This window comes from Argopecten irradians, chromosome 2 (genome assembly GCF_041381155.1).
Source record: "Argopecten irradians isolate NY chromosome 2, Ai_NY, whole genome shotgun sequence".
Taxonomy (NCBI): domain Eukaryota; kingdom Metazoa; phylum Mollusca; class Bivalvia; order Pectinida; family Pectinidae; genus Argopecten; species Argopecten irradians.
This window is the reverse complement of record NC_091135.1, coordinates 28,497,257-28,562,326: the sequence shown is the minus strand read 5'-3', so window position 1 is coordinate 28,562,326 and position 65,070 is coordinate 28,497,257. Positions and strand designations below refer to the sequence as shown.

Genomic DNA, 65,070 nt, shown 5'->3' with positions numbered 1-65,070 from the left:
AATTACAGGCCAGCAAAAGCTCCCTTTTAGAGACTACAGAGATAGCAGTAGAGAGACGCCCAACTTCAAGAGCTCACACATATCCAACCAACAGTGTAACGTTTTAACTTGATTCTTTTGTCTCTGTTCTGTCATACAAACTAGTAAAATATACCTGTTCATGTTATCTGTTGCCGGGCGACCAAGCATATACTGAGAAATAGTCCAGGGGTGTAGAAATCGTAAAGTGATCGGAAACCCATTTGGGTCCCTGATTCTACCTACTGAATTGTTTTTTGTGTATGAAAAGGTAGAGCTCGCTTACTTAGTAAATGTATGTAAATTCATTTTTTTTTGTTTCTAAAAGTGCTTAGTTTTGTTTTTCTAATAACATGATTAATGATTAATGATTTTTTAAACTATTGATTTATATATCTAATACATAAATAACCAAAGAGTGAGTTGGATTGAGGGTCTTTGATTTGAAGACAAAACAATTCTACGTTTTGTTATGGATCGGAACAACGGTCTATAGTTGGTGGTGTCGTCGGCTGGGTAGTGACAGGTGCTGATGTGGATGACGCTGTACTTGGGCCAGCAATTGTAGCAGAAGTTGGGCCAGCAGTTGTAGCGGGAGCTGGTCTAGAGGTGGATCCCGTCCCGGATATACTGACATCAGCACAATTGATGAAGGTCTCCTGATCACCGCAGCCAAGGCAACCGTTCCCTGTCGCTTCATCGATACCCCAGTTATTTCCTAACAATAATTATATTCACAACTTACACTCAGACAAAATGGAATATAATGTTTCAAAAGCCAAATTAAGATCATTTCGCTTATACATAAAAAAACAAAAACTTGATGCTGCATTTTGTGGGATTCTTTTTAAGGGAAAATACTTCATTTATTAATTTTCACAAAATTTTCTTTAACGTATTTATTTGCAACTATAGATATTTGATAATTCTATATTCAATGAATACGATATTCATGCAACTTACTTTGACAAAAATATTTGCTTTTCAGCAAATACTAATCACGGTTCTGTTTTGTTCTTACCTGCTTTGTAGTGCCATTGAATGACACATTGATCGCACGTCATATCCGGCGGAAGTTGAACCTCTAAATCATAAAACCCAGCGTAGGTAACCGGCCATTTGGATTCACCGTTTGTAAACTTAAGAGGATGCTTGTCCAAAAACTCGGGTCTGGCGTGAAATAACTTGTGCCTAATCCATTTGTCCTTTTTATGACAATAACATATGTTTAAAGTCAAAGTCAATATAAAAAGACACATAATAGTTTATATATAAAACAGTTTAACATAAAACAATCCAGCAGTCATAGTGAGGTTATTCATGGGATTCTATTAATCTTGGTCAAATTAGTTGGTGAAATTGTCACAATCAAGAATCACCGAGATTTGTCACGTAGTAATGGAATGCATATACAAGGGTTTGTTGTTATGTTATTTATTGACCGGTGGTCGTTTAGTATTTTGTCTACGGAGATGACACTTTGTATTCCTTCCTCGAGTATTTACTTACCTGAAATCCCCCACAAAACAGTTCCATATCGTTATAATTGGGTTGAAATCGGGAGTCTCCGGGGTAAAACCGCCACACTGTAGATCGCTGAGGGGGTTCCATCATTCGGCCGTGGCCCCACACTGCCTGACAAAGTCCAAGCAATAAAAACACCAACCTCATCATTGAAATATGATGTCAGTAAGGGTACAGGGAAATCTCTGACTTTTATAGTCGTTAACATATTAATTTTATTATCAATTAATTTTCGATAAAAATCATAAATTTTATCACTATGATGTGTACACATACTAAAACTAAGACACCTCAGGTTATACGTGTCCTGGAGGGTGGAATTTTTAATTAGCGTTGTGTGGTCCTACAGAGAACTATTGATAGAAGATAGATCTTGCACCTGTTGTTGAATTGTTGTCCGTAGCAATTACATGGGGATTTAGTTTTAAATATACACGAATAATCGCTTGAAGTGTACTTATACATATTTCCAGTCTATTTATGTGGGTTGGGGATAAAACTATATGTGATCTTAAGTAATTTTATACGACCCATCTGTTGCAAGGTTAGAACATAATTATGCACTTTAAAAAACTTTTTTGCCAAATACAAAACAGAAGAAAATACTTAAAAAGTACTATTAAAGAAAATGCACTTTCGGTTTGAATGTCTGAGATAAAATTACTTAATATACATATTAATTGGAAAAACTGGCCATGTACGACCGTGATATAATGTACAAATATCATGTTGAAACGAATACACTTAAAAGTATTCAGCCAAAGAAAAGTGCCTACAACCCGCACGTTCCTCTGTCATTCAGGTGCTTCCAAACTCTATGTATTATTTATTTCTGATTCGGTAACAGATAAACGTACTAAGTAAACCCATTTCTGTTATTGCCATGTAAATTTCGTGTTCAATGGTAGATAAAAGTAAATATTGAAGCGGATTAGGGGGATAACATCATTTCTACATACGTCGACGCATGTTTGCGTAAAATCTCCTGCCACCATATGCGATTTTTTTTCCTATAAAACATTTCCTTCCTCTCCTTTCGGCAGGTTCCACTCAAATCCTCCTAATACAGCCATCATGAACGTGTTGGTGCTTTCTGTGGTGTTCAGTGCTGTTCTGTATACGGAAGGTAGGCTTTCTCATTTTCTTTTTCTATTGTTCGACTCTTTCTATTGTTCGAAAAGAATGATATATCAAAAACAATTCACATCTGAAACATTAACGTAAATTTACCTATGAAATTTTATATAGACCAATTAGTAATAATGGAATGACAGATTCGTCACTAAGAGTATCCATGGTTCATTACTTGTTAAGCATTTCTAGGATCTACGTTGTTAACTACTTAGTATTTTTTCAGTTTATATATTGATAATAACTTATCTGTTCTACATTATTCAATTGTAACTTTATCGACTTGTCGTGTTGTTTCTGTTTTCACTTGACAAATATATCCTTATTGCTAAATCTAATAACTACAACATACCTAGTAGGAGCTATGGTGTGTATGTTCATGTTATTTCTATTTTATATTAATGTCGGAATGATAACATAATAACATGAGGAATCCGGTTTTCATGTTGTTGATGTCTTTTCTATTGATAGATCACACTTTTAAACCAATCACAAGTTCGGATATTGCAGCATGCAAAATGTTAGCATATACTCACCTGATCATATACTCAGATTCATATTGCCGATGAATGAAAAAAATCTTGACTAAAATTATTCTCTGATTTAAAACATTTAATATCAAACTGAAGAGCCAGTAATGTTCTTGTGACAAGTAACTATCTTATTCTACACAAATGTATGTTCTGGGAAGCCATACTATATAGTTGATATATAGTTTGTCAGTGAGACAGCGATACCGCTTATAATTCAGAAGTTTTGCCAGTAGGCGGGGCCAATGCTTGTCGGTAAAAAAACTATATTTCTTTACCAATTTGCTTTGCAATTGTTTAGATACTATTCAAATGTTCACATTCGCTAAAGTCGGCGTTCACTTTGTAACAAAGTTATTTTACATGTAACATAAACTAAGAAAAAACATTTCATTACCATATTCATGAATGAATTTAATAACATTGAAAAATTAGGAAAAAGATATTTGATTAATTAACATATTCAAGTATCAATTTTTTAGTAATATAAGTTAAAACGCTAACAGCACTGTCACACCAATGCGAAAACCAGATCAACCAAGTTTTTGCCACTGTATATGATCTGAAAATTTGCAAATGTGGAACTACCAGATTAATCAAAACATGTTGGAATGTTAACATTCTCTAACGGTTTTTAACACATTAAACATTATAATATCTAATATCTAATATTTCGATAGAAACGTTGCATGTCTGCCAATGATATTTCACACGAAGCTCAGAAAGTCCTACTTTACGATTGCCTTGTCAAATTTCAGTATACACGTATATCGTTCCCGTTTCATTACAGATTTCAGTTTGCAAAACACATTTTCAACTGGATTAAAATTTAGGTTATATGTAGGCAGAAAGAAGAGAGAAACAAATCAGCAAACCATTCTTCTTTTAACCTGGTATCGTGCAATTATGTGTATATTTGGTAAAAAAACTATTAGATTAAAAAAAGCAATATACAGTGGCCCCGCCTACTTTTCAAACTACAAGTCCATCAAAGTGTTACATTCACACTGATATTGGTCCCTGATTGGTCAGCCAATCAAAAACGTTTTGCAAACTGATCGTCGCCGAGCTGTGCAGGAGATCAAAGGAATCCAAACTATTTACCGTTACAAGTTTTGCTAAACGATAAGCTGTATCGCTGTATATGTATGATTGTTTATGTCTTTTATATCACACATAGTTTCTGGCAACTAATATCATCGTACCGTAGAATTGTGACCATATTTATGTTTGAAACCTTCTTTTGCTTTAGAGATATAAAGAAAACTAGATAGATCAAATGTAGTTGTGACGAGAATACACACGTGAATGTATCAAAAACATCATTTATGAAGCAATCTATATGAATGAATCCTTATTCATTCTTATACTCACACTCTTTAAGCCGTTGTATTGTCCAATCAAAAGCGACGTTACAAACGCCTACGTCCATTCTCAGTTGATATTATTATTATTAAAATGAATTGTTATAAGTCAGATTGAACTTTTGTTTTCCATTGTGTATTTCAGTGGCCGGCTGGGCATGTCCTCGAGGCTGGGTATCTAACTGTGATCACTGTTACTTTTTTCAGCAGAGACACTAAGACCTGGTTTGAGGCATCGGTAGTCATTAACATACTGTTACAGTCTAAGTTTGCTATATGTACTGTTACTTCTTTACCCTCTTTTAACACCTAGGAGCTGTTTTATTGATTCTGTAATTCCTATGATCTATAGGATCAATTTTGTTACACTGTTATCAATGTTTTAGAAATGTCTTAGCTCAGCCACTGTAAGCGTTGTGATTCACAAAAAGAATTGAGTGCTAGATCGTTGATAACGAGTATATACATATTTACATTTTCGTTATATGTTCTCTATATAACGTTACTAACGGATTTGACGATGAATGAGTACTGGTTCGGCATACACACCTGTACTGTCCTACGTCCTTATGTTGCGCTCCGGAAATTAATACAGCTTCCCGCGAATTCTTGATCAGCTGTCATATATTCAAACAGTTCCAAGGCTATTCCAACCATGTGTATAGCGTCAAATAAGTAATGAATATCTTGTTGTGATTAAAAGTATTGTTATGATATACCTGTCGTAATGTAGATATAAGAAATAATTGTTATTTTTTGTTGGTCACTGGTGTATGAACGTCATATATATACCTCATTCAATAACGAATTACATCATTTTATATTTGATATTTTCTTAGTAATTCATGTTTTATTAGTAATTCATGCTTATTTGCTGATACTTGACATAGTACATGTGTACCGCCATGGGAGGAGCCCTGGTCTCCTTTGACACGCCGGCTGAGTTACAATGGGTTAAAGGATACGTGACAAGACTCTGTAGCGGTAAGCACCAAATACAAATATCTTGTACAGTTCATCATTGTAATACATTGTCAGTATAATTCATCACAGGATGCTTTATTGTTGCCGACCGAATCTCACAGGACTTTTAACACTTTTGACACTACGTGCAATGCATAGGTTTTAATTAAGATTTACGTCTACATTGTAGTAAAATAAGTACATATAGCCAAGTTAGGGTTTATATATACCCAAACCTTCTATAATACATGTAGAGTAGATGTAAAACCGGAACCTGTCTAAATCAAATAGCATGTAGGTTAGATATAAAACCAAACCTTCTAAATCAAAATACATGGAGATTAGATAGATAGAAAAACCAAACCTTCTAAATCAAAATACAAGATATAATACCAAACCTTCTAAATCAAAATACAATGGAGATTAGATATAATACCAAACCTTCTAAAACCTTCTAAAAAATACAATGGAGATTTAGATATTAATACCAAACCTTCTAAATCAAAATAAATGGAGATTAGATATAATAAACCTTCTAAAAAATTCATACCAAACCTTCTTCTAAATCAAAATACATTGGAGATTAGATATAATACCAAACCTTCTAAATCAAAATACATGTAGGTTAGATATAATACCAAACCTTCTAAATCAAAATACATGGAATTAGCTTAGATATAATACCAAACCTTCTAAATCAAAATACATGGAGATTAGATATAATACCAAACCTTCTAAATCAAAATACATGTAGATTAGATATAATACCAAACCTTCTAAATCAAAATACATGTAGATTAGATATAATACCAAACCTTCTAAATCAAAATACATGTAGGTTAGATATAATACCAAACCTTCTAAATCAAAATACATGTAGATTAGATATAATACCAAACCTTCTAAATCAAAATACATGTAGATTAGATATAATACCAAACCTTCTAAATCAAAATACATGGAGATTAGATATAATACCAAACCTTCTAAATCAAAATACATGAGATTAGATATAATACCAAACCTTCTAAATCAAAATACATGGAGATTAGATATAATACCAAACCTTCTAAATCAAAATACAATACATGAGATTAATATAATACCAAACCTTCTAATCAAAATACATGTAGATTAGATATAATACCAAACCTTCTAAATCAAAATACATGTAGATTAGATATAATACCAAAATCCTTCTAAATCAAAATCAAAATGGAGATTAGATATAATACCAAACCTTCTAAATCAAAATAAAGTTAGATATAATACCAACCTTCTAATCAAATACATGAGATTAGATATAATACCAAACCTTCTAAATCAAAATACATGTAGATTAGATATAATACCAAACCTTCTAAATCAAAATACATGTAGATTAGATATAATACCAAACCTTCTAAATCAAAATACATGTAGATTAGATATAATACCAAACCTTCTATATCAAAATAAAATGTAGATTAGATATAATACCAAACCTTCTAAATCAAAATACATTGGACAGGAAAGAGCTATTGGACAGGATTAAATGACATTAGACAGGAGGGACGATGGGTGTGGAATCCAACCAATGGAAATGCAGTTAAAAACGTGGATTGGGCACATGGTGAGCCTAACAGCTGGAGAGGATTGAATCAGGACTGTATGTTGTTGTGGCACCACCGGAGTTACCAGTGGGACGATGAGAGATGTGAACTACCCAAGGGGTACATCTGTGAAAGATATATGGTATATACCTAGATCCAATCTGATTGATTTACTTCCCTTAATATCAAAGTCATTACATTACTTTAACTTGATTAAAAATGTCAAAGGCTTCTTTTATTTTACCGGAATATATATTTTATTTGTATATAAAATCTTTTACACAGGTTTTTGCCTTCACATATGCCCGTGAAAGCTGTTTTGTCCTGCGAAAGAGTCTGCCTTTTTGTTATTTTTTGATTAATTTTAATTTACCTTTGCTATGGATAATTACATTTGTCCGACATTTCTATATATATATCAGTGAAGATATCGCCATACTTACAGTCACTTATGTACAGTTAATCTATCAGACTTCCTCAAACGGTTGTGAAATCAGCACCTCATTAAATCTCTTATACCTCTTTAATCCTGTTCCTCTTTTCAGTTTTCAGAGAGAGTTTGCCCTTGTAGGTTGTAAAGAATCGGAAAATCGCAGCATAACAAATCTAAATGTATTTGAAATATCTAATAAAGAAGTGTATGACATTATGGTATGATTCTGTTGTTGATGAATGTTGTTATTTAGGCGTCTTACTATGATTTGATAACAAGTTGGAAAAAAACCACTTGAGATTAAAATGCAACCAAGTTAACTTAAATATGAAAATTTATATTTATTTGATACATATATTGTAAGCATCCTTTATGCTTGTTAAACATGGACGAGATGTAAAGATATTGCAGTTAAAAGGGTTCATATAGAATTTAGTAAAAACATTTGATGTGTTAAAATAATCGACTTGTAATACAAAGCTTTATTTTTAATTTTCGTTACCACTTGATAAATGTTTAAAGCTTTCAAGTATTGTTTTAAATGATTGAGCAGGAATCACTGTACTTTAAAGGAAGTATATCAGTCCATTTATATGGAGACTGACACATTTAAAACATAATATTTAGTGGGTTTTTAACATAAATTATCTAAATTTGTATCAGGTTACATATGGCTCAGGCAATCTCCTGTTGATTTTACTTGCCTCCATTAAACAACGAATTGAAGATTAGTCGAAACAACTGCTGTTGACACCAATATATATGGCCTTTTAGATACCTAGTAGATGACGTAACATTACAATTTTATTAGACGAAATTTCTTTCAAAACAACGTAGGATTTTGTAACCAAACTCCGTCTTACAGCTGATAATCTTGCAATCGAGACAGGTAGATATAAAAAAGGAATAATGGGTTATATAGAAACCGTGAACTGTCCGAAATAGAGAGATGCATATCATTTTATTCAGTTCATTTCAACAAATTTTATTGACAAAGATGTTTCAAGTCAAATGGATTAAATAACAGACAAAGCCTATATAAATTCTCTCCATGGTAGCAAAAGTAATGTTTGAAACTTACATCAATTATAAATATTATATTTAAGTTTTGAAATGAAATTTTACAACAAATAAAGGGAGATAACTCTTTTGCATACTCCATTCACACATCACACATAATATAAATACAGCTATTATTTTATTACAAGAACATGTTATATTACTAATTAGACCACATGTTACTCAGATATTGACAGACAATGACCAAAAGTCCATGTGTATATATATACACTTGTCATTGCTCTAAATACTGTTAACTTTCTTGAAAATAATTGAAAATATACATGTACATACTTTTAGTAGAATACGTGTATGCTGTATATAGAATAAAACAAAGTGACATTATTAAAACAACCATGCTCAACAAACTACTCCGAGTATATCTTTGACAGAGGATAATATAGAATATATACAATATTATTCAAATGTTATATAGTGAACATTGCATAATTATTATTTATTTTTTTTTGGAGAAAAATAGAGAAAAAAAATTCTTTAAATTTCAACAGCTTATGTCATGGCTAATTTAAATCATATAGAGATTAAAACGTCTTGATTTACCAATATATAGGTGAACATCATGAAGTAATTGTCTGTTTATAGTTTCATCACAGTCAGGACAGTCTTGAAGAAGAATATTGATATCAATATGGTTATGATTTGCATAATTACTAATGGAGGTGAACAGGGGAAGTCTATGTTGGTCATATAAAGGGCATTCAAGGGTAGTGGGATATAGTTTCATTTTCAAAAGAACAAGCACAGGATGTATCATCAGATAAATGGTCAGTATATAGGTGGGAATTAAGATTACTACACAAATTTCTAAGTTGACAAAGAATAATATTAGCTCTTCTATCACCTTCTGTTTTAAAAATTTGGGTTCATTCAATTACAACTGGGACAGCTTTATTAAGTTGGTGTTTAAAGGCTGAGAGAGAAGGAGAGTTAAAGAGATTGTTATCATAAGTGTTAATAGTGCGACACATTAGTGGGATGAAACTATCAAAATAATTATTTGTTCTGCATATTGGTGGATTAAATATTCTTGTTTGTCTGAGAGCATAGCCATTATTGTTTTGATTGTTAATGAAAGGATTTAGGATATCTTGTAAGTATTGTGGTGATAGGCCATGCATTATTTTGTACATCATTGTTAGTTTGTGTTTGTGTCTTCTTACTGATAGTGTTTCCCATCCAAGTTCTATGTAAAGTTTATATGTTCCAGACCTAAGTCCTGTAATAATTCTGGCTGCTTCTAATTGGACAGATTCTAAAAGGTCTTTTGATTGTTGAGTGCAATTATCCCATATCATATCTGCATATTCTAAGATTAGCCTGATAAATGCTGTGTAAATTTTAATTAATGACTGACGATTTACTTTATTTTTAATGTAACGAAGAATGTTTAATCTACTGTATGCTTTTTCATATATGTTAAGGATGTGTTGTTTCCATGATGCATCGTCCTTAAGTGTAAGCCCTAGGTGTTTGTGTTCTGATGTGTCAGTGATTTGATTGTTTTGGAAGTTTATTGGGGAGATGTTTTTGTTATGTTTTCTGGAAAATAGTACTAATTTGGTTTTGTTAGGGTTAAATGTCCCATGTTTTTGCCCATTCACCAATGTTAGAGAGGTCAGTTGTTAGTGCTTGAGCTGCTTGTGTTGGGTTTTCATCTATAATTACATACAAGAAGGTGTCATCTGTAATAAGTTTGATATTAGTTGAAAGATTATCAGTGATATCGTTGATGTAGAGGAGGAAAAGAAGAGGCCCGAGTAATGATCCCTGGGGTACCCCAGCGTTTACAACCTTGAACTGTGAATAGTAGCCTTCTATGGTCACTCTTTGTAATCTATCAGATAGGTAATTGTTGAACCATAGAAGTAAATTTCCATTTATTCCATACATCTTGAGTTTATGTAAAAGACCTTTATACCATACTCTGTCAAAAGCTTTGCTTATATCACAAAAAATAAATCGAAGTTCCTTTCCCTGGTCCATATTGCTATTTTATTCAGTTGCCTAGAATATCAAGATACTCGGAAATATAAATTAAACACTATTTTTGGGTAAAACTGTCTATTTACAAAGTTATTGAATTGCTTAAAAGACATGATCTAAAATATCTTAATTTATCAGGAAAATATACATTTGAGGCAAACAACAGTAGAATCACTTAATCAAATATGTATATAACAAGACGTAAATATTTAGCCTGTCTTGATATTGTACCGCTTTCAATGTTGATTGTAAATGTGTGTATGCTGTATAATAATGTTAATTTCATTAATCCAATACTTTGTAAACTTACGAAAAAAAATTGAACTGAATTGACTAGATAGAAGACATAACCCAAAGCCTTCCTCACAGGGGCGAAAATTAAACGGGAGGCCATAAGTAAGGCGAGATTATGGAAAACATTAAGAAAAAGAAAGTCAGGATGAACAAATGTCCTACAAATGTCCCAATAAAACAGTACGACGTAAAGAGTGTTATGTATGCAAAAGTGAGAATCATTTGGCCCGTGAATGTCTAGAAAAAACGTCTGATAATCTCAGACAAGAACGTCATAGACGCTTCCATTTCTGGTGCATCTCTTGATAAAGTTGACATCGTTATAGAGAGAGCTGTGTCATTAATCCCCGAAAACGCGGTCATTAAAAACGTTACAATATGCTTGGGTACGAACGACGTTACAAGAAACATCGACGATCCAGAACAAGTGATCTGTAATTTGCCTTCTGCCATCAACAAAGTGCAGGAAATCTTTCCATATACTGCAGTCGGCGTATGTGGAATCATTTGGAATCATTCCACGTAAAGGCAAAAGTGAAAAAATAAGAGAGGCCAACGAGACAATGAACAGAGTTAACAAATTCGCGAAAAAGATGTGTGAGCGGAATTCCTTCCTTACATATGTGGATACTCCCATTGTATTTCAACGTCAAGGGCATGTAGTAAAAGAAATGTTCGATTCAAATGATTCGGCGGGAGTTCATGTCAGTGAATCGCGCGCTGCGCTATTATAGTCTGCGATGCGAAAGTACATCGACATTGCCAAAATCCAGTTAACGGCTCCATTTGGAGAGGATCCTGGTACACCCGCGGGCGCGCGAAAAAGAACGATCAGCGACAGATCAGCGACACCACAGTCTTCAGAACGTCAAGCCAACAAGATATGCAAAACTGATAGTTCATAGAGAAATTAACACTATAAAAGTATGAAAATATCTGAAATATTTATTCATATCTTATATAAATGTCATTTCTGTGTATTGTATCTATTAATATCAATGGCTTAAGAGATAAATCAAAACGGCAAGAATTTTTCTTATGGTTATCAAAAAAGAAGTTCAATGTAATAGCTTTACATGAAACTCACTGTACTAAAGCAGATGAATATATATATGGAGTAAAGAATGGAAGAGTTTGGGCGGGAATGTATCTATATGGAATAAGGGTACTTCTGCGTCAAGAGGGGTAGCAATATTGACCAAATCAACGATCAACATTTCTATCACTGAATCAAAACGTGACAGAAATGGTAGGTTTTTAGAGCGTTGCATCAATAAAGATGATGCTCCATTATTCAGCGTTATAAATATATACGCACCAAACACATGTGCAGAGAGGAAACTATTTCTGAACAGCATTGACGAAAACAGAAATAGAGCAAAATGTGTAATTATGGCTGACTTCAATTGTACGTTAAATAATACTTATGATAGGATACCAACAACAAACACTAATGATCCAACCACACAACAATTTAGGGAGCTTATTGAAAGATATGAACTGAAAGATTTATGGCGTGAACGAAATCCCGAGAGTAGAGAATTTACATTTAAAAGGGGGAAATCAAGATCTAAGATAGATTATATTTTGGTAGGTAATGAATTGTTTAATGATATGGTTAATGCAAAAATAATTCTGTGCATATATAGTGATCACAATATGGTGACTGCGGAGTTGAAAATAGACAAGGTAAAAAGTGGCCCTGGCGTATGGAAAATGAATCAGTTATAGAATCAGAATTTTTTAAAGATTTTTTCGAAGCCTTCTGGTCATACTGGAAAACAGGAAAGGTGCACTATGGGAAACTTACAGAATGGTGGGAAATGACAAAAATTAAAATAAAAGAACTAACCATACACGTTTCGAAGATAATGAATAAGAGAGATTAAGGCTCATTATAAACACAAGATTAATGGTTATAAGATAAGGTCTAGAATGGAAAATTATGAAGATAATGAAACGTCTTCTAAGTATTTTTTAACTTGGAAAAAACTAAGGCAAAAGAAATTACGACGGTAATTATAAAAAAGGAATATCTGCTATTTTAGATGAGCAAACAAAATTTTATAAAAAGTTATTTTCTTCTGAGGGTTGGGATAGAGATGCAGCAAACTCTCTTCTAGAAAATGTTAATGCTAAAATAACTGATGAACAGAGGGGCGAATTAGAAAGAGATATAACCGAAACTGAAATACATAACAGCATTTGTCAAATGAAAAAGAACAAATCTCCAGGCGAAGACGGTATTATATCCGAATTCTATCAACAATAGTACTGGTGCCTAATAAAAGGGGAATTCTTCCAAGTTTTAACAGAAATATTTGCTTCAAATACATTATCTGAATCTCAGTCTAAAGGTATGCTTACTTTATTATATAAAAAAGGAGAAAGAGAACTTATTCAAAATTGGAGACCGCTAACTTTACTTAACGTTGATTGTAAAATTATTGCAAAGGTTCTGGCTAATAGAATAAAACCTTATCTAAAACATATCATCCATTCGGATCAAAAAGGTTTCGTTCCTGGTCGAAATATTTCAGATGCTAATAGACTTATTCAAGACGTTTTTGAATATACGGATTTAGAACAATCAGAAGGAGCGATAATTTTCCTAGATCAGTCTAAAGTTTTCGATAGAGTAGAACGGTCATGGGTTAACAGATGCCTAGAACACTTTAATTTTGGTGCAAAATATCTAAATTGGATAACAATGCTTTTAAAAGATTCAAAAACATGCATTAAAACAAATGGGTATGTAAGTAAATATTTCCCGATATCGAGATCAGCAAGGCAAGGTTGTCCAATCGCTCCGATTTTATACATCCTACAAGCTGAGCCATTAGCTTGCTCTATAAGGCGAAACGAAAACATAAAAGGTATAAAACTTCCGAATGAAAAAAAAAGAAACTACTATTAACATGTTTGCAGACGACACACAATTCTTCGTAAGGGACGAACATTCGATCGTAGAAATATTTAATATTTTAGATATATTCAAATCAGCTTCTGGGTCAAAGATTAACTTAGATAAAACAACAGGTATATATTTAGGCAGATGGAAGCATAAGGATCCAATATATACAAATATATCCTGGTCGAAAACTTGTGTGAAAACATTAGGAGTCCATCATGAATACGTCATCGATGAAAATTCCATATGGAAAGAAAAAATACAAAAAATTAAATCATGCTTGAAGGTTTGGAAAAGTATAAATTTAACACTATATGGTAAGAGTTTTGTTGAGAATTGTTAATATCAGAGAATTCATTTTCAGAAGGCAAATAAAAACAATGTATAAAATTATGCAAAGTGATATTGACACATGGAATGCTATAGGTAAATACTGGTTAAGCTATATGGATGAAAACTTTAGAGTAACCTATTTTCTATGTAAATTATCAGACATACGCACTATTGACACATCAAAAATTCCACTTTTCTACAGAAATCTTATTGAAGCATGGGCAAATTTCCAAAAGTCTAGCCACTCAACTCTCAACAAAAACAAAATACTAGAACAGCCAATATAATAAAGCAGCAATATATTTTCCTTCTTTTCTTAAAAGCAATATTTTTACAATACAAGATTTATGGGATGAACGCAGAAATAATTTTAAAGAGGATTACGAAATATATAACATGTTAACTGACAAAAGAAATTGTATCGCTGAACTAGCAAAGTTTAAGATCGCTTTTCCGACACAATGGTTGAATGTTCTAAAAGAAATTGATGCTGGGGCGACAGATTTTGTTTATCCTAGTACAGACGCCAATCTTAATATTATAGGGAAAGATAACAAACCGATAGGATACAAAAGTCTGAAACCAAAAATGATAAAGAGTAAAAGAAATCCTGATGCAGATCCTATCTGCAAATTAAAATGGGAAATCCAATTTCAAAACAGTTCAATTGGGAATTAATATGGAAAAATATACAAAATACCGTTACAAAAAATCAAGTAAAAGAATTTCAATGGAAGTGTATACACAACATTATATATACAGAATCAAAAATAAGTAAATTTGGTAATTCGAATGGCAAGTGTCATTTTTGCAAAACGCAAACTGAAGATATTGTACATTTATTTTTTGAATGTGGTATTGTCAGAAATATTCTGAACATTTGTTCTGTACATATATTTAAAACCATTCCGGGATTTAATGAAGATATGCTGACATCAGATGTTGTGATTTTGGGATTTCAAGCTAACGATAATCTATCAGTTCTTCTCAATACCGCATTATTGTCCTTCAAATGGTTCATTTTGAAATGTAGAAATGAAATTAAGTATGACAAAATAGAAATTGCTGTTGATCATATATATAGGAAAGTCCAATACCTATTTCTAAGTAATTTAGAAATGTTTATAAAATCAAAGAAAAAGAAAATTGTATCAATAAATTATGTTCAGAATATTTTAGATAAGTTTAAGAATTAAGGAATTAGCTACAGAATGCGAGGATGAATTAAGAATGAAAGAACTGTAATAAATGAGTATGAAAGATCCACAGAATGAATGTATTAATGAACAATATAAAGAAAGAGAAAGAGTAAGTGAATGATTGGAAGATTAGAGAGAATATAGTGAAATGAATGTTGAATGAAAGCCCTCTTGCAAGAGGACAATTATGTACGGATGCTGAATCCAGGGTCCCAACCTCGGCAGTCATCTACGTTTATCATGTCTGGGTAAAAAAAAATCGAGTTACATGAAAAAGTAACAATAAAAAACACATTTGAACGTTTTTTCTTTGAAATAAACATATTTCATTTGCACATTATATACAAATGGGACTCAAATTATTATCCGATTTTCTTTCCATTGCAGGAGTGTGTGAACCTATGAATGAATACAAAAACATGCATGGCAGTTAACTTGAATGTACAGTGTATCTAAATAGTGACATTAAAGTAGTTATTTTCAATTTTTTTTGGATATTTAAACATTGACATGTAACTAGATGATTTAGCTCCCCAAAAGCATATGTCGGCCTATAAGAGAGCCAAAATCTAGGAATCATATATTCCTGGTTTTGAATAAAGCGCCTTCAATCACCGCCATGTTCAGTGGCTTCGGGTTTTGTCGGATTCCTAATCGTATCACATGACTGACGTTCGACACGACCTGCACGTGGTGAGCCAGGTAACTAGCGTAAGCACACATGTGTTTGTTTACGTTTTCCTTCTGGCCTATATGAGCAAATCATGCTAGTATATGTCCACAGATTGAGTATTTGAAACATCCAATTTACACATTACCGTAAAATGTTGTGTGTATCAAATATTGTAATGTGCGAGCATTATTTTCTTTGTAGATAGAGTCTGATGAGGTCGACCACATATTTTGTTTATGAAAAATAGTTGATATTTTCTCTTGGTTTCACAACTCTCGTTTTACTTCGAGATTGTCGCTTCTTCTTCTTCTTTGGTGTATCACCATCCGTCAATATTGACGATTTTAGATGAGGTGATCGGCTCAGTGGCGTGGGGGAAGGGGTTATATACAGTGCGGTTTTTTTTTTGTTTTTTTTTATAGGAGGATGAGTCGTGATTGTAGACGGCGTGTTTGTAGTGTTTGCCATTTGAGTGTGTATAACATGTCTGAGACTGAAGAAGTGTTATGATATCTGTTGTGTACATATCGTGCTGCTCTGCGTTGAGTTTTTTCTATTTGTTGTATTTGGCCAGTATTGTGTGGGTCCCAGATAGAGGAGCAGTACTCTAGTTTGGGTCTAACAAGTGCTTTATATGCGTGTTCTTTTATGTGTGGTGAATTGATTGTGAGGTTTCGTTTTAGGAAACCTAGTGTTCTGTTTGCATTTGCAGTGATGTTGTTAATGTGTTTGTCCCATTGGAGGTTGTTTTGTAGTGTGAGGCCTAAGTATTTACTGTGTTTGACGTGTTCAAGTGAGTGGTTATGGAGAGTGTAGTTGTGGTGGATTTTGTTGCGTTTGGTGGTAGTGAAGATGACGTTGGACTTGTCGGGATGAAATTGCATTAGCCAGTCGTGTTCCCATTGTCCTGCATTGTCAAGGTCGTGTTGTAGTTTCTGTGTGTCTTCTTGTTTGTGTATGGTCTTGTAAATGATACTATCGTCTGCGAAAAGTCTAAGGGTGCTGTGTTTCATGTATTCATGTAGGTTGTTGATATATATTAAGAAAAGTATGGGGCCCAGACAGGTTCCTTGATGGACTCTGGATGTTACTGGTATTTTGTGTGAGTGTTTGCCCTCAAGTATTACTGTCTGGGTGCGATGTGAAAGAAAATCTGTTATCCATGCATGTGTGTTACCTGTGATGCCGTAGTATTTGAGTTTGTACTGAAGGCGTTTGTGTGGTACTTTGTCAAAGGCTTTTGCAAAGTCCATGATTATGATGTTTGTCTGCGTGTTGTTGTTGTGGTTTTGTGTGAGGTCGTGTATGAATGTGGCAAGTTGGGTTTCGCACGATCTTGAAGGTCTAAAGCCGTGTTGCGACGATGTTCGGAAGAGTTCGGAATGATTCGGCATCGATCGAGCCTATTTTTCACGTGTACACGTTAAAAAAATTTTTACTTTTATAATTAAAGATACTTCCAGTGCTGCAACTTTATAAAAAGTGGTAAAATTAGAAAGTTTAAACCTCAGACAGACGGAGAAAAATATGTATAACACTTAAACAGTTTTCACTATGACAAAAAGAGCGAAAGTTATAGACCATACAACATTAAAGAGACATGTTAGAAATATTACTAGTTCTCCACAATGGCGATGCCATAGTTTATAGAGGAATGCTATATTTGTAGATATTCTGCCAATTCTACCAACAATTTTGTTTTGGTCAAAATTATCTATCTCGATGACGTCATAACCGGCGTTCAACGCAGTGTAGGGAACGGTATCTGTCTAGATCCTGGTCAACCGGTCAGAATATATGTTTCGTGCCTTCTTATAGCCCCCTGCCGGTGAAATCAGGGGGGACTTTAGTGTTTGTTCCCGTCTGTCTGTCTGTCTCTCTGTCCGGATTTGGTTTCTAGATAATAACTTGAGAATTGATTTTTGAAGGAGTCACTTTATAATTATAGATATCACTGTAATATGTTGAATGAAATGGTAGACCACTATTGGAGATTGGAGTTATCTTGTATAAAAAGGGTGATATCAGCAGTAGACATAATAATTTTACACTGACTATCCCATATATCCACACACAGGTGCTCCGAATACATTTCACATAAATAAGTGCTATGATAACATAATTGCTGCAAAAAGCTTTTCCATCCTCTCAAGTGTTTTTAATTATCAGAACAAGATATTACGAAGTTATATTTCATTGTAGAAAGACCAATTTACTTCTGAACAACCATCACCCGAATACTATCCAATTCAAACCTTACTCGATAATCCAGGAGTTCCGATCACTTACGATCACTACATCACTAGACTATCTCGTAGTAAAACTGAAGCCAGCACAGAGGGGGAAATCTGAACCAATCACAGGCCAGCAAAAAGTTCCTTTTAGAGACTACAGAGATACAGTAGAGAGACGCCCAACTTCAAAGCCACACATCCAACCACAGTGTAACGTTTTACTATTCTTTTGATGTGCATCAAACAAGTAAATTACCTGTTCTGTTCTGTCGCGTCCAGCTTTACTAGAAATAGTCCAGGGGTGTAGAAATCGTAAGTGATCGGAACCCCAGGAGTATCGAGGATGTATCTAAGCAGGCACTGACCATTTCAGATTGACCTATTGACCTATTCTAATGACATATGATGTTTGGGTAGGACCTTTGGCGGATTATGATTGTACTTAAGATATCCTCGTAAGGTCATAATTTCCTGAGGGCAAAGTTTAAAACTGAATAGGATTTTGTGTGAAAGAACACATCTTCACGTACCTTTTAGGAAAGTCCGTAATTGTTTATTATTTTCAAGGATGCATTTGGTCCCTGATTCTACCTACTGAATTATTTTTTGTGTCTGAAAGGTAGAGCTCGCTTACTTAGTAAATGTTTGTGACTTCATTTTTTCTTTCTAAAAGTGCTTAGTTTAATAACATGATTAATGATTTTTAAACCATTTATTTATATGTCAATAAATAAATAACCAAAGAGTGAGTTGGATTGAGGGTCTTTAATTTGAAGACAAACAATTCTACGTTTGTTATGGATCGGAACACGGGTCTATAGTTGGTGGTGTCGTCGGCTGGGTAGTGACAGGTGCTGATGTGGATGACGCTGTACTCGGGCCAGCAGTTGTAGCAGAAGTTGGTGCAGCAGTTGTAGTAGGAGCTGGTCCAGAGGTGGATCCCGTCCCGGATATACTGACATCAGCACAGTTGATGAAGGTCTCCTGATCACCGCAGCCAAGGCAACCCTCCCCTGTCGCTTCATCGATACCCCAGTTATTTCCTAACAATAATTATATTCCCAAATTACACTCAGACAAAATGGAATATAACGTTTCAAAAGCCTAATTCAGATAATTTCGCTTATATATAAAAAAAACAAAAACTTGATGCTGAATATTGTAGCTTTATTTTTAAGAGGAAATACTTCATTTATTTTTTTTCGCATACTTTTTAATATATTTTGTATTTGATAATTCTAAATTCAAAGAATACGATATTCATGCAACTTTACACCTTTTATCTCTTTTGAAATTTGATTAGACAAAATATTTGCTTAAAGCAAATGCTAATCACGGTTCAGTTTTGTTCTTACCTGCTTTGTAGTGCCATTGAATGACACATTGATCGCAAGTCATATCCGGCGGAAGTTGAACCTCTAGATCATAAAACCCAGTGTAGGTAACTGGCCATTTGGATTCACCGTTTGTAAACTTAAGAGGATACTTGTCCAAACACTCGGGAGTTACTGGCGTGCTGACGTCATTTTGAGGACATATTTTGAACTCAAAGAACCCCATGTGTGATGTTGTAAGCTCGATCTGGATAGCTATTACATCTCCTTTTTTGTAGTTTCTGGTGATGAAACCAGTTGCGTATTTTCCTCCAGCCTCGTTTTCACGCACCCCATCATATGGGTCACCACAGTTTCCACATTTCCCGCCATTACTGAGCATTCTCTGAAAGAGAAACATTTGACACATTCAACAATGTACTTCAAAACCAGGGAACTGTTTTTGAAATCATAGAATTTCCCAACCAGTCAATATATATTTTGTAGAAGACTTCTTAAGTTGAAATTACTTGTGCCTAATCCATTTGTCCTTTTATGACAATAATATATGTTTAAAGGCAAAGTCAATATAAAAAGACACATAATAGTTTATATAAAACGATCCAGCAGTCCTAGTGAGGTATTCATGGGATTCTATTAATCTTGGTCAAATTAGTTGGTGAAATTGTCACAATCAAGAATCACCGAGATTTGTCACGTAGTAATGGAATGCATATACAAGGGTTTGTTGTTATGTTATTTATTGACCGGTGGTCGTTTAGTATTTTGTCTACGGAGATGACACTTTGTATTCCTTCCTCGAGTATTTACTTACCTGAAATCCCCCACAAAACAGTTCCATATCGTTATAATTGGGTTGAAATCGGGAGTCTCCGGGGTAAAACCGCCACACTGTAGATCGCTGAGGGGGTTCCATCATTCATCAAATCATCCATCAAAGTCCAAGCAATAAAAACACCAACCTCATCATTGAAATATGATGTCAGTAAGGGTACAGGGAAATCTCTGACTTTTATAGTCGTTAACATATTAATTTTATTATCAATTAATTTTCGATAAAAATCATAAATTTTATCACTATGATGTGTACACATACTAAAACTAAGACACCTCAGGTTATACGTGTCCTGGAGGGTGGAATTTTTAATTAACGTTGTATGGTCCTACAGAGAAACATTGGACCTGTTGTTGAATTGTTGTCCGTAATAATTACATAGGGATTTAGTTTTAAATATACACGAATAATCGCTTGAAGTGTACTTATACATATTTCCAGTCTATTTATGTGGGTTGGGGATAAACTATATGTGATCTTAAGTAATTTTATACGACCCATCTGTTGCAAGGTTAGAACATAATTATGCACTTTAAAAAACTTTTTTGCCAAATACAAAACAGAAGAAAATACTTAAAAAGTACTATTAAAGAAAATGCACTTTCGGTTTGAATGTCTGAGATAAAATTACTTAATATACATATTAATTGGAAAAACTGGCCATGTACGACCGTGATATAATGTACAAATATCATGTTGAAACGAATACACTTAAAAGTATTCAGCCAAAGAAAAGTGCCTACAACCCGCACGTTCCTCTGTCATTCAGGTGCTTCCAAACTCTATGTATTATTTATTTCTGATTCGGTAACAGATAAACGTACTAAGTAAACCCATTTCTGTTATTGCCATGTAAATTTCGTGTTCAATGGTAGATAAAAGTAAATATTGAAGCGGATTAGGGGGATAACATCATTTCTACATACGTCGACGCATGTTTGCGTAAAATCTCCTGCCACCATATGCGATTTTTTTTCCTATAAAACATTTCCTTCCTCTCCTTTCGGCAGGTTCCACTCAAATCCTCCCAATACAGCCATCATGAACGTATTCGTGCTTTCTGTGGTGTTCAGTGCCGTTCTGTATACGGAAGGTAGGCTTTCTCATTTTCTTTTTCTATTGTTCGACTCTTTCTATTGAAGAATGATATATCAAAAACAATTCACATCTGAAACATTAACGTAAATTTACCTATGAAATTTTATATAGACCAATTAGTAATAATGGAATGACAGATTCGTCACTAAGAGTATCCATGGTTCATTACTTGTTAAGCATTTCTAGGATCTACGTTGTTAACTACTTAGTATTTTTTCAGTTTAGATATTGATAATAACTTATCTGTTCTACATTATTCAATTGTAACTTTATCGACTTGTCGTGTTGTTTCTGTTTTCACTTGACAAATATATCCTTATTGCTAAATCTAATAACTACTACATACCTAGTAGGAGCTATGGTGTGTATGTTCATGTGATCTCTATTTTATATTAATGTCGGAATGACAATATAATAACATGAGGAATCCGGTTTTCATGTTGTTGATATGTCTTTTCTATTGATAGATCATACTTTTAAACCAATCACAAGTTCGGATATTGCAGCATGCAGAATGTTAGCATATACTCACCTGATCATATACTCAGATTCATATTGCCGATGAATGAAAAAAATCTTGACTAAAATTATTCTTTGATTTAAAACATTTAATATCAAACTGAAGAGCCAGTAATGTTCTTGTGACAAGTAACTATCTTATTCTACACAAATGTATGTTCTGGGAAGCCATACTATATAGTTGATATATAGTTTGTCAGTGAGACAGCGATACCGCTTATAATTCAGAAGTTTTGCCAGTAGGCGGGGCCAATGCTTGTCGGTAAAAAAACTATATTTCTTTACCAATTTGCTTTGCAATTGTTTAGATACTATTCAAATGTTCACATTCGCTAAAGTCGGCGTTCACTTTGTAACAAAGTTATTTTACATGTAACATAAACTAAGAAAAAACATTTCATTACCATATTCATGAATGAATTTAATAACATTGAAAAAATAGGGAAAAGATATTTTATTAATTAACATATTCAAGTATCATTTTTTTAGTAATATAAGTTAAAACGCTAACAGCACTGTAACACCAATGCGAAAACCAGATCAACCAAGTTTTTGCCACTGTATATGATCTGAAAATTTGCAAATGTGGAACTACCAGATTAATCAAAACATGTTGGAATGTAAACATTCTCTAACGGTTTTTAACACATTAAACATTATAATATCTAATATCTAATATTTCGATAGAAACGTTGCATGTCTGCCAATGATATTTCACACGAAGCTTCAGAAAGTCCTACTTTACGATTGCCTTGTCAAATTTCAGTATACACGTATATCGTTCCCGTTTCATTACAGATTTCAGTTTGCAAAACACATTTTCAACTGGATTAAAATTTAGGTTATATGTAGGCAGAAAGAAGAGAGAAACAAATCAGCAAACCATTCTTCTTTTAACCTGGTATCGTGCAATTATGTGTATATTTGGTAAAAAAAAACTATTAGATTAAAAAAAGCAATATACAGTGGCCCCGCCTACTTTTCAAACTACAAGTCCATCAAAGTGTTACATTCACACTGATATTGGTCCCTGATGGGTCAGCCAATCAAAAACGTTTTGCAAACTGATCGTCGCCGAGCTGTGCAGAAGATCAAAGGAATCCAAACTATTTACCGTTACAAGTTTTGCTAAACGATAAGCTGTATCGCTGTATATGTATGATTGTTTATGTCTTTTATATCACACATAGTTTCTGGCAACTAATATCATCGTACCGTAGAATTGTGACCATATTTATGTTTGAAACCTTCTTTTGCTTTAGAGATATAAAGAAAACTAGATAGATCAAATGTAGTTGTGACGAGAATACACACGTGAATGTATCAAAAACATCATTTATGAAGCAATCTATATGAATGAATCCTTATTCATTCTTATACTCACACTCTTTAAGCCGTTGTATTGTCCAATCAAAAGCGACGTTACAAACGCCTACGTCCATTCTCAGTTGATATTATTATTATTAAAATGAATTGTTATAAGTCAGATTGAACTTTTGTTTTCCATTGTGTATTTCAGTGGCCGGCTGGGCATGTCCTCGAGGCTGGGTATCTAACTGTGATCACTGTTACTTTTTCAGCAGAGACACTAAGACCTGGTTTGAGGCATCGGTAGGTCATTAACATACTGTTACAGTCTACGTTTTCTATATGTACTGTTACTTCTTTACCCTCTTTTAATACCTAGGAGCTGTTTTATTGATTCTGTAATTCCTATGATCTATAGGATCAATTTTGTTACACTGTTATCAATGTTTTAGAAATGTCTTAGCTCAGCCACTGTAAGCGTTGTGATTCACAAAAAGAATTGAGTGCTAGATCGTTGATAACGAGTATATACATATTTACATTTTCGTTATATGTTCTCTATATAACGTTACTAACGAATTTGACGATGAATGAGTACTGGTTCGGCATACACACCTGTACTGTCCTACGTCCTTATGTTGCGCTCCGGAAATTAATACAGCTTCCCGCGAATTCTTGATCAGCTGTCATATATTCAAACAGTTCCAAGGCTATTCCAACCATGTGTATAGCGTCAAATAAGTAATGAATATCTTGTTGTGATTAAAAGTATTGTTATGATATACCTGTCGTAATGTAGATATAAGAAATAATTGTTATTTTTTGTTGGTCACTGGTGTATGAACGTCATATATATACCTCATTCAATAACGAATTACATCATTTCATATTTGATATTTTCTTAGTAATTCATGCTTATTTTGCTGATACTTGACATAGTACATATGTACCGCCATGGGAGGAGCCCTGGTCTCCTTGGACACGCCGGCTGAGTTACAATGGGTTAAAGGATACGTCACAAGACTCTGTAGCGGTAAGCACCAAATACAAATATATTGTACAGTTCATCATTGTAATACATTGTCAGTATAATTCATTACAGGATGCTTTATTGTTGCCGACCGAATCTCACAGGACTTTTAACACTTTTGACACTACGTGCAATGCATAGGTTTTAATTAAGATTTACGTCTACATTGTAGTAAAATAAGTACATATAGCCAAGTTATGGTCCACCATTTTATTTCGCAGTTTAATCATGATATTAGTAATTCTAAAGTGACAAATATGCTTTCATCTCAACATACATAAAGCATAAAACAAGACGCTTGGTTTTCAATTTTTCAAAGATTACTCGAAGTAAAAATAACATGTAAATTAGTTATGCACATAACAACTTCAAATACATGTAGATATATAAGCATCCAAACATAAATCAATACATGTCCGTATAATACCTTTAAATCAAACATTGAAGATAAACAAACTTTCAGCGATTTATACCAAACCTTACAATCAAAATACATGGAGATTAGATATAATTCCAAACCTTACTCGAAGTAAAAATAACATGGAGATTAATATTATACCAACCTTCTAATAAATATGGTAATATAATACCAAACCTTCAAATCAAAATACATAAGATTAGATATAATACCAAACCTTCTAAATCAAAATACATGTAGATTAGATATAATACCAAACCTTCTAAATCAAAATACATGGAGATTAGATATAATACCAAACCTTCTAAACCTTCTAAATCAAAGATTAGATACAAACCTTCTAAATCAAAATACATGTAGATTAGATATAATACCAAACCTTCTAAATCAAAATACATGGAGATTAGATATAATACCAAACCTTCTAAATCAAAATACATGGAGATTAGATATAATACCAAACCTTCTAAATCAAATCAAAATACAACTTGGACAAACCTTCTAATCAAAATACATTGGACAAAAGAGCTATTGGACAGGATTAAATGACATTAGACAGGAGGGACGATGGGTGTGGAATCCAACCAATGGAAATGCAGTTAAAAACGTGGATTGGGCACATGGTGAGCCTAACAGCTGGAGAGGATTGAATCAGGACTGTATGTTGTTGTGGCACCACCGGAGTTACCAGTGGGACGATGAGAGATGTGAACTACCCAAGGGGTACATCTGTGAAAGATATATGGTATATACCTAGATCCAATCTGATTGATTTACTTCCCTTAATATCAAAGTCATTACATTACTTTAACTTGATTAAAAATGTCAAAGGCTTCTTTCATTTTACCGGAATATATATTTTATTTGTATATAAAATCTTTTACACAGGTTTTTGCCTTCACATATGCCCGTGAAAGCTGTTTTGTCATGCGAAAGAGTCTGCCTTTTTGTTATTTTTTGATTAATTTTAATTTACCTTTGCTATGGATAATTACTGTTGTCCGACATCTCTATATATATCAGCGAAGATATCGCCATACTTACAGTCACTTATGTACAGTTAATCTATCAGACTTCCTCAAACGGTTGTGAAATCAGCACCTCATTAAATCTCTTATACCTCTTTAATCCTGTTCCTCTTTTCAGTTTTCAGAGAGAGTTTGCCCTTGTAGGTTGTAAAGAATCGGAAAATCGCAGCATAACAAATCTAAATGTATTTGAAATATTTAATAAAGAAGTGTATGACATTATGGTATGATTCTGTTGTTGATGAATGTTGTTATTTAGGCGTCTTACTATGATTTGATAACAAGTTGGAAAAAAACCACTTGAGATTAAAATGCAACCAAGTTAACTTAAATATGAAAATTTATATTTATTTGATACATATATTGTAAGCATCCTTTATGCTTGTTAAACATGGACGAGATGTAAAGATATTGCAGTTAAAAGGGTTCATATAGAATTTAGTAAAAAACATTTGATGTGTTTAAATAATCGACTTGTAATACAAAGCTTTATTTTTAATTTTCGTTACCACTTGATAAATGTTTAAAGCTTTCAAGTATTGTTTTAAATGATTGAGCAGGAATCACTGTACTTTAAAGGAAGTATATCAGTCCATTTATATGGAGACTGACACATTTAAAACATAATATTTAGTGGGTTTTTAACATAAATTATCTAAATTTGTATCAGGTTACATATGGCTCAGGCAATCTCCTGTTGATTTTACTTGCCTCCATTAAACAACGAATTGAAGATTAGTCGAAACAACTGCTGTTGACACCAATATATATGGCCTTTTAGATACCTAGTAGATGACGTAACATTACAATTTTATTAGACGAAATTTCTTTCAAAACAACGTAGGATTTTGTAACCAAACTCCGTCTTACAGCTGATAATCTTGCAATCGAGACAGGTAGATATAAAAAAGGAATAATGGGTTATATAGAAACCGTGAACTGTCCGAAATAGAGAGATGCATATCATTTTATTCAGTTCATTTCAACAAATTTTATTGACAAAGATGTTTCAAGTCAAATGGATTAAATAACAGGCAAAGCCTATATAAATTCTCTCCATGGTAGCAAAAGTAATGTTTTAAACTTACATCAATTATAAATATTATATTTAAGTTTTGAAATGAAATTTTACAACAAATAAAGGGAGATAACTCTTTTGCATACTCCATTCACACATCACACATAATATAAATACAGCTATTATTTTATTACAAGAACATGTTATATTACTAATTAGACCACATGTTACTCAGATATTGACAGACAATGACCAACAGTCCATGTGTATATATATACACTTGTCATTGCTCTAAATACTGTTAACTTTCTTGAAAATAATTGAAAATATACATGTATATACTTTTAATAGAATATGTGTATGCTGTATATAGAATAAAACAAAGTGACAGTATTAAAACAACCATGCTCAACAAACTACTCCGAGTATATCTTTGACAGAGGATAATATAGAATATATACAATATTATTCAAATGTTATATAGTGAACATTGCATAATTATTATTCTTTTTTTTTGGAGAAAAATTAGAAAAAAAAATTCTTTAAATTTCAACAGCTTATGTCATGGCTAATTTAAATCATATAGAGATTAAAACGTCTTGATTTACCAATTTATAGGTGAACATCATGAAGTAATTGTCTGTTTATAGTTTCATCACAGTCAGGACAGCCTTGAAGAAGAATATTGATATCAATATGGTTATGATTTGCATAATTACTAATGGAGGTGAACAGGGAAAGTCTATGTTGGTCATATAAAGGGCATTCAAGGGTAGTGGGATATAGTTTCATTTTCAAAAGAACAAGCACAGGATGTATCATCAGATAAATGGTCAGTATATAGGTGGGAATTAAGATTACTACACACATTTCTAAGTTGACAAAGAATAATATTAGCTCTTCTATCACCTTCTGTTTTAAAAATTTGGGTTCATTCAATTACAACTGGGACAGCTTTATTAAGTTGGTGTTTAAAGGCTGAGAGAGAAGGAGAGTTAAAGAGATTGTTATCATAAGTGTTAATAGTGCGACACATTAGTGGGATGAAACTATCAAAATAATTATTTGTTCTGCATATTGGTGGATTAAATATTCTTGTTTGTCTGAGAGCATAGCCATTATTGTTTTGATTGTTAATGAAAGGATTTAGGATATCTTGTAAGTATTGTGGTGATAGGCCATGCATTATTTTGTACATCATTGTTAGTTTGTGTTTGTGTCTTCTTACTGATAGTGTTTCCCATCCAAGTTCTGTATAAAGTTTATTGTGGGATGTTCCAGACCTAAGTCCTGTAATAATTCTGGCTGCTTCTAATTGGACAGATTCTAAAAGGTCCTTTGATTGTTGAGTGCAATTATCCCATATTATATCTGCATATTCTAAGATTAGCCTGATAAATGCTGTGTAAATTTTAATTAATGACTGACGATTTACTTTATTTTTAATGTAACGAAGAATGTTTAATCTACTGTATGCTTTTTCATATATGTTAAGGATGTGTTGTTTCCATGATGCATCGTCCTTAAGTGTAAGCCCTAGGTGTTTGTGTTCTGATGTGTCAGTGATTTGATTGTTTTGGAAGTTTATTGGGGAGATGTTTTTGTTATGTTTTCTGGAAAATAGTACTAATTTGGTTTTGTTAGGGTTAAATGTCCCATGTTTTTGCCCATTCACCAATGTTAGAGAGGTCAGTTGTTAGTGCTTGAGCTGCTTGTGTTGGGTTTTCATCTATAATTACATACAAGAAGGTGTCATCTGTAATAAGTTTGATATTAGTTGAAAGATTATCAGTGATATCGTTGATGTAGAGGAGGAAAAGAAGAGGCCCGAGTAATGATCCCTGGGGTACCCCAGCGTTTACAACCTTGAACTGTGAATAGTAGCCTTCTATGGTCACTCTTTGTAATCTATCAGATAGGTAATTGTTGAACCATAGAAGTAAATTTCCATTTATTCCATACATCTTGAGTTTATGTAAAAGACCTTTATACCATACTCTGTCAAAAGCTTTGCTTATATCACAAAAAATAAATCGAAGTTCCTTTCCCTGGTCCATATTGCTATTTTATTCAGTTGCCTAGAATATCAAGATACTCGGAAATATAAATTAAACACTATTTTTGGGTAAAACTGTCTATTTACAAAGTTATTGAATTGCTTAAAAGACATGATCTAAAATATCTTAATTTATCAGGAAAATATACATTTGAGGCAAACAACAGTAGAATCACTTAATCAAATATGTATATAACAAGACGTAAATATTTAGCCTGTCTTGATATTGTACCGCTTTCAATGTGATATGGCCATTATTTATTTTCAAAGTAATATGTGTGTAATGCTGTATATAATAATGATTATTTTCATTAATCATAACCGTAGGTTTTTATTTATATCACCTCGAATAAACGGGAATTTTCTATGACGAAAATTAAAATAATACGGGAGGAATAGAATTGACTAGATAGAAGACATAACCCAAAGCCTTCCTCACAGGGGCGAAAATTAAACGGGAGGCCATAAGTAAGGCGAGATTATGGAAAACATTAAGAAAAAGAAAGTCAGAATGAACAAATGTCCTACAAATGTCCCAATAAAACAGTACGACGTAAAGAGTGTTATGTATGCAAAAGTGAGAATCAGTCTAGAAAAAAACGTCTGATAATCTCAGACAAGAACGTCATAGACGCTTCCATTTCTGGTGCATCTCTTGATAAAGTTGACATCGTTATAGAGAGAGCTGTGTCATTAATCCCCGAAAACGCGGTCACTAAAAACGTTACAATATGCTTGGGTACGAACGACGTTACAAGAAGCATCGACGATCCAGAACAAGTGATCTGTAATTTGCCTTCTGCCATCAACAAAGTGCAGGAAATCTTTCCATATACTGCAGTCGGCGTATGTGGAATCATTTGGAATCATTCCACGTAAAGGCAAAAGTGAAAAAATAAGAGAGGCCAACGAGGCAATGAACAGAGTTAACAAATTCGCGAAAAAGACGTGTGAGCGGAATTCCTTCCTTACATATGTGGATACTCCCATTGTATTTCAACGTCAAGGGCATGTAGTAAAAGAAATGTTCGATTCAAATGATTCAGCGGGAGTTCATGTCAGTGAATCGCGCGCTGCGCTATTATGGTCTGCGATGCGAAAGTACATCGACAATGCCAAAATCCAGTTAACGGCTCCATTTGAAGAGGATCCTGGTACACCCGCGAGCGCGCGAAAAAGAACGATCAGCGACAGATCAGCGATACCACAGTCTTCAGAACGTCAAGCCAACAAGATATGCAAAACTGATAGTTCATAGAGAAATTTACCCTATAAAAGTATGAAAATATCTGAAATATTATTTCATATCTTATATAAATGTCATTTCTGTGTATTGTATCTATTAATATCAAAGAGATAAATCAAAACGGCAAGAATTTTTCTTATGGTTATCAAAAAAGAAGTTCAATGTAATAGCTTTACATGAAACTCACTGTACTAAAGCAAATGAATATATATATGGAGTAAAGAATGGAAGAGTTTGGGCGGGAATGTATCTATATGGAATAAGGGTACTTCTGCGCCAAGAGAGGTAGCAATATTGACCAAATCAACGATCAACATTTCTATCACTGAATCAAAACGTGACAGAAATGGTAGGTTTTTAGAGCGTTGCATCAATAAAGATGATGCTCCATTATTCAGCGTTATAAATGTATACGCTCCAAACACATGTGCAGAGAGGAAACTATTTCTGAACAGCATTGACGAAAACAGAAATAGAGCAAAATGTGTAATTATGGCTGACTTCAATTGTACGTTAAATAATACTTATGATAGAATAACAACAACGAACACTAATGATTCAACCACACAACAATTTAGGGAGCTTATTGAAAGATATGAACTGAAAGATTTATGGCGTGTATGAAATCCCGAGAGTAGAGAATTTACATTTAAAAGGGGGAAATCAAGATCTAGAATAGATTATATTTTGGTAGGTAATGAATTGTTTAATGATATGGTTAATGCAAAAATAATTCCGTGCATATATAGTGATCACAATATGGTGACTGCGGAGTTGAAAATAAACAAGGTAAAAAGTGGCCCTGGCGTATGGAAAATTAATCAGTTATAGAATCAGAATTTTTTATAGATTTTTTCGAAGCCTTCTGGTCATACTGGAAAACAGGAAAGGTGCACTATGGGAAACTTACAGAATGGTGGGAAATGACAAAAATTAAAATAAAAGAACTAACCATACACGTTTCGAAGATAATAAATAAGAGAGATTAAGGCTCATCATAAACACAAGATTAATGGTTATAAGATAAGGTCTAGAACGGAAAATTATGAAGATAATGAAACGTCTTCTAAGTATTTTTTTAACTTGGAAAAAACTAAGGCAAAAGAAAAGTTGTAGCACAGAACTAAAACAGACGACGGTAATTATAAAGAAGGAATATCTGCTATTTTAGATGAGCAAGCAAAATTTTATAAAAAGTTATTTTCTTCTGAGGGTTGGGATAGAGATGCAGCAAACTCTCTTCTAGAAAATGTCAATGCTAAAATAACTGATGAACAGAGGGGCGAATTAGAAAGAGATATAACCGAAACTGAAATACATAACAGCATTGTCAAATGAAAAAGAACAAATCTCCAGGCGAAGACGGTATTATATCCGAATCCTATCAACAATACTGGTACCTAATAAAAGGGGAATTCTTCGAAGTTTTAACAGAAATATTTGCTTCAAATACATTATCTGAATCTCAGTCTAAAGGTATGCTTACTTTATTATATAAAAAAGGAGAAAGAGAACTTATTCAAAATTGGAGACCGCTAACTTTACTTAACGTTGATTATAAAATTATTGCAAAGGTTCTGGCTAATAGAATAAAACCTTATCTAAAACATATCATCCATTCGGATCAAAAAGGTTTCGTTCCTGGTCGAAATATTTCAGATGCTAAAGACTTATTCAAGACGTTTTTGAATATACGGATTTAGAACAATCAGAAGGAGCGATAATTTTCCTAGATCAGTCTAAAGTTTTCGATAGAGTAGAACGGTCATGGGTTAACAGATGCCTAGAACACTTTAATTTTGGTGCAAAATATCTAAATTGGATAACAATGCTTTTAAAAGATTCAAAAACATGCATTAAAACAAATGGGTATGTAAGTAAATATTTCCCGATATCGAGATCAGCAAGGCATGGTTGTCCAATCGCTCCGATTTTATACATCCTACAAGCTGAGCCATTAGCTTGCTCTATAAGGCGAAACGAAAACACAAAAGGTATAAAACTTCCGAATGAAAAAAAAGAAAATACTATTAACATGTTTGCAGACGACACACAATTCTTCTTAAGGGACGAACATTCGATCGTAGAAATATTCAATATTTTAGATATATTCAAATCAGCTTCTGGGTCAAAGATTAATTTAGATAAAACAACAGGTATATATTTAGGCAGATGGAAGCAAAACGATCCAATATATACAAATATATCCTGGTCGAAACTTGTGTGAAAACATTAGGAGTCCATCATGGATACGTCATCGATGAAAATTCCATATGGAAAGAAAAAATACAAAAAATTAAATCATGCTTGCTGGTTTGGAAAAGTATAAATTTAACACTATATGGTAAGAGTTTGGTAATTAAGTCTTTAGTAATATCATTTATATATTATGAAATTGAACGTTATATAAAAGAAATCGATTGAGGTTGTTGATATATATTAAGAAAAGTATGGGGCCCAGACAGGTTCCTTGAGGGACTCCGGATGTTACTGGTATTTTGTGTGAGTGTTTGCCCTCAAGTATTACTGTCTGGGTGCGATGTGAAAGAAAATCTGTTATCCATGCATGTGTGTTACCTGTGATGCCGTAGTATTTGAGTTTGTACTGAAGGCGTTTGTGTGGTACTTTGTCAAAGCCTTTTGCAAAGTCCATGATTATGATGTTTGTCTGCGTGTTGTTGTGGTTTTGTGTGAGGTCGTGTATGAATGTGGCAAGTTGGGTTTCGCACAATCTGGAAGGTCTAAAGCCGTGTTGCGACGATGTTCGGAAGAGTTCGGAATGATTCGGCATCTATCGAGCCTATTTTTCACGTGTACACGTTAAAAAGATTTTTTACTTTTATAATTAAAGATACTTCAAGTGCTGCAACTTTATAAAAAGGGGTAAAATTAGAAAGTTTAAACCTCAGACAGACGGAGAAAAATATGTATAACACTTAAACAGTTTTCACTATGACAAAAAGAGCGAAAGTTATAGACCATACAACATTAAAGTTAGAAATATTACTAGTTCTCCACAATGGCGATGCCATAGTTTAGAGAGGAATGCTATCTTTGTAGATATTCTGCCAATTCTACCAACAATTTTGTTTTGGTCAAAATTCTCTATCTCGATGACGTCATAACCGGCGTTCAACCCAGTGTAGGGAACGGTATCTGTCTAGATCCTGGTCAACCGGTCAGAATATATGTTTCGTGCCTTCTTATAGCCCCCTGCCGGTGAAATCAGGAGGGACTGTAGTGTTTGTTCCCGTCTGTCTGTCTGTCTCTCTGTCCGGATTTGGTTTCTAGATAATAACTTGAGAATTGATTTTTGAAGGAGTCACTTTATAATTATAGATATCACTGTAATATGTTGAATGAAATGGTAGACCACTTCTAACTTGGCTTATTGGTTTGACCGTGAGTATTTATTTTAGAGATTGGAGTTATCTTGTATAAAAAGGGTGATATCAGCAGTAGACATAATAATTTTACACCGACTATCCCATATATCCACACACAGGTGCTCCGAATACATTTCACATAAATAAGTGCTATGATAACATAATTGCTGCAAAAAGCTTTTCCATCCTCTCAAGTGTTTTTAATTATCAGAACAAGATATTACGAAGTTATATTTCATTGTAGAAAGACCAATTTACTTCTGAACAACCATCACCCGAATACTATCCAATTTAAACCATACTCGATAATCCAGGAGTTCCGATCACTTACGATCACTACATCACTAGACTATCTCGTAGTAAAACTGAAGCCAGCACAGAGGGGGAAATCTGAACCAATCACAGGCCAGCAAAAATTTCCTTTTAGAGACTACAGAGATACAGTAGAGAGACGCCCAACTTCAAAGCCACACATCCAACCACAGTGTAACGTTTTACTATTCTTTTGATGTGCATCAAACAAGTAAATTACCTGTTCTGTTCTGTCGCGTCCAGCTTTACTAGAAATAGTCCAGGGGTGTAGAAATCGTAAGTGATCGGAACCCCAGGAGTATCGAGGATGTATCTAAGCAGGCACTAACCATTTCAGATTGACCTATTGACCTATTCTAATGACATATGATGTTTGGGTAGGACCTTTGGCGGATTATGATTGTACTTAAGATATCCTCGTAAGGTCAGAATTTCCTGAGGGCAAAGTTTAAAACTGAATAGGATTTTGTGTGAAAGAACACATCTTCACGTACCTTTTAGGAAAGTCCATAATTGTTTATTATTTCCAAGGATGCATTTGGTCCCTGATTCTACCTACTGAATTATTTTTTGTGTCTGAAAGGTAGAGCTCGCTTACTTAGTAAATGTTTGTGACTTCATTTTTTCTTTCTAAAAGTGCTTAGCTTAATAACATGATTAATGATTTTTAAACCATTTATTTATATATCAATCAATAAATAACCAAAGAGTGAGTTGGATTGAGGGTCTTTAATTTGAAGACAAACAATTCTACGTTTGTTATGGATCGGAACACGGGTCTATAGTTGGTGGTGTCGTCGGCTGGGTAGTGACAGGTGCTGATGTGGATGACGCTGTACTCGGGCCAGCAGTTGTAGCAGAAGTTGGTGCAGCAGTTGTAGTAGGAGCTGGTCCAGAGGTGGATCCCGTCCCGGATATACTGACATCAGCACAGTTGATGAAGGTCTCCTGATCACCGCAGCCAAGGCAACCCTCCCCTGTCGCTTCATCGATACCCCAGTTATTTCCTAACAATAATTATATTCCCAAATTACACTCAGACAAAATGGAATATAACGTTTCAAAAGCCTAATTTAGATAATTTCGCTTATATATAAAAAACAATATTGTAGCTTTATTTTTAAGAGGAAATACTTCATTTATTTTTTTTCGCATACTTTTTAATATATTTTGTATTTGATAATTCTAAATTCAAAGAATACGATATTCATGCAACTTTACACCTTTTATCTCTTTTGAAATTTGATTAGACAAAATATTTGCTTAAAGCAAATGCTAATCACGGTTCAGTTTTGTTCTTACCTGCTTTGTAGTGCCATTGAATGACACATTGATCGCAAGTCATATCCGGCGGAAGTTGAACCTCTAGATCATAAAACCCAGTGTAGGTAACCGGCCATTTGGATTCACCGTTTGTAAACTTAAGAGGATGCTTGTCCAAACACTCGGGAGTTACTGGCGTGCTGACGTCATTTTGAGGACATATTTTGAACTCAAAGAACCCCATGTGTGATGTTGTAAGCTCGATCTGGATAGCTATTACATCTCCTTTTTTGTAGTTTCTGGTGATGAAACCAGTTGCGTATTTTCCTCCAGCCTCGTTTTCACGCACCCCATCATATGGGTCACCACAGGTTCCACATTTCCCGCCATTACTGAGCATTCTCTGAAAGAGAAACATTTGACACATTCAACAATGTACTTCAAAACCAGGGAACTGTTTTTGAAATCATAGAATTTCCCAACCAGTCAATATATATTTTGGAGAAGACTTCTTAAGTTGAAATTACTTGTGCCTAATCCATTTGTCCTTTTATGACAATAAAATATGTTTAAAGGCAAAGTCAATATAAAAAGACACATAATAGTTTATATATACGATCCAGCAGTCCTAGTGAGGTATTCATGGGATTCTATTAATCTTGGTCAAATTAGTTGGTGAAATTGTCACAATCAAGAATCACCAAGATTTGTCACGTAGTAATGGAATGCATATACAAGGGTTTGTTGTTATGTTATTTATTGACCGGTGGTCGTTTAGTATTTTGTCTACGGAGATTACACTTTGTATTCCTTCCTCGAGTATTTACTTACCTGAAATCCCCCACAAAACAGTTCCATATCGTTATAATTGGGGGTTTACATTGAAATCGGGAGTCCCCGGGGTAAAACCGCCACACTGTAGATCGCTGAGGGGGTTCCATCATTCGGCCGTGGCCCCACACTGCCTGACAAAGTCCAAGCAATAAAAACACCAACCTCATCATTGAAATATGATGTCAGTAAGGGTACAGGGAAATCTCTGACTTTTATAGTCGTTAACATATTAATTTTATTATCAATTAATTTTCGATAAAAATCATAAATTTTATCACTATATGTGTAAGTGTACTTATACTAAAACTAAGACACCTCAGGTTATACGTGTCCTGGAGGGTGGAATTTTTAATTAACGTTGTGTGGTCCTACAGAGAAAATATTGATAGAAGATAGATCTTGCACCTGTTGTTGAATTGTTGTCCGTAGCAATTACAAGGGGATTTAGTTTTAAATATACACGAATAATCGCTTGAAGTGTACTTATACATAATTCCATTTTATTTACGTGGGTTGGGGATAAACTATATGTGATCTTAAGTGATTTTATATGACCCATCTGTTGCAAGGTTAGAACATAATTATGCACTTTAAAGAACTTTCTTGCCAAATACAAAACAGAAGAAAATACTTACTTTACTAACGAGGCAAAGATATATGCCTTTTAACAGTATTGCTGCCAATTACTGTACCTACTCTTTACCGATGTTTTTTTCCAAGTCTTTAACCTGACACGTCTCTAAATGTCCCTGCCTGTTAACAAGTCGTAAAGTTGATCGATATTGAGTTCAGCTTTAACATTGACGAAAAATATATTATATATGAAAATAGCTAAATACAAGAGGATGACATAGAAAAGAAAATATTATAACAGGTCTGTAGATAGCTTGGGTACGATTTTTTTGGGGGGAAATAACATTTAAAGTTGTATACCTATTAAAGAAAATGCACTTTCGGTTTGAATGTCTGAGATAAAATTACTTAATAAACATATTAATTGGAAAAACTGGCCATGCACGACCATGATATAATGTACAAATATCATGTTGAAACGAATACACTTAAATGTATTCAGCCAAAGGAAGGTGCCTACAACCCGGAGGTTCCTCTGCCATCAACAAAGGCAATGAAGGTGCTTCCAAACTCTATGCATTATTTATTTCTGATTCGGTAACAGATAAACGTATTGTAGTAAACCAATTTCTGTTATTTCCATGTAATTTCGTGTTCCGTGGGAGATAAAAGTAAATATTGAAGCGGATTAGGGGGATAACATCATTTCTACATACGTCGACGCATGTTTGCGTAAAATCTCCTGCCACCAGATGCGATTTTTTTCCCTATAAAACATTTACTTCCTCTCCTTTCGACAGGTTCCACTCGCATCCTCCCAATACAGCCATCATGAACGTGTTCGTGCTTTCTGTGGTGTTCAGTGCCGTTCTGTATACGGAAGGTAGGCTTTCTCATTTTCTTTTTCTATTGTTCGACTCTTTCTATTGAAGAATGATATATCAAAAACAATTCACATCTGAAACATTAACGTAAATTTACCTATGAAATTTCATTACTTGTTCAGTATTTCTAGAACCTACGGATGTATGTTAGATGTACCGCCAATGACGTTGTTAAATACTTCGTGGTATGTTTAGTTTATATATGGATAAATATCTGATCTGTCCTACATTATTCAATTTTAACTTTGTCCCAACTCTACATTTTCTGTTGTCGTGTTGTTTCTGTTTTCACTTGACAAATATATCCTTATTGCTAAATCTAATAACTACTACATACCTAGTAGAAGCTATGGTGTGTATGTTCATGTGATCTCTATTTTATATTAATGTCGGAATGACAATATAATAACATGAGGAATCCGGTTTTCATGTTGTTGATATGTCTTTTCTATTCATAGATCATACTTTTAAACCAATCACAAGTTCGGATATTGCAGCATGCAGAATGTTAGCATATACTCACCTGATCATATACTCAGATTCATATTGCCGATGAATGAAAAAATCTTAACTAAAATTAATCTTTGATTTAAAATTCAGTTTGATCTAAAATTTGTTATTTTCTTGTGACAAGTAACTATCTTATTCTACATAAACGTATGTTCTTGGAAGCAATAGTATATAGTTGCTGTAAAGTTTGTCAGTGATATACTATGCATAATTGTTTATGTCTTTTATATCACACATAGTTTCTGACAACTGATGTCATCGTCCCTTAGTATTGTGACCATATTTATGTGTGAATTTTCTTTTTCTTTAGAGACTTCTCTCAAAGCAAACTAGATAGATCACATGTAGTTGTGACGAGGACACACACGTGGATGTATCAAAAACATCATGTATAAAGCAAGCTATATAAATGATTCCTTATACATTCTTCTACTCACACTCTTTAAACCGTTGTATTGTCAATCAAAAGCGAAAGATTGAACTTTTGTTTTCCATTGTGTATTTCAGTGGCCGGCTGGGCATGTCCTCGAGGCTGGGTATCTAACTGTAATCACTGTTACTTTTTCAGCAGAGACACTAAGACCTGGTTTGAGGCATCGGTAGGTCATTAACATACTGTTACAGTCTAAGTTTTCTATATGTACTGTTACTTCTTTACCCTCTTTCAGTAAATAAGAGCTGTTTTATTGATTCTGTAATTCCTATGATCTATAGGATCAATTTTGTTACACCAAGTTATCAGTGAGTCAGTTTTATAAATTTCTTAGCTCAACCACTGTTAGCGTTGTGATTCACAAAAAAGAATTGAGTGCTAGATCGTTGATAACGAGTATATACATATTTCTACCACAATAGGCGGTGTTATTCAACTCTCAGGTCATTGAATAAACACTGCAGCTGTTGATTAACAATTTGTTTATACCACACGTGGTATAAACTCTGTACGCATTCTGATTGGCTGACACGGTGAACTTTGAACGAACTTCTTCTTTCTCAGTGTCACGTCATCATTGTCAACGACATCAATAATCAAATGACGTCATTCTATGTTGTGATGGCCGCTTGACGTCCAAAACTGCTATTGGAAAGCGTATGCGCCGTGGTCATTGTGTCAAAATACGTGACGTTTTCATACATGTGAAATTGACCTTTAGTACTAATGATACATCTTGCCGGATTAGAATTTTACTGATGAGTTTCGTGTAGTTTTAACGTGTATGAAACGAACTTGATCTTGACGATAATGGCTTGATGATTAGACGTTGCCGTATCATGCGAATGATTTTACATGTATACATGTAGTCCGACATTGAGTTTTATTTTCTGGAAGCAATTTTGAAGATTTGAACTCATTAAGACGTTAAATGAGTATTATTTGACCCTAAAGATGTTCCCAATTAGAAGAATTTGATATCGACGGATTCTTTATCAAACGATGACTTTTGAATACTAATAAGTGTCTTTTTGCTGATGAAAATATTACTACAACTTATTTGCATATTTCGGTAAATACACGTTACCGTATCCCTGCCGTATTGCTATCGGCTAAACATGAATATTATTGTGGTAGAAACAGGTCACACTACTCGTGGTTGTTAAATCGCTAAAGCTCGTGTCTTTTTTAACTTTTAAAAAATAACTCACTCGTGTGGAATAAATTCAATATTCAACAACCACTCATTGTGTAACCTCTATTTACATTTTCGTTACATGTTCTCTATATAACGTTACCAACGAATTTGACGATGAATGAGTACTGGCTCGGCATACACACCTGTACTGTCCTACGTTGATAATTAAGTAATTCCTGAAGGCCCAACTCAAATATATATATATATATATAATTGGAAAATGCAAATGTTTGAAATGTCGCATAGACACGGGATAAACACGACGTCATTGTAGAACTTTTTATGTTGCGCTCCGGAAATAAATACAGCTTCCCGCGGATTCTTGATCAGCTGTTATATATTCAAACAGTTCCAAGGCTATTCCAACCATGTGTATAGCGTCAAATAAGTAATGAATATCTTGTTGTGATTAAAAGTATTGTTATGATATACCTGTCGTAATGTAGATATAAGAAATAATTGTTATTTTTTGTTGGTCACTGGTGTATGAACGTCATATATATACCTCATTCAATAACGAATTACATCATTTTATATTTGATATTTTATTAGTAATTCATGCTTATTTTGCTGATACTTGACATAGTACATGTGTACCGCCATGGGAGGGGCCCTGGTCTCCTTTGACACGCCGGCTGAGTTACAATGGGTTAAAGGATACGTCACAAGACTCTGTAGCGGTAAGCACCAAATACAAATATCTTGTACAGTTCATCATTGTAATACATTGTCAGTATAATTTATTACAGGATGTTTTATTGTTGCCGGCCGAATCTCACAGGACTTTTAACACTTTTGACACTACTTACAATGCATAGGTTTTAATTTTACAAAGTCAAATTCAAGTCGGCTCAGTTATGGCACATAACAACTTCAAAATACATGGAGATTAGGTTTATAATACCAAACCTTCTAAATCAAAATACATGTAGAGTAGATATAATACCAAACCTTCTAAATCAAAATACATGTAGATTAGATATAATACCAAACTTTCTAAATCAAAATACAATGGAGATTAGATATAATACCAAACCTTCTAAATCAAAATACATGTAGATTAGATATAAAACCAAACCTTCTAAATCAAAATACATGTAGATTAGATATAATACCGAACCTTCTAAATCAAAATACATGTAGATTAGATATAATACCAAACCTTCTAAATCAAAATACATGGAGATTAGATATAATACCAAACCTTCTAAATCAAAATACATGTAGATTAGATATAATACCAAACCTTCTAAATCAAAATACATGGAGATTAGATATAATACCAAACCTTCTAAATCAAAATAAAATGTAGATTAGATATAATACCAAACCTTCTAAATCAAAATACATTGGACAGGAAAGAGCTATTGGACAGGATTAAATGACATTAGACAGGAGGGACGATGGGTGTGGAATCCAACCAATGGAAATGCAGTTAAAAACGTGGATTGGGCACATGGTGAGCCTAACAGCTGGAGAGGATTGAATCAGGACTGTATGTTGTTGTGGCACCACCGGAGTTACCAGTGGGACGATGAGAGATGTGAACTACCCAAGGGGTACATCTGTGAAAGATATATGGTATATACCTAGATCCAATCTGATTGATTTACTTCCCTTAATATCAAAGTCATTACATTACTTTAACTTGATTAAAAATGTCAAAAGCTTCTTTCATTTTACCGGAATATATATTTTATTTGTATATAAAATCTTTTACACAGGTTTTTGCCTTCACATATGCCCGTGAAAGCTGTTTTGTCATGCAAAAGAGTCTGCCTTTTTGTTATTTTTTGATTAATTTTAATTTACCTTTGCTATTGATAATTACTGTTGTTCGACATCTCTATATATATCAGCGAAGATATCGCCATACTTACAGTCACTTATGTACAGTTAATCTATCAGACTTCCTCAAACGGTTGTGAAATCAGCACCTCATTAAATCTCTTATACCTCTTTAATCCTGTTCCTCTTTTCAGTTTTCAGAGAGAGTTTGCCCTTGTAGGTTGTAAAGAATCGGAAAATCGCAGCATAACAAATCGAAATGTATTTGAAATATTTAATAAAGAAGTACATTACATTATGGTATGATTTTGTTTTTAATTAATGTTGTTATTTAGGCGTCTTACTATGGTTTGATAACAAGTTGGAAAAAAAACACAATTAAACACGAAACAAATCAAGCTAGCAAGGCCGTTGTAGCCTTGAGATTAAATGCAACCAAGTTTACTTAAATATAAAAATTATATTTATTTGATACATATATTGTCAGCATCCTTTATGCTTGTGAAACATGGACGAGATGTAAAGATATTGCAGTTAAAAGGGTTCATATAGAATTTAGTAAAAACATTTGACGTGTTAAAATAATCGACTTGTAATGCAAAGATTTATTTTTAATTTTCGTTACCACTTGATAAATGTTTAAAGCTTTCGTATTGTTTTAAATGATTGAGCAGTAATCACTGTAGTTTGAAGGAAGTATATCAGTCCATTTATATAGAAACTGACACATTTAAAACATAATATTTAGTGGGCTTTTAACAGAAATTATCTAAATTTGTATCAGGTTACATATGGCTAAGGCAATCTCCTGTTGATATCATTTTTACTCCATTAAACAACGAATTGAAGATTAGTCGAAACAACTGCTGTTGACACCAATATATGTGGCCTCTTTAGATACCTAGTAGATGACGTAACATTACAATTTTATTTGACGAAATTTCTTTCAAAACAACGTAGGATTTTGTAACCAAACTCCGTCTTACAGATGATAATCTTGCAATCGGGACAGGTGGATATATAAAAAAGGAAAAATGGGTTATAAGAGATGCATATCATTTTTATTCAGATATTCGGAAAATACATTAAAACTACTTTTTGGGAAAACCATCTGTTTATACAGTTATTGAATTGCTAAATAGACATGATCTAAAAGATCTTAATTTATTAGGAAGATACATAACTGAGGCAAACAACAGTAGAATCACTTAATCAAATATGTATATAACAAAACTTACGTTTGATTGGATCCCATGTCATCTGGAAAGTCCTGTTGATGTTACTTCTTTGACCCTTATAACAATACATACATATTTTGCTTGTCTTGATATTGTACCGTTTTTTCATGTTGATTATATATGAGTATTTATGTTATGTTAATTACATTAATCCAATACTTTGTAAACTTACGGGAAAAAAGAATTGAACTGAATTGACTAGATAAAGTTTGTCTTTACCAGGAGACATAACCCAAAGCCTTCCTTACATGGAGAAAGCTAAACGGGAGGCCATAAGTGAGGCAAGGTTAAGGGAAACATTCAGAAGAGGAAAGTCAGGAAAAAGAGACAAGATAACATAATGTTCCATATTTAATAGCCATTTGCAAACATTGAATAGGGGCAGCTGGTACAATTATAACAACACGCCTGTAGGAACACTTTATTTAAAAGAGACATGTTAGAAATATTACTGGTTCTTCAAAATTGCTATGCCATACCTTATAGAGGAACGCTATATTTGTAGAAATTCTGCAAATTCTACCGACAATTTTTTTCGGTTAAAATTTTCTATCTCGATGACGTCATAACCGGCGTTCACCCCGGCCCAGTGTAGGAAACGTTATCTGTTATCTGTTGGTTAAGTAATTTGTAATAAGTGTATCATGAGTTTAAAAATAAAGGTAATGGGGTGGGGGGTCACTAGATGAAGTATGTTTCGTGTCTTCTTATTAGTCCCTTGTTGGTGAAATCAGGGAGGACTATATTGTTTGTTCCCGTCTGTCTGTTCGGATTTGATTTCTAGATGATAACTTGAGAATTGATTGATGGATTTTGATCAAATTTCACACAGTGGTAGCATATGGTTAAATACAGGTTGGGATTGAATTTGGGGTCAAAAAGTCAACTACAAAGGTCACTGTTACTAAAAATAGATTGTTTCACAAACGATCAGTTTCCAGACGATAAGTTGAGAAAACAGTACAGATTTTGATCAAACGTCACACAATGGTAGCATATGAGAAAACACAGCTTGGGATTTAATTTGGGGTCAAAAGGTCAACTACAGAGGAGACTGTCACTACAAATAGATTGTTTCACAATATTTCGTTTCCTGACGATAACTTGAGAATAAGTGAACAGATTTTGATCAAACTTAACACAATGGTAGCTAGAACGAATAATCATACCCTGCCTCCACTCTGTTCCCGGCAGGCGACGACCATCTGTCAGAAATTTTCCGTCCGTCGTTCAGAGCTACGTCATCGAAGCTAAATGGTAGCTTATGAGAAAATACAGCTTGTGATTGAATATGGGGTCAAAAGCACGACTTCAAAGGTCACTGGAATTAAAATTAGATGGTTTCACAAATTTTAGTTTCTGAATGATAATTTCAGAACACATCAACGGAATTTATTCAAACTTCATACAATAGTAGCATGGATTGAATTTGGGGTCCAAAGGTCGACTACAAAGGTCACTGTTACTAGAAATACATGTAAATTGTTTCACGAATTTTCGTTTCCGGACGATAACTTGAGAACACATCAACAAAATGTGTGTAAATTTCATACAATGATAGCATAACTAAGCAATAATAATATGCCATAGATTAAAAAATATAGTTGACGGCAGGGGACGTGTGTTGCTTGCAACACTTACTGTAAGCTTGTTTATAATAGGGTTATCGCCATAGGCTGACCAAAACTTCGTTTCTCAGTAACCAGTCACGAATCTGGTGTAATATGAGTTCAAGGGTAATAACAGTGTAGCACAACGTTCAAATTAGTATCAAATCAACGGTATCATTTTGTCTATTTCGTGGCTTTAAGGTAGATAGTCATGGCTGACAAAGGGATTGCCATACTTTTCTTTCTTAGCCTTGCTTATATCAATGGGACTGTCATACACGACAACGACTTCAACCACTGGGCAGCTACTGTAACCGCTCTGGAGCAGAGAGTTGCTAACTTAGAGGGCAAGATATCTGTCAAAGATGATAGAATAAAACATCTCGAGGAAAAGATAATTACTGAGTCGGAAAGGAAGGACTTCGAAATATCGCAACTAAGAGAGGGTACGAAAAGGCTGAAGCAAACAATGGACTTCTTAAGCCAATACATATTGGAGTTCAAAGACGGGATTATACAAAAGCCTAATGCAAATGTTGAAGAGATAACAGGTCCAGTGGAGGCAAATAGATACAAACGTATGTATTTAAAACACAGCAGACACAGGTACATCATTTCTACATAATTAATTAATGACTAAGGTAACGACGATTTAATTTTAATGAAACCGAAGCATTTTATCTATTTTGTACAGCAGTGTATTCTTGGAGTGCTTTGATTTGTATATTTATCCCTGTAAAATTGATAATAGTTTATCTAAAGGTTGTTGTTTATGCATCGATTTGTGATTTTAATGTACAATTAAATCCCTTTGGCCGTGTGACATTTATATGTTTAGTTTGTCTCTGTTGTATCCTGTAATGTTTCTATACCCTAGTTAACATTGCTATGTTGATATAGGTTATATGCCTATACAGTATTAATCGGAATTTTCAAAAAATAGTTCATTCTTTCCTTCCGAAACAAATGACTCTTTTTACGTTTTTTTTCTTTTCGAAAACATACACACACATTAATATTTAGCAAGTAGTTAAGATATCTGTTTTTATGAAACAATTTGTTATACAAATGCAGCTACATGTGTTATGTACACGACTTTAATATCACTCCTTAGGTGATGTTTCCGCCCCACCTGTAGCCTTCCACACCAGACTATCATCGTCCATGGCATTGTTGAAAGGTCACACTATGATATTTGACGAAAACGTTCTGGACCAGGGAAATGGTTACAACTCGCGTGACGGGATCTACACAGCACCAGAGTCCGGGACCTACGTGTTCTCGTGGAAAGTTCTGTCTAGGATGCATACTGTAATCTACACTTCTCTTGTAGTCAACGGAGAGGTGATGGACACCTCAGATGTGGATTCCGAGGATATCACGGATTATCATCAAGCCACAGCGATGGTTGTTGTGGCATTGACCGAGGGTGATGACGTGTCCATACAAGTAACAGGTGCAAATACAAATGCAGGAGTTATCAGTGATAATAGCCATGGCAAAGCTACATTTTCTGGGTGGAAAATTTAAGCACAAATGCGTTGAACATTGTCTCGCCAGTATGCTGTCTTCGTGTAGTTATATCTTTGTGGAAAGAATCCCTATTTCCAGGCAACGTTCATCGAGCTACAGCTATTGTCTGACATTGCATTGCTATCTTTATATCCTATACATTGTAATTAAATTAAATAATTACTAAATCAGAATACTTGTTCTACAGGTAAAATATATATAGTCACTTACACCACATAGATGACCAGGGCAATCCAAATATACAACTTGTCTCCGAAACAAATTCACCAGGGTACATATATTTGGCACTGCTATAAAAGACCAAGTACTTCCTATTTCGGCTCTTTTGTTCACGGCGCCACCTTTATGAAGACAGAATCGCTTCAACACCCATCATGTAAACTGAGTTCATAGAAACGTGAATCTATAATATTCCTGGGATATTCCAGTAACAATATCAGTTACACATACATTAAAAAGACGCCAAGATTTTAGGTGACACTCCATTCGTTAAGATATACAGAATGCAGTCTTTAACAGTTAAGACATTGGTTTTTTTATAGTTTTGTGTTATATGTGCCGTATTTTTCATATTCATGATGACAAATGGTTTTTAATGTTATGCATCACCAAACGTTACCAACATTTTTTGAATTACAGTACTTTCAATGCATAGGTTTTTATTTTATAAGTACGAATAAGAGGTGAACAAGATTTTAGCGGTTTTACCAAAAGGCATTACATCTATATATTTGTGAAATGATTACATGCCGTCAGACCACTAAACCAAATTGTGGTCTGCAATTTCATTTCACATTTTAACAGTGTTATTAGTTATTGTAAAGTGATTTCTGCATATATTTCCATCTAAGCATGCCTAAAGCATAAAAACAAAACTTTCCCTGTTAAAACTAACGTTTATAAAGCATCTGAAGTCAATTGAATAATTTTCACAGCTTAATTAATCAAACTTTATTGTTTTCAATAGAATATTGACGATAAAATAACATGTCAAAATTTTCGCCCAGTTTACTGCACATTTTTACCTTTAAAACCTGAGCTTTAAGTCATATCATCCTTTATATTAGGAGCTGGTGTAGTGCGTAAACTGATTCCTAGATAAGATACTATTGTAGTCACCGATTACTTAGTTGGTCGATTTTCCTAACTTCTTACCATAAACTGCCAAAACAGTTTTCGAGGGCTTCAATCAGGTACGAATGGCAATTTATAACAGCAAAGCAAATGCATAAGTGGTTTCAAAGGACATATCTAAAACCGTACTGAAGGTAAACAATGACATAATAACATACACAGAAATTTTACCTAAACCAATGTCCTATAGTGCGCCTACTTAATAGGATAAAACATGTGATAATGGATGGTGTGTCGGTAACAGGAAACCGTCTCCGTGCCTGCTGCGATATCACACGACACACAAATGGCTTCAAACAGGGCCTCAGTTCAATAAACTAGCAGATCAGGCTACAAAGAATAGCGATGTGATCAACACGGAAAGCGCTACTCCGAAATACGTTTGTACTTGGTAGGTATACAAGTAACAAAAAGACAAATTGAGTATCGATCTCGTATTTCAAAAACTCCTCATAAACGTTTTACACCTCTATGTACAGATGATTGTCTAATTAATCATCTGACGAAGACATTTTATAAATAATGTGATAGTTACATGTACAAGTAGATATAGAGAAATTATGAGTTCATAAAATTAAAACAGAGACAGTAATATAGTACAGTGTAAGTAGGACTGAGACCACAATTACATACTTCCGGTTTCAGTACCAACGAATGAAGTCCCTTCAGAAATGTATGTATTTTATGAAAACATGCAGCATGCCCCTATGAACTTGGTATTTGCCAACAAATTTAATGTAGATGTGTAGTGTATATGTCATTATAACTGTTATAGTGCAAAATACTGAATTTTCTTATGTTTTATTGCTCCAGGATCCTGTGTAAAAAGTCCTGTTTTGACCCCAACCCATGACCCGGATGTATATAATTGGCACATGGTGACACTTGATGACAGATATCTTGAGAAAATGCCGGTCATGCTAGGTTGAAACTTTCAGAATTTGTTCCTCGGATATTGACCTTGACCAGGTTAGATGGAAACTTCTCAACGAAATTTTTTGGAATTTATTATGAATTTTAACGTTACAATGAAACATATAGCAGAGTTAATTGTGGTCTCGGTCCATAAGGTTATAAGGTTTCACGAAGAAAAAGCAAATATAATATTTCTTTGGAATAAGTTATTTTAGTTGGTTTTACTTTTTCATGTGATACATTGAGTGATGAAGAATACAAACATTGCGAACAAAGCCAACTGATCAAAATCTGATTGGCATTCATAGTGGTATGCAAGTAGACCTACACGTAGACAAAGTGTATCCTCGGGCTAATGGTACACACTACATACAAGATAGCTCAAATCCTAACAATCTGTCTGCCACCAAGTGTGGTATATATACATCAAGTCCTACATGGAGCGATGGCTAACCTAGACGGTTGTATATGACTACCATTTTAGACGAGAAAAACTTCGTGTCACGTTGCACTTCATTGTGTAATAGGTTTCCTTTCAAAGCACCATGCATTTGATGATTGCTGGTTATTGCAACACGTATACATGTATTATAAATCGAACATTTCTATAACGTACTTCGGTATACTTGCATGTACTTCAACAGATCAAACTCTCGGATGCCCTCATACGGTATACATGTATCGATGTCAATTGTTCACATTAGAATATGTTGTATAATGAGAACATTACATATTAAGTCCGATATCGTAGTTAGGTTTCCCGGTAGAATAGCCCTGTAGGAAGGCGATATGGGTTGGTAGATCAAACATGGTTTCCTTCACAGCAGGCTGGGACAACATAGCTTCCACCCAGGCATTCAGGTTTGGGAACTTCTCCGCTGGTAGCGCTTCTGCACCCGGCATCATCTTCGATATGATGGGCAATCGTTCGAACCAAGGCCACAACATAAAGTCTAACATGGACGGCTGGTCACCTATAGATAGACACAATACAACTGAATACCAACCGATCGTGAAAATGTGATCTTTATAAGGATAACAGTATGGTTAACAGCGTATACAGATTGATGCGGTGTTTTCATATTCAACCTTCATCAATACATGTATGGCTGGGCTTTTGAAATCCAGTTCAGACGTGAAAAGTTATTCGGTGACCTAATCGACCACATGTGTTTCTTAAGGATGCGCCTGTTTCCTCCCATTGTAACTCACCACGACAATTCAATACAGATCAACAGTTGAAAATATAGACCGATGTAACTGTCGATTGTTGTTTAAGACACATCTGTATATAAGATTAAACAGTTTAAGGTTTGTCTATGGAAACACTAACGACTATACTAAACGTTTTACAAGAAAATAAAATACCTCCGAAAAATGCGCCTCTTTTCCCTTTCTCTTCCTCAAACGGTTTAAGGCTTGTGTGAAAATTCTGGAAAACTTCTTTGTCTTCACCTTTGTTCCTTAGAGTACCATAGTAATTCGTCACCACCTGTGGTTTAGTGAGAAACATGCCAAGATTAACATTATCAGTGAACAATCATCTAAACACGGATATAAACAGAATAGTGACAGGCACATGGACTTCGGTACAATTAAGACAGAGAAATTCATCGAGCATTTTCTAACGAGGATATATTTGCGATTGTCAAGGCTCCACTGCCATCCGCCAACCAATTCTGGATGAATGGAGTGGGGCAGTTGTCAGGTACTGGTCGTAGATCGTTGGCACTTATCCAAGTACAACGTCGAACTCCGACAACATGACATGTTGTCCTTATATAACACTGTTTGTAAACAGGAAGTTTAACAACGTTAATCTATCCATGACATTAGCAGGGGAGTTATTGCAGCGGAAGGTTATCGCAAATCCATAGTGTTATGGTTGCACCCAAGGTGTAGCAGTAAGTTTACCAGAGTTCGGAGATCCTTGTTTCTAATCCCGATATGCCCATCCAAATGTGGTGGTTACGCATACATTGAATAAATATTTCACTTAAAAACTGGACATGTTAATTACCTTGCCGAATAATTGCAACAGAATACTGTCACGTGCTCTCCTGTAGGGCTCAGATGGGGTCAGTTTGTTATCTTGGTAGATGTCATCAAGGTAATCACAAGTGATTGCGGACTCGTAGATGACTCTATCGTCCTGTTCTAGAACGGGTACCAATCCCAGTGGGTTCCTCTCAAGGAACCATTCTGGTTTGTCCTTCAGATTTACATTCACCGTCTCAAAACTGAAAACCAAGCATACAGCCGAAACCGTAACCGAAGTTGTTAATATCTACAACTAGCTCATGATATGAATGGTTTGTGTATATATACGTATGGTGTTATAATAAATATGTGACGTCTGTCTTTAAAAACAAAATAGAAAGCCTCTATTTTTCATAAATGTTATTTGTAGTTATATGCTAAACAGAATTTTTCAATCGTGGCTATGAATCTGATATTCGTTTAACGCACACAGTAATTTGATATAAAGATTCCTGGTATATCAAATCAAATCTTATATTTCAATGTCACTCATACAAGATCTCCAACATTAACAGAAAGACCGAGGTTGTGTGGGACATAAAGTATAGAAGAACTCACGTGAGCTTAAGTCGTCCTCTACTTCAGTATCTATTAATACAATTATTTAATTATTGTCAGACTGAGAGGTAAAATTACGGTATTTATATCAAAGTAAAAACAAACACCAGGGTTATATATGGTACTATATCATGTTCATAATGAGGTATAATACGTAAATGGACACTTAGAATCAGATACCAGAGTCATTATGAAAACTACATGTGCATATTCAACAGTTGCAAAAGTGGGACACGTGATACAGACAAGTCTCGCTACCTGAAGATGATTTATGTTAGACATGTGAAATATTGCACAGAGGCAATATATATATATATAGAGAGAGAGAGAATCTTACATGAGTGTTCATTTCATATGAGATTTTATGAAACGAGTCTAAGAATTTTTGTTTTTATTTTTACGAGCCTCCTCGCTGTCCTCGTAATCCTGACGTCACTTTATTGTTTCTGTCTGACGTCACAACGAATTTCCCGCCAATGAAAATCGCTCCACACTAGTGACATATTCAAAAACATTACACGGGCGAAATCACTGGATGTCAGGCGGATTATGTGATAAATATAGTTATGCTTACTCTATCTTCTTGTGTGCTAACACCAGGCGTGTTCTTTGGGCATATGGACAAAACCTCATACTGTACAGGCGTAGCTTTCCAGGTGTTAGAGCCGGAAACTCCGAGCCTAAATACAAAAGAGTAAAATATGTATTACTTCAAATTAACTAAGCATTGGACTGTATTAAGTCTGCTATTAATTGAAGATGACTGCCGACTGACAGCGAACTGAAGTATTTCAGTACATATACTGCTAAAGCTTAAATGTCATCAATTATTACGAATATTCGTCATGATAAATGACCTAAAACTGAAAACGACACATGAAGTACGCGTTCTTTAATTGGTATGCACACACATCAGCAAGCTATGTACATAATTGTAATAGAGAACTCGGAAATCATGGACATGTCATGAGCTGTTTTCCGGTACGGCATTTTGTTTTTGTTTAAACTAACAAAACAAATACATTACTAATTAAAATCCTAATATTTCCTCCGATTACCAATAACAACATCAATCCCTGATGTGGGTATGAAAGTGGTTGGCTTACATTTGTAGAAGAACAGGAAAAATTCACATTCCTGTCAAGTGACCCGACAAGGAATCGAACCCGGGTCTCAGGCGTGGAAATCTACGAGTAAACCGACTGAGCCGAAGAAGCACGCTCCGTCAGCTGAGTGACAGAGACTGTATTTAACACTATATGTGCAAGCCACACCGACCCGCTCCTTTTACACATTATTGTAGTAGGTTTGAGAATATGATTGTTAAACATTCAGAGAATTATTACGTAGAATGATAGCACACGTTACCTTTAGAGAATGATTTCTGAGTAGTAGACATGGTTGTGGTTCACAGCGGTCTGACAGCGACACCAGTATGTACTCCCCTTCTTATACTCCGCAACTACTTTTATACTTTAGATGGGAGGTCAAAATCTAGGATACGTAAACAATGCTATCAATACATGTCTGCTTGTTATAACTATTCACCGCCTTATCGGGTAATTATCCCGGTCATAATGTAGAACGCCGAGTAAACGTCACTATCTAGAACGGCTACACATGTTCTTACGTAATACATGCAGTAAAATCTGAATAATTAGTGTCATATGTTACATAGCACAGAGAAGGACGTTATAAAGTGTATAGAATGAATATACTCAAGTTGACTTGGGGCCAAAATGGAGTTTTTTTTATGAATTTACAACGCGTATATTATCACAGCGTAAATAAATAAGGCTGATTAACAAACTATTGCACTTACAAAAACATCCACACATAAAGTTACCTGTTTAAAACAGGTTATACTGACCAGTGTACCTTATCTGTTGTGATAGTGTATCTACATTAACTGACTTTGTCCCATCAGTCGCCATTTTTTCTCGCCCTGTAAATGACTCAATGTTTTCTTGGTCTGGTGTTAATCCAGGTCACAAATTAGGTCGATTGACTCAATGTTTTCTTGATTTGGTTCTAATATTTAGGTACTGGTGTCGTTGTTTAAGGAAAGGTGAACTAAATATAATCTTATATCAGCTTGTTTTCCAATCTTAGCGATACATACATAAATTTTCATGTAATGAACAATAATCAAATTAATGAAATACTGTTTAAACTAATATTGAACTAGATACAATGTAGTAACACTGCTACTGTACAAATGAAGATCTAGACCATCACGAGTAATGGAATCGTCAAATAACGTACTGGTAGTACTGGAAAAAGTCAGCTTACAGGTTTATAAAAACAAACAATAGCAACAAGTCACAGAAGTGGTTCATCAAGAATCCATTTTACTGTACATCACACCTTCAACTGTGGTATTCTCTATCCATTCAAGAAAAAGCTACCTCCCAGATAGCAGTCGAACCGTTATATAAAAAAAGTCTTAGAATGAAGGATTCGACTACAGCTTCATGGCTTATTTGTGTTATTCGACGATAATTCTGCTGCCAGTTAGTTGTTTTTTTTTAATTAGTTTAACGTCCTTTTAACAGACAAGTTCATTTAGGGACGTGCCAGGTTTATTGGCAGGTATAAAATCCGGCGTACCCGGATAATAAATTGGTCAACAGACAGCCAGTTTGGATGTTGATAGTTGAAGATTGCTATTTCTCATAAGGTACTGAAGGAATCTTTCCTATATTCCTATAGGTTCCTCTTCAACCCTTGTTATTCATATTGCATTTTGGGATAGATCGGTAAACAAGATAGTCGACAGGCAGTTAGCACCTTGGATTTTGATTGTTATTATTTGTTACTGCTAGCTCAAGGACAGTGCTGAAGGGACTGTCTCTTTCATAGATCCGACAACAAACTGACTGAAAAGCGGCCATCTTGAAAAAGTCTAGCTTCCTCAAATTAAACTTGTATGGTCTTCTTGTTCCTGTGGTTTGCATATTCATTTTAAGCACAACATGCATGGTAGAGAGTGGCCATATTAAGTTTGACAAATGAAGTAACTGTTTCTGCTAAGCAACTTCATAAATATGAGTAAATTTCACGAGGAGTTTCCCTATATGTATTCAATATTTAAAAGGAAGAGGGAAAGAAAAGAAGATCTTTCTTTTTTATTGTCAGAAATACAAATGTAGATGATTCTATGGTAGGCGCAATGATCCCTTGTAATAAATTATACTTTCTTTTTTACGAGTGGCGTTCAATTGTTTGATTACGATAATTATAGTACTTTTTCATTTTAACAACAATCCCGGAAAGTTTGCATTTAAATATGATGAAAAAGAAAGGCAAATTAATTGTCGTTTCCAAAGATTTCAATTGGATGGATCCTATTGTTTTACAACCTACATAATACACTTAGCCACACATGATACAGCACGAGACAACGTTTTGTTCTGGTCTTTATTATCAAAGTATTACAAATTACCACTGAATGTAACATACATGTACATTTACATACATTTCTTTACATATACTCTCACAGTCCCAATATTATACTTTAAACTTCCATATACTAGTCCTCTAGAGGGAGAATATATATATAAACATTAATTTAATGTGATGAAGAAAAAAATACATATTTATTGCAATGCATATCAGAATATATATCTGAAACTAAAAGATTTTTTTAGATTTTTCTACTATGATAGGTTGGGGAGACACACTAATAATAATATTCATTCATAATGTAATGTTAAATGTTAAAATATTTTGTTGATAATTGTACTATACCGGATTTGTTTGGAGATGGCTAATATAGGCTTTGCCTGTTGCCAAATCCATTTGCATATTATTTGCAATAAAATTTGTTGAAATGAAATAAATTGAAATGAAATGAACATTAATTTAAACAGTATAAATATCCTTTCCACAAATTTAATCTAATTATTATCTTAGTTTGCGTAAAACAGATTCTCTTTATTAAAGTTGTATTTCTTGTACATTTGACCATCACAAACTCTCATATATCATACAATGTGTGAATATGAATGCTTATATATGATGGTTTGGATCCATGAAAATACCAATTTACTATTGACATAGCGGTAAATGTCGCATGAAATATAACGTTTTGAAAGAACCGCCGCAGTCAACGCCATGTTTCAAACTTTCGGGTAATATTACTTACGATACAAAGTACGTACTGTAAAGGTTAAAGTAAAACCTACAAAGTACTTACTGTCAAGGTTAAAGGTTAAAGTAAAACCTACAAAGTACGTACTGTAAAGGTTAAAGTAAAACCTACAAAGTACGTACTGTAAAGGTTAAAGTAAAACCTACAAAATACGTACTGTAAAGGTTAAAGTAAAACCTACAATGTACGTACTGTAAAGGTTAAAGTAAAACCTACAAAATACGTACTGTAAAGGTTAAAGTAAAACCTACAAAATACGTACTGTAAAGGTTAAAGTAAAACCTACAAAGTACGTACTGTAAAGGTTAAAGTAAAACCTACAAAGTACGTACTGTAAAGGTTAAAGTAAAACCTACAAAGTACGTACTGTAAAGGTTAAAGTAAAACCTACAAAATACGTACTGTCAAGGTTAAAGTAAAACCTACAATGTACGCACTGTAAAGCTTAAAGTAAAACCTACAAAGTACGTACTGTAAAGGTTAAAGTAAAACCTACAATGTACGCACTGTAAAGCTTAAAGTAAAACCTACAAAGTACGTACTGTAAAGGTTAAAGTAAAACCTACAAATACGTACTGTAAAGGTTAAAGTAAAACCTACAAAGTACGTACTGTAAAGTTAAAGTAAAACCTACAATGTATGTACTGTAAAGGTTAAAGTAAAACCTACAAAATTGCGTACTGTAAAGGTTAAAGTTAAAACCTACAAAGTACGTACTGTAAAGGTTAAAGTAAAACCTACAAAGTACGTACTGTAAAGGTTAAAGTAAAACCTACAAATGTACGTACTGTAAAGGTTAAAGTAAAACCTACAAAATACGTACTGTAAAGGTTAAAGTAAAACCTACAATGTACGTACTGTAAAGGTTAAAGTAAAACCTACAAAGTACGTACTGTAAAGGTTAAAGTAAAACCTACAAAATACGTACTGTAAAGGTTAAAGTAAAACCTACAAAATACGTACTGTAAAGGTTAAAGTAAAACCTACAAAAGTACGTACTGTAAAGGTTAAAGTAAAACCTACAATGTACGTACTTTAAAGGTTAAAGTAAAACCTACAAAAGTACGTACTGTAAAGGTTAAAGTAAAACCTACAAAAGTACGTACTGTAAAGGTTAAAGTAAAACCTACAAAGTACGTACTGTAAAGGTTAAAGTAAAACCTACAAAGTACGTACTGTAAAGGTTAAAGTAAAACCTACAAAGTACGTACTGTAAAGGTTAAAGTAAAACCTACAAAGTACGTACTGTAAAGGTTAAAGTAAAACCTATACAAAGTACTTACTGTAAAGGTTAAAGTAAAACCTACAAAGTAACGTACTGTAAAGGTTAAAGTAAAAACCTACAAAGTACTTACTGTAAAGGTTAAAGTTAAAACCTACAAAGTACGTACTGTAAAGGTTAAAGTAAAACCTACAAAGTACGTACTGTAAAGGTTAAAGTAAAACCTACAAAGTACGTACTGTAAAGGTTAAAGTAAAACCTACAAAGTACGTACTGTAAAGGTTAAAGTAAAACCTACAAAGTACGTACTGTAAAGGTTAAAGTAAAACCTACAAAGTACGTACTGTGAAAGGTTAAAGTAAAACCTACAAAGTACGTACTGTAAAGGTTAAAAGTAAAACCTACAAAGTACGTACTGTAAAGGTTAAAGTAAAACCTACAAAGTACGTACTGTAAAGGTTAAAGTTAAAACCTACAAAAGTACGTACTGTAAAGGTTAAAGTAAAACCTACAAAGTACGTACTGTAAAGGTTAAAGTAAAACCTACAAAGTACGTACTGTAAAGGTAAAGTAAAACCTAAAAAACGTACTGTAAAGGTTAAAGTAAAACCTACAAAATACGTACTGTAAAGGTTAAAGTAAAACCTACAAAGTACGTACTGTAAAAGGTTAAAGTAAAACCTACAAAGTACGTACTGTAAAGGTTAAAGTAAAACCTACAAAGTACGTACTGTAAAGGTTTAAAGTAAAACCTACAAAATACGTACTGTAAAGGTTAAAATAAAACTACAAATACGTAGAAAGTTAAAAAACCTACAAAGTACGTACTTGTAAAGGTTAAAGTAAAACCTACAAAAAGTACGTACTGTAAAGGTTAAAGTAAAACCTACAAATACGTACTGTAAAGGTTAAAGTAAAACCTACAAAATGTACGTACTGTAAAGGTTAAAGTAAAACCTACAATGTACGTACTTTAAAGGTTAAAGTAAAACCTACAAAGTACGTACTGTAAAGGTTAAAGTAAAACCTACAAAAGTACGTACTGTAAAGGTTAAAGTAAAACCTACAAAGTACGTACTGTAAAGTTTAAAGTAAAACATACAAAGTACTTACTGTAAAGGTTAAAGTAAAACCAAATCAAACCTATATCAGCTTATTGCTGTGTGACAATAAGGTGACTAAAATTAAAATGGGTTAAAAGTTCAAAAATACACTTTGGGATTTCAATGATATGACTGATAACAACGTTCTTGAAGATATTCAATGAATGACGAATCTACATTTTTCACATGAATAAATCCATGTATAATACACATTATACAAGCTATCAAAGGTTTAAAACTACAGTTCTTTCTTCAGATATGCGACAAAATCCGCTGTGGCTTCTCTAGACCGATTTAGAAAATATGCGGGGAAAAACCCGTGCTGTATTCCGTCCCAGTGCACGTGTTTTACAGGAAAGTCTAGATCTTTCCAACGCTTGGCCAACATTAAACCGTCATCTCTCAGGGGGTCATATTCACAAGTTACTAAATACGCTTTCGGAAGCTTGGATAACATTTCATCTTCTAACATTAAAGGAAAAGCAAATACATTGGTAATAATTTTCTCTGCTCTCTCTGCTAGACTTTTATCGACGGGTTTCAAATCCTGGGCGCGGTATTGAGACTTGTATTTTTCCGGCAGCAAATCTACATTCACTTTGGATTTGACAGACTCACGCATTTTCTTTGTAAGGTGTTGATTTTCTAAGAATTTATGTAAATCATCATCATTTCCAAAAATGTGACGTAGATAAAACTGAACCATTCTCTCTGACCTAAGTAAGAATGGGGATGATGTATACGTGTTATAGGAAGGCGTCTTCAGGTCCACCATTTGTAGTGCTGGGTAGATCAGACCAAGAAGACGTGGAGGTTGTCGTTCCTGAGTAAGTTTTGTTCCGACAGCCATCGCCAGGTTACCTCCTGCACTGTCACCTTTAGATATAGGAAAAACAAAGATGTGTTACTAATTATGATTGATGAGGGAAATGAAGTGAAAATCCAATAATAGAACTTAAGACTCTACAGCTATTGATACAGCGGCAGTTAAAACATCGATGTTTGAAAGCAACCTTTATTGTCTCTAGAGTTCTCGAATCAATACGATCTATCTTGATTTCGTTTCAGTCTTACTTCTAAAGACTTACCTGATAATGCAATTCGATTAGCATCAACACCAAATCTATCAGCATGCCTCATGAAGTACTTTGTGGCTGCCAGGCAGTCTTGAAATGGTATAGGGAATGTAAACTCTGGGGCTAGTCTGTACCTACAATATCAATGGTATAGGGAATATAAACTAAGGGGCTAGTGTGTACCTACAATATCAATGGTATGGGGTATATAATCTCTGGGGCTAGTCTATACCTACAATATCAATGGTATAGGGAAAATAAACTCTGGGGCTAGTCTGTACCTACAATATCAATGGTATAGGGAATATAAACTCTGGGGCTAGTCTGTACCTAAAATACCAATGGTATAGGGAATATAAACTCTGGGGCTAGTCTATACCTACAATATCAATGGTATAGGGAATATAAACTCTGGGGCTAGTCTGTACCTACAATATCAATGGTATAGGGAATATAAACTCTGGGGCTAGTCTATACCTACAATATCAATGGTATAGGGAATATAAACTCTGGGGCTAGTCTATACCTACAATATCAATGGTATAGGGAATATAAACTCTGGGGCTAGTCTATACCTACAATATCAATGGTATAGGGAATATAAACTCTGGGGCTAGTCTATACCTACAATATCAATGGTATAGGGAATATAAACTCTGGGGCTAGTCTATACCTACAATATCAATGGTATAGGGAATATAAACTCTGGGGCTAGTCTATACCTACAATATCAATGGTATAGGGAATATAAACTCTGGGGCTAGTCTGTACCTACAATATCAATGGTATAGGGAATATAAACTCTGGGGCTAGTCTATACCTACAATATCAATGGTATAGGGAATATAAACTCTGGGGCTAGTCTGTACCTACAATATCAATTATGGTATAGGGAATGTAAACACTGGGGCTAGTCTATAACTACAATACCAATGGTATAGGGAATATAGTCTGTACCTACAATATCAATGGTATAGGGAATATAAACTCTGGGGCTAGTCTGTACCTACAATATCGATGGTATAGGGAATATAGTCTGTACCTACAATATCAATGGTATAGGGAATGTAAACACTGGGGCTAGTCTATACCTACAATATCATTGGTATATAGGGAATATAAGCTCTGGGGCTAGTCTGTACCTACAATATCAATGGTATGGGGAATATAAACTCTGGGGCAAGTCTATACCTACAACAATATCAATGGTATGGGGAATATAAACTCTGGGGCTAGGCTATACCTACAATTCCAATGGTATAGGGAATATAAACACTGGGGCTAGTCTATACCTACAATATCAATGGTGTAGGGAATATAAACTCTGGGGCTAGTCTATACCTACAATATCAATGGTACAGGGAATATAAAACTCTGGGGCTAGTCTATACCTACAATATCAATGATATAGGGAATATAAACTCTGGGGCTAGTCTATACCTACAATATCAATGGTATAGGGAATATAAACTCTGGGGCTAGTCTATACCTACAATTCAATGGTATAGGGAATATAAACTCAATGGGGGATCTATATAAACAACAATGGTATAGGGAATATAAACTCTGGGGCTAGTCTATACCTACAATATCAATGGTATAGGGAATATAAACTCTGGGGCTAGTCTATACCTACAATATCAATGGTATAGGGAATATAAAACTCTGGGGCTAGTCTATACCTACAATATCAATGGTATAGGGAATATAAACTCTGGGGCTAGTCTATACCTACAATATCAATGGTATAGGGAATATAAACTCTGGGGCTAGTCTATACCTACAATATCAATGGTATAGGGAATATAAACTCTGGGGCTAGTCTATACCTACAATATCAATGGTATAGGGAATATAAACTCTGGGGCTAGTCTATACCTACAATATCAATGGTATAGGGAATATAAACTCTGGGGCTAGTCTGTACCTACAATATCAATGGTATAGGGAATATAAACTCTGGGGCTAGTCTGTACCTACAATATCAATGGTATAGGGAATATAAACTCTGGGGCTAGTCTATACCTACAATATCAATGGTATAGGGAATATAAACTCTGGGGCTAGTCTATACCTACAATATCAATGGTATAGGGAATATAAACTCTGGGGCTAGTCTATACCTACAATATCAATGGTATAGGGAATATAAACTCTGGGGCTAGGCTATACCTACAATATCAATGGTATAGGGAATATAAACTCTGGGGCTAGTCTATACCTACAATATCAATGGTATAGGGAATATAAACTCTGGGGCTAGTCCATATACCTACAATATCAATGGTATAGGGAATATAAACTCTGGGGCTAGTCTATACCTACAATATCAATGGTATAGGGAATATAAACTCTGGGGCTAGTCTGTACCTACAATATCAATGGTATAGGGAATATAAACTCTGGGGCTAGTCTATACCTACAATATCAATGGTATAGGGAATATAAACTCTGGGGCTAGTCTATACCTACAATATCAATGGTATAGGGAATATAAACTCTGGGGCTAGTCTATACCTACAATATCAATGGTATAGGGAATATAAACTCTGGGGCTAGTCTGTACCTACAATATCAATGGTATAGGGAATATAAACTCTGGGGCTAGTCTATACCTACAATATCAATGGTATAGGGAATATAAACTCTGGGGCTAGTCTGTACCTACAATATCAATGGTATAGGGAATATAAACTCTGGGGCTAGTCTATACCTACGATATCAATGGTATAGGGAATATAAACTCTGGGGCTAGTCTATACCTACGATACCAATGGTATAGGGAATATAAACTCTGGGGATAGTCTGTACCTACAATATCAATGGTATAGGGAATATAAACTCTGGGGCTAGTCTATACCTACAATATCAATGGTATAGGGAATATAAAACTCTGGGGCTAGTCTGTACCTACAATATCAATGGTATAGGGAATATAAACTCTGGGGCTAGTCTATACCTACGATACCAATGGTATAGGGAATATAAACTCTGGGGCTAGTCTGTACCTACAATATCAATGGTATAGGGAATATAAACTCTGGGGCTAGTCTATACCTACAATATCAATGGTATAGGGAATATAAACTCTGGGGCTAGTCTGTACCTACAATATCAATTATGGTATAGGGAATGTAAACACTGGGGCTAGTCTATACCTACAATACCAATGGTATAGGGAATATAAGTCTGTACCTACAATATCAATGGTATAGGGAATATAAACTCTGGGGCTAGTCTGTACCTACAATATCGATGGTATAGGGAATATAGTCTGTACCTACAATATCAATGGTATAGGGAATGTAAACACTGGGGCTAGTCTATACCTACAATATCATTGATATAGGGAATATAAGCTCTGGGGCTAGTCTGTACCTACAATATCAATGGTATGGGGAATATAAACTCTGGGGCAAGTCTATACCTACAATACCAATGGTATAGGGAATATAAACTCTGGGGCTAGTCTATACCTACAATATCATTGATATAGGGAATATAAGCTCTGGGGCTAGTCTGTACCTACAATACCAATGGTATAGGGAATATAAACTCTGGGGCTAGTCTGTACCTACAATATCAATGGTATAGGGAATATAAACTCTGGGGCTAGTCTGTACCTACAATATCAATGGTATAGGGAATATAAACTCTGGGGCTAGTCTGTACCTACAATACCAATGGTATAGGGAATATAAACTCTGGGGCTAGTCTATACCTAAAATATCAATGGTATAGGGAATATAAACTCTGGGGCTAGTCTGTACCTACAATATCAATGGTATAGGGAATATAAACTCTGGGGCTAGTCTGTACCTACAACATCAATGGTATAGGGAGTATAAACTCTGGGGCTAGTCTATACCTACAATATCAATGGTATAGGGAATATAAACTCTGGGGCTAGTCTATACCTACAATATCAATGGTATAGGGAATATAAACTCTGGGGCTAGTCTATACCTACAATATCAATGGTATAGGGAATATAAACTCTGGGGCTAGTCTGTACCTACAATATCAATTATGGTATAGGGAATGTAAACACTGGGGCTAGTTTATACCTACAATACCAATGGTATAGGGAATATAGTCTGTACCTACAATATCAATGGTATAGGGAATATAAACTCTGGGGCTAGTCTGTACATACAATATCGATGGTATAGGGACTTATAATAAACAGAAGTATTCAACCTCGTCTTACCACCATATATATATATCAAGTGTAGAACCAATTAATGCCATCACCTCACACGTTTGGATGTCTGAAAGGAATTTTCTACTTTTCAGTGGTCAAGTCAAAGACAGCCTATATGACACTACAATTGCATTAACGGACCAAATAAACGAATATTGTTCACTTACTGGATCTTTGACAATGAGTCAAAATTGATTTGAATTTACGTATATAGCGGAATTCACTAATGTTTGAACATACATCCCGATGGTATACGTACCCAACTGAGACCACCACAGCGGGTATCGATGTATACGTACCCGACTGAGTCCACCACAGCGGATATCGATGTATACGTACCCGACCGAGACCACCACAGCGGGTATCGATGTATACGTACCCGACCGAGACCACCACAGCGGGTATCGATGTATACGTACCCGACTGAGTCCACCACAGCGGGTATCGATGTATACGTACCCGACCGAGACCACCACAGCGGTTATCGATGTATACGTTACCGACTGAGACCACCACAGCGGGTATCGATGTATACGTACCCAACTGAGACCACCACAGCGGGTATCGATGTATACGTACCCGACCGAGACCACCACAGCGGGTATCGATGTATACGTACCCGACTGAGTCCACCACAGCGGGTATCGATGTATACGTACCCAACTGAGACCACAACAGCGGGTATCGATGTATACGTACCCGACCGAGACCACCACAGCGGGTATCGATGTATACGTACCCGACCGACACCACCACAGCGGGTATCGATGAATACGTACCCGACCGAGACCACCACAGCGGGTAATGATGTATACGTACCCGACCGAGACCACCACAGCGGGTATCGATGTATACGTACCCGACTGAGTCCACTACAGCGGGTATCGATGTATACGTACCCGACCGAGACCACCACAGCGGGTATCGATGTATACGTACCCGACTGAGACCACCACAGCGGTTATCGATGTATACATGTACGTACCCGACTGAGACCACCACAGCGGGTATCGGTGTATACGTAACGAACTGAGACCACCACAACGGGTATCGATGTATACGTACCCGACCGAGACCACCACAGCGGGTATCGATGTATACGTACCCGACCGAGACCACCACAGCGGGTATCGATGTATACGTACCCGACTGAGTCCACCACAGCGGGTATCGATGTATACGTACCCGACCGAGACCACCACAGCGGGTATCGATGTATACGTACCCGACCGAGACCACCACAGCGGTTATCGATGTATACGTACCCGACTGAGACCACCACAGCGGGTATCGATGTATACGTACCCGACCGAGACCACCACAGCGGGTATCGATGTATACGTACCCGACTGAGACCACCACAGCGGATATCGATGTATACGTACCCAACTGAGACCACCACAGCGGGTATCAATGTATACGTACCCGACCGAGACCACCACAGCGGGTATCGATGTATACGTACCCGACTGAGTCCACCACAGCTGGTATCGATGTATACGTACCCGACCGAGACCACCACAGCGGGTATCGATGTATACGTACCCGACTGAGTCCACCACAGCGGGTATCGATGTATACGTACCCGACTGAGACCACCACAGCGGGTATCGATGTATACGTACCCGACCGAGACCACCACAGCGGGTATCGATGTATACGTACCCGACCGAGACCACCACAGCGGGTATCGATGTATACGTACCCGACTGAGACCACCACAGCGGGTATCGATGTATACGTACCCGACCGAGACCACCACAGCGGGTATCGATGTAGCCAATATCCTTGTAAACGAATCATATTGGTCTGAAAACGTATAAGTAGACACATAAATCACATTCACAACCAAGGCCAAGTTGCTCAAAATGAGATAAATTTACTCACAGTGTAACCACAATTTCTAAATCATAATATAAAAATCTCATTTAAAACTAACTTAACTCAAATTTATAAAATTCCGAAGCATTTCATTTTTTACCTACCTACTGCTCATTAAAAAAGATGTAATTTATCATATCCTGCATCTAACGAGAAATGACACATTCAGTGATGAATTGAATTATATAACTATTTGAATAGCCAGACACAGTTTCCACAGAACTGCTTCATGTTTTCACATGTGTTTTTTGGGAAGAATATGTCTGTTTGTTTGCTGCTTTACCTAATCATATTTAATCAAGACTTCGTTTCAACTGCTACAAATTAAACACTTGTAAACCCTATAATACAAAATAAAAAGAAGTCCAAGACCCTTGAGAGTCACCTCCATAATTTAATTTTATTAAAGACAACGTAATGTACATGATTTTATAACCAAAACATGGTGGACATTTGACTAGGTACATGTTTATAAGGAGGAGTAGCAATTGAAATGCAAAAGTTAACGGTAAAAGCAGACGACAACGGACATGACAAAACCAAACCAATGCCTCTTTCAAATTAAAACAGTATTCAATATATTTCAAAATTTAATTCATGTTACTCACCCACAGATCCAATTATGAAGCCTCCACCATGAAAAAAAATTAATGCCGGTAGAGGACGCTTTAACCTGCTATCACGTGGTGTATACAGCCTCACTTTCACGCCATCAAACAACTCTTCATTTACCTAGATTAACATACATGTACATGTATAGTATTTTGATTAGCATTTACAATAATTACGAAGGAACAAATACACAATAATATACATGTATCAAGATGTAACTTTACATTTTAGTCATAAAAACAGTCACAAACATATTGATTAAGCTTACATGAGTATGGTTTGTTTTTAGTCATTATATTGCTAGGGAATCAGAGTTAGATGGCTTCTTTGTCACAATGATAACTCTCATTGTTCGTCACGTCATACACAAATAGATATAAATCAAAATGTAACTACATGAAATATGTCATATCTTGTCTTATAGTAACAATTACGTGACGCCTGGTGTTCCTCGTATA

At 34.7% G+C, this 65,070-nt stretch overlaps 7 protein-coding genes, 1 long non-coding RNA gene and 1 pseudogene across 8 annotated transcripts in view; 3 read left to right on the top strand and 6 right to left on the bottom strand.

The window, feature by feature from the left end:
• Window positions 1-488: 488 nt before the first annotated feature.
• LOC138316575 (uncharacterized) lies at window positions 489-1,790 on the bottom strand. The gene is made up of 3 exons (XM_069258255.1): window positions 1,498-1,790; window positions 1,040-1,223; window positions 489-736 (listed from the first exon to the last, which is right to left on the bottom strand). Exons 1-3 carry the CDS (start codon window positions 1,690-1,692, stop codon window positions 489-491), a joined length of 627 nt encoding a protein of 208 aa, XP_069114356.1. The 5' UTR covers window positions 1,693-1,790.
• An 826-nt stretch (window positions 1,791-2,616) lies between these two features.
• Window positions 2,617-7,761, top strand: LOC138316948 (perlucin-like protein; annotated as a pseudogene).
• Window positions 7,762-19,012: 11,251 nt separating this feature from the next.
• LOC138316947 (uncharacterized) lies at window positions 19,013-20,554 on the bottom strand. The gene is made up of 3 exons (XM_069258585.1): window positions 20,411-20,554; window positions 19,618-19,981; window positions 19,013-19,305 (listed from the first exon to the last, which is right to left on the bottom strand). Exons 1-3 carry the CDS (start codon window positions 20,513-20,515, stop codon window positions 19,058-19,060), a joined length of 717 nt encoding a protein of 238 aa, XP_069114686.1. The 5' UTR covers window positions 20,516-20,554; the 3' UTR covers window positions 19,013-19,057.
• A 14,010-nt stretch (window positions 20,555-34,564) lies between these two features.
• Window positions 34,565-36,139, bottom strand: LOC138316946 (uncharacterized). The gene is given in 4 exon segments (XM_069258584.1): window positions 34,565-34,857; window positions 35,153-35,516; window positions 35,945-35,995; window positions 35,998-36,139. Coding segments are annotated over 4 exon segments (783 nt in total). The 5' UTR covers window positions 36,118-36,139; the 3' UTR covers window positions 34,565-34,609.
• A 1,212-nt stretch (window positions 36,140-37,351) lies between these two features.
• On the top strand, window positions 37,352-41,631 carry LOC138315039 (perlucin-like protein). The gene is made up of 5 exons (XM_069255766.1): window positions 37,352-37,403; window positions 38,422-38,513; window positions 40,132-40,225; window positions 40,903-41,126; window positions 41,528-41,631. Exons 1-5 carry the CDS (start codon window positions 37,352-37,354, stop codon window positions 41,558-41,560), a joined length of 495 nt encoding a protein of 164 aa, XP_069111867.1. The 3' UTR covers window positions 41,561-41,631.
• A 2,618-nt stretch (window positions 41,632-44,249) lies between these two features.
• On the top strand, window positions 44,250-45,887 carry LOC138315037 (complement C1q-like protein 3). The gene is made up of 2 exons (XM_069255763.1): window positions 44,250-44,759; window positions 45,296-45,887. The coding sequence occupies exons 1-2, from the start codon at window positions 44,393-44,395 to the stop codon at window positions 45,709-45,711; spliced, it is 783 nt and encodes a 260-aa protein (XP_069111864.1). The 5' UTR covers window positions 44,250-44,392; the 3' UTR covers window positions 45,712-45,887.
• A 750-nt stretch (window positions 45,888-46,637) lies between these two features.
• On the bottom strand, window positions 46,638-52,294 carry LOC138315038 (glutathione S-transferase omega-1-like). Its single transcript, XM_069255764.1, has 6 exons — window positions 52,232-52,294; window positions 51,730-51,855; window positions 50,936-51,041; window positions 49,784-50,003; window positions 49,132-49,255; window positions 46,638-48,737 (listed from the first exon to the last, which is right to left on the bottom strand). The coding sequence occupies exons 2-6, from the start codon at window positions 51,758-51,760 to the stop codon at window positions 48,490-48,492; spliced, it is 729 nt and encodes a 242-aa protein (XP_069111865.1). The 5' UTR covers window positions 51,761-51,855; window positions 52,232-52,294; the 3' UTR covers window positions 46,638-48,489.
• Window positions 52,295-53,764: 1,470 nt separating this feature from the next.
• LOC138315036 (uncharacterized) lies at window positions 53,765-55,077 on the bottom strand. The gene is made up of 2 exons (XR_011207454.1): window positions 54,622-55,077; window positions 53,765-54,544 (listed from the first exon to the last, which is right to left on the bottom strand). It is a non-coding gene; the product is annotated as an uncharacterized lncRNA (long non-coding RNA).
• Window positions 55,078-56,823: 1,746 nt separating this feature from the next.
• Window positions 56,824-65,070, bottom strand: part of LOC138315031 (arylacetamide deacetylase-like) — a 12,002-nt gene continuing 3,755 nt past the window's right edge. The window contains exons 4-7 of the mRNA XM_069255757.1: window positions 64,609-64,732; window positions 63,865-63,928; window positions 57,928-58,049; window positions 56,824-57,715 (exon numbers count right to left, since the gene is read on the bottom strand). Of these exons, the coding sequence (XP_069111858.1) occupies window positions 57,078-57,715; window positions 57,928-58,049; window positions 63,865-63,928; window positions 64,609-64,732 (948 nt within the window). The 3' untranslated portion in view covers window positions 56,824-57,077. The remainder of the gene's footprint in view (window positions 57,716-57,927; window positions 58,050-63,864; window positions 63,929-64,608; window positions 64,733-65,070) is intronic.

Coding starts and splice junctions, on each gene's coding strand:
- LOC138315037 (XM_069255763.1), top strand. CDS start 44,393: ATGGCTGACAAAGGGATTGCCATACTTTTCTTTCTTAGCCTTGCTTAT. Junction 44,760..45,295: donor GGAGGCAAATAGATACAAAC/GTATGTATTTAA, acceptor ATCACTCCTTAG/GTGATGTTTCCGCCCCACCT.
- LOC138315039 (XM_069255766.1), top strand. CDS start 37,352: ATGAACGTGTTCGTGCTTTCTGTGGTGTTCAGTGCCGTTCTGTATACG. Junction 40,226..40,902: donor CGTCACAAGACTCTGTAGCG/GTAAGCACCAAA, acceptor TACATTGGACAG/GAAAGAGCTATTGGACAGGA. Junction 41,127..41,527: donor ACATCTGTGAAAGATATATG/GTATATACCTAG, acceptor TCCTCTTTTCAG/TTTTCAGAGAGAGTTTGCCC.
- LOC138316575 (XM_069258255.1), bottom strand. CDS start 1,692: ATGATGAGGTTGGTGTTTTTATTGCTTGGACTTTGTCAGGCAGTGTGG. Junction 1,224..1,497: donor ACTCGAGGAAGGAATACAAA/GTGTCATCTCCG, acceptor TGTCATAAAAAG/GACAAATGGATTAGGCACAA. Junction 737..1,039: donor TCAATGGCACTACAAAGCAG/GTAAGAACAAAA, acceptor AATTATTGTTAG/GAAATAACTGGGGTATCGAT.
- LOC138315038 (XM_069255764.1), bottom strand. CDS start 51,760: ATGTCTACTACTCAGAAATCATTCTCTAAAG. Junction 51,042..51,729: donor TCAGAAATCATTCTCTAAAG/GTAACGTGTGCT, acceptor TTTTGTATTTAG/GCTCGGAGTTTCCGGCTCTA. Junction 49,256..49,783: donor TGTTGCAATTATTCGGCAAG/GTAATTAACATG, acceptor ACTAAACCACAG/GTGGTGACGAATTACTATGG.
- LOC138316947 (XM_069258585.1), bottom strand. CDS start 20,515: ATGATGGAACCCCCTCAGCGATCTACAGTGTGGCGGTTTTACCCCGGA. Junction 19,982..20,410: donor TGTTTTGTGGGGGATTTCAG/GTAAGTAAATAC, acceptor TTTCTCTTTCAG/AGAATGCTCAGTAATGGCGG. Junction 19,306..19,617: donor TCAATGGCACTACAAAGCAG/GTAAGAACAAAA, acceptor AATTATTGTTAG/GAAATAACTGGGGTATCGAT.